This window comes from Apteryx mantelli, chromosome 1 (genome assembly GCF_036417845.1).
Source record: "Apteryx mantelli isolate bAptMan1 chromosome 1, bAptMan1.hap1, whole genome shotgun sequence".
Lineage (NCBI taxonomy): Eukaryota > Metazoa > Chordata > Aves > Apterygiformes > Apterygidae > Apteryx > Apteryx mantelli.
The window spans coordinates 215308014-215367876 of NC_089978.1; the positions used below are offsets into that span (position 1 = coordinate 215308014).

The window sequence follows — 59863 nt, forward strand, 5'->3', positions numbered from 1 at the left end:
CTGTTGCTTTGTACCTCCGTCCCTTTGCATCTCGGCCCCGTTGCACCCGAGTCCCGTCGCACCCGAGTCCCTTTGCACTCCTGTCCCTGTGCAGCCCCGTCCCGCGGCACCCCCGTCCCTTTGCACTTCTGTTGCTTTGTACCTCCGTCCCTTCGTTGCCCCCTCGTCTCGCCGCACCCCCGCGCCGCGGCACCGCTGCCCCTCGCCCCTCGCCGCGCTCCCCCCGGCCCGCCGCCCCCCCGCCCGCCCCTCTCCGCCGGCGCCCGCCCCCGGCCGGCCGCCGCCTCCCGGCCCGCCCCGGTGCCGGCCGGGGGCCGCGGGGCCGCCTGCGCCGCCGCCGCCGCCGCCGCCGCCGCGCGGAGCCGCCCGCGATGCCGATGCCGACGGCGACGCCGCCGCCGCCGCTGCTGCTGCTGGCGCTGGCGCTGGCGCTGGGGCGGGCGCGGGGCGGCGGCGGCTGCCAGCTGCCGGCCGAGTGGCGGCCGCTGAGCGAGGGCTGCCGCGCCGAGCTGGCGGCCACCATCGTGTACGCGCGGGTGCTGGCGCTGCACCCCGACCCCTACGGCGCCTACAACTACCTGCCCTGGCAGCGCGGCCCCGCGGGCGGCGGCGGCGGCGGCGGCGGCGGCGGCCTCTTCTACTCGGCCGAGATCGAGCTGCTGTGCGACCAGGCGTGGGGCAGCATGCTGGAGGTGCCCGCCGGCTCCCGCCTCAACCTCACCGGCCTCGGCTACTTCTCCTGCCACTCGCACACCGTGCTGCAGGGCTACGCCTACTTCTTCTTCCTCCGGTGAGTGCCGCGCCGCCGCCCGACCCGGCCCGACCCGTCCTGTCCCGTCCCCGTTCCCGTCCCCTCCCGACCTGACCCGACCCGGCCCGACCCGGCCCGTCCCCGTCCCCGTCCCCGTCCCATCCCGACCCGTCCCCGTCCCCGTCCCGTCCCGTCCCGTCCCCGTCCCGTCCCGTCCCGCCCCGTCCCGTCCCGTCCCCGTCCCCGCCCCGTCCCGTCCCGTCCCCGTCCCCGTCCCCGTCCCCGTTCCCGTCCCCGTCCCCGTCTCCGTACTGACCCGTCCCTGTCCCGTCCCCGTCCCCGTCCCGTCCCCGTCCTCGTCCTCGTCCTCGTCCGCGTCCCTGTCCCCGTCCCGTCCCCGTCCCCGTCCCCGTCCTCGTCCCCGTCCCCGTCCCGTCCCCGTCCCGTCCCGTCCCGCCGGCGGCGCCCGGAGCCCGCGCTCACGGAGCCCGCCGGCCTCTCCTGTGTTTCAGGATGGACGAGAACTACATCCTCCTCCCTCACGGGGTGAACTTCCAGGAAGCGATATTCCCCGACACGCAGGAGAACAGAAGGGCGTTTTCCAGCCTGTTCCAGTTCGCTAACTGCTCGCAGGCGCAGCACGCCCTGAGCTTCGCCAGCGACTGGGAGATCCAGGAGGACAACCGGGTAAGGGTTTCGTTCATGATCCCGCGCTAGCTTTCTCGGCGGATGCGGACCTACCCGCATTGTTTGCGAACGCAGATATGTATGGTCACAGATCAGCGGGTTCCTGATTTTCCTGATCCTTTGGCAGCAGCACTGTTGGGGAGATGTTAAACTCTTGTTTTCAAAGCTGATCTCTGCATTAACTCTTTAACTTCCCACCAACCTGAGCAAGGTCCTGTACGCGACCTGCTCATGAGCTGTATTTGCAAACCGGCATTGCTGTTCTAATCTAACCAGGTCATTGCTGGCCTTTGCTATTTGCAGACCCCATACTTTGACCTCACCTGAAATGTTCAGGAGGGGAGCTTTGCTTTCTTACTTCTGTGTTCATCTCATGCCTGTTTGTACTGAAAGTTGTGGCCTTGTCTGGACCGTGGCAGGCTGTAAGGGATTGCTCTTGCCAAACTTCAGCATTAACATCTACTTCCAAACTAATTGCCCTAAGCTCGCTCTATAGCTGCTGGGGAAAAACAGGCTCTTGAGGGCACGGTTCATGCAAGCAGGTGTAGGCACCTCCTTCAGGGTAAGCCAAATGAAGTGCCTCTTTCTCCTCTCAAGGGAGACCCCAAGGAGTAGTTCACCCTGTAGGCAATTCCACCTTAAGAAAGGACATTTTTCGTATGGAAAGTCCACTGGTGCGCATGTTTCCGGTGGCTTCTGAGCTTTATGGGGACGTAGCAAATGAAACAAATGCAGACTTTTAATAAATACTTTCCTGGCAGTGGGGAGCGATGGGCAGTGTGCGTGCGTATACGTGTGCTGTGTGTGCGTATACATTAGTGGAAGTGGAACTGTGTAAGTAAGTTCTTCATTTTCATGCCCTGTTTTATGAAGCTGGCAGTTCCCACTAGCAGCCGAGAACATTTTAAGCATCTCTCTAGGTCGGGAATGGTGGGACGTACGTCATCACTTGCATCTCCTCTCCTGTTGATTCATGCAAGGCCTGCAAGGCAGCAATATTTCTGTGCAGTGGCAGGAGCTCTGGTGGCTTCTTTGGGAGATAGCTGGGGAGGCTCGGGAGCTAGCTGAGGACTTTCTCTTTGCAAGCTAGCTGACGGCCAGCATGCGAAGTTGGAGCTGCCGGTTTGCTGGTGGAGAACCCCGGGCTCCAGCCCCTGCCTCCTCCCCGGCCAGCCCGCAGGTTTCCCAGCACCCCGGAGCTGTGTATTTGGCAAGGAAGGGAGCCAGTGCTGCAGCTTTTGCTCCCGGGGAGCAAAGTGGCATCCGGGGACTGCAGAGTCCAACTCCCAGGCTCTCTTCGCGATGTCTCTGCACTGTTTATTTAGCCGTGTTGAGCTAAATATAGGGGATCTTGATGGATCGGTGTTCGCTTATGCCAGCAGTGAATCTCGCCTGCCGACTGTAATGGAAATCACAAGGCAGAACCCCCCAGGGTAAATTTGGGCAACCTGAAGCATGTGTAGCAAAAGCGCGTTTCAGCTGTTGCGCTCTTTGGCCCTGCGCAGCTGTGAGCGGATTAGAGTGGAGTTACAGCTGCTTGTCGCACGGGCCCCGGCCGAGGCTTTTAAATACTTCGGCACGCACACATCGGGGGGATAAACTGGGCGCAGCCGACGGACGCTTTGTCCCCCCCCGCCTCCCTGTGCAATGAAAAGTAAAAGCTTCCTCTGCAGTTAAAAGCAGCTGGGGCTGACCGTGCTCCCACTCCTCTCGTGCATCGGGGTTTTTGCAGCCGCGTGCCCCAGCCATCCCCAGCACTGGGTGTTTGGGACTTTTTCCCTGTGGTGAAGGGGCGTCCCAGCCCTTTCCAACGTGCCCGTGCCCTCGGTGCAGTTCCAAATGCTCAGCGTTTTGTCTGTTACTTTGCAAGTTTAAGCAACGACGTCGGCTTTCCCAGTTGCCTTCGTGGCTGCTTGCTTCAGCCGTTCGTACTCCAAAAGACTTTTTGAATCCCTGTATTTGCTCGTGGCCCTGTGCCCTACTTTTGCTATATTTCTGGGGGAGGCGTTTTGAGGGAGAAGTCAGTGCTGGAAGCACGTATGGTCACGATGAATAATTCACGTTGGTACCTTGGGGGCTCCTCAGCCAGGAGGTAAGTGAGCGCTGGGATAAGCAGATGTCTTTTGCCTAACGTCACGTCGCTCCCAGTGCCCTGAGAGACACCTTCTGCTGAGTGCGTCCGAGCCGGCCGCGGGGCCGAGGCGCCAGCGTGATTTGGGAACGCCGCTGCCACCCCCTGCCCGCTCCCAGGGGCACTGGGGCAGAGGCGCTGCATCGCTCCCTGCATGCAAACGCCATCGCTTTGGCATTTCTAGCTAGAAGGCCCTCCTTTTGCATGTTTTCCTCCAGCCGTTCCAATAAAAGTAAGTGTCTCTGTGAGGCTGAGCTTGGAGGTACCCCGGGAGGGTCCCACTGTTCCCCTGAGGGCGAAGGAGGCTGCTGGTTCTGCAGCGTCGGTGGAAGGAGGAGGACAAACCTGCTGGTCACTTTTCACATGCACGAGGGGAGAAATAAAGTTGGGGGGAAGATGTCAAAGAGAGCAAGTAGACACGTAGGAAATTCCCGATGGGGTGACACAGTACATGGATGCACGGCTTTGCCTTTTCCATCACATGAGCACCCTTTATTTTTGGGAAGCCCCTGGGCACGTGGTAATCGGAGGCCAGACCCAAGGCACATCTCGCTGGGGGTAATACACTCCTCATCCAGGGCCTGCTACCGCCGTTCAGCACGAGCTCCAGCTGCGATGTTAAGCCCCGTGCAGCCTGGGCCGAGGGCCAGGCGCCGCTTTGCAGTGACCCCGCAGCCTCATAAATTCAGGTGCGTGTTCTGGCCACGCCGGAGAGCGACAGTAGCTCAGGACGTCTTTTCTGTAGGCACAGAAAATTGGTAATTGGGCTTTGTCCTGACTTTTCTCGGCTCACTTCTTAGTGATGTTTGCAGACCTTCTGCTCCACTCAGGTTTGCCGTCACATTGGTTTCCCCAGGGTGGTTGCTAAAGCCCCTAGTTCCCGTCTGAGCTTTTGGCTTGGGGCTGAAGCTGGGTTTGTAACGTGTCGCTGTAGCTTTGCTCCGCGCTGCCGCGGGATCGTCTAAAGCGGAGCGAGGGGCCCCCGCTTGCAGCGTACCTGGGCTCCAGGCCTGGTTGAAAGCCGGGGCTGATACTGGGGGAGATGATAACATGGAAAATCTCCTTTTTTTCCCTTTGGAGTTAGAATCATATCGATTTTTCCCCCCACCCCTCGGAAAAATGTAGCATTGACCTATAAAAGGAATCTTGCAGCTGCAGCAGTTTCTTTTAATAAGGCGCTTCTATTAAAAAAAAGGAACAATTAAAAGGTAATGAAAACCTAATTAAAATTCTTAAAAGCTCTGTATTTTTACCCAAGCCTCATGTGGACCCCCCTGAGGGAAAACCCGCAGAGGTACGAAGTGGTTAATGCCGTTTGACGGCCTCATGAACGTGCGTACCGCGCTGCGCCCGCCTTGCCCGAAGCACAGCCCCCAGGTCGCCTCCGGCGCCGCGAGCTGCCCCTTCTCCGCTGCCCCCCCTGCTTCCCCAAGCGCCTTTAAAATCGCTCGCAAACCCTTGCAGGCCTCCGCGTCACGCGCGCGGGTTTGCCTTGCGGGTGCCAATCCCGCCGCTCTCATTTCTCCTCCCCGGCTTGGCCTTCTGCGGGGTTATGTGCAACCCCTTAAGTAAGTCCTGGTCTCCTTGTCTGCAGACTAGGGATTAGGACCACAAAGTGACTCAAGGTCTGGTGGTAATAAGGTAGAAGGTGTCAAATAGTGCTTGTGGTTATTCATTATTCAGAGGAGATTTAACTCCTGGTTTTATCAACAAGTTTATAGGGTAACTGGGTCTTTTAGCCTCTGTTTAAGCTTTTTCTGAGCTTCCTGGGCAAGGCTGCAGAAAGGCTCCTGGCCTGAGGCCGTGCAATGCTTTCTTTACAGGGCACCTTTCTCCCATCTTTCCTCCACACCGGAGATTTGCAAAATGATCCCGTGTGCATCATAACAGGGGCATTAACGCTAATGTGTTAAATTCACCCTGAGCAGCTGTTAGAGCATTAGTGCTGTGATAAAGCGCCCTGAAGTTCAGGAGTCCTATAACTTCAATTAGCCCGGTGAGATTAGCGGGAGAGATAGCGTCTCTTATTAGGGCTCCCTCCACGCATTGCCTCTCCTCCTCTCGAGCCTCGGGGCCACAACTGATTTAGATTGATCGCCCCCTTCACAGAAACAGCCTTGTCTTCAGAGAGACCTGCAGAGATTTATTTTGGTAATAATAAAGCCTTTCTGTGAGTAATTAGTGTCCCAGATAAAAAGTCAGGCAATTAGCATGTTAGCAAGGCAGTTAAGTCTACAAGTATCTGCTTAACATCTTCGGGTCTCCTCTCCAGTGATGCTTCAACTGCTGTAACACGTCTCATCTGATTACAACACCTGCGAGGCTTTGGAGCAGCTAAAAAGCCAACCAGATAAGAAAAGCGATGCAATTGCGTAGTTGTGCTTCCTATTGTTATGCAAAGCGGAAATTAAATTAAGTGTCATTCTTCCTCTACGCGCTAGTAGTTTCTGAGCTATTTGTTGGAGCAAAGGCGGTGTGGTGTGCACACACACAGAGCCACCAAGTCGGGTCGCTCCCTGAGTCAGTCTCTCCGAAGCTGTGGACATGCTCAGCGTAGACCCGGCCTCCTGTTTCTGCCCTGGCAACCTCGGCTGGGTGGACGGCAGTGACACTTCACGAGACCACAAGGGCCTGAATCGTAGAGAAAGAGCGTCTTCAGCAAAAGCTGTTCATGCTCCTGGAGGAGAACTTGCATAATATTTGCCACAGGGAGCTGTTTCGGTCCATCTTCCCACTGCGAGCAGATGCACGTGGTGCCTTCTGCTTCCTACAGCTCTTTAAACAGAATCAGCTGTTTCTCAGCTGGAATCAAGGCTGAAGCCTTTCTAAGCTCCTTCAGTAAATCAGCATGTAGGAACTGGCTTTTGTTTTAAGCGGGGGAAGTCCAGGCTTTGAGTCTAGACTTGCCTTGCCCAAGCCGACGGGGAGGCCTTCCTCATCTTCCCGAAACAACCCCAAGGATCAGACGCGCTCCCGTGTCCCATGACGGCTGTGCACCCGTGCATCACACCATGTGGCGGCGACCGTGCCGCACAGCCCCATCCGCTTGGAGTGTGGCTGCTTCTGCCCTGGCAGAGGGGAAAAGAAGAGGGAAATTTGAGAGGTGGCTCTGTAATTTTTCTGACCTCTCTGAGTCTAAAGAGTGATTAAATACTATCGTAGCTAGAAGGTGTGCCTAGGTACCTACTGGAGACATGCCTGGGACGCTCCAGCTCTGCTGGAGAGGAAGAAGAAAGCTGGCTGGTCCCAAGCATCGCAGCACGCCTGGAGCGTTTAGAATGGCAGCGTGGCAGGTGTCGGAGCCGGCTGCCGGGAAGTGGGGTCAGGGAAGATCAGCCAACCCGTCATCCTGGTGGAATCGGCGCTGTCTCGGGTGCAGGGACTGGAGCTCTTCCCGCTGTGATGGAGACGAGACCGACATCTATAGTGCTGAAGATGACTCCTCTATACGAATTGTACCAAATCCTAGAAAAACTAGCTCGTTACTAAGGGATTTCAAGCTAAAAGCATCTACAATATCCACTGAGATAAAATGAAAAAGGCTGTTTAGTTTTTTTTTCTTTTAAAAGCTGAGCATTTCTGTTCTTGAGGAGTTTCTTCCCTCCTCTGCTCTGAGTGCTGGGAGGACTGGAAAGCACAGGTCTCCGAGTCCAGACCCAGCAGTTTTAGGCGAAGGACTGGTCTGGGAAAGAGCACACAAACCTGGCTTGACATGCCTTTGTGCACATCATGGAGCATGTTGAACCTGCCCTGCCAGGCTTGGATAAAACAGTCTTTTTTTAATTCCCATATACTTGCCTTTTGCCTATTTGCCTGTGGCATGAGCCACATAAAGGATCCTCCGTATGGGACTAGAGAAATAGAAAATATTCTCAGTTTAAAACACTTCTACGTGGCCAGAGCAGGGCAAAACGACCTTAAAATAAATGAAAACAGAGCCCTCTAACTAGAGGTTTGAGATTCTTTTTTAATATTAGGTTCCCTTCCCTGCCATTTGTTAGAAGGATTGTCGCTTCGTTAGCCTAATAGCATGACATAAAGTTCTCATCATTTCTGGCATTTTAACAGTGATTTGCAGTGCTTCTGTTTTCCCCACAGTAATGCACCCAGGGACAGTGTGCCCTCTTCCTACGATCTGTGTTTAATTTGAATAAATGTAAGCAGTATTAGATGAAATGGAGAACTGCTGACAAGCGTCTGGGATGAGGGGAGATGACGAGACAGTTGATACGTTTGGGTGACATCCCGAGAGTCTTTTGGCGTGGAAATGGCGTTGACTCATTTCCAAATCTTTCCACCCAGCTTGTGGTAAAGGATTCATAGAGGGCTGATTGGCATCCCCCGATCCGTTTTCTGTCCTCCCACATGCACACAGGCTGCTAAAATACAGAATAAAGAATCATGGAGGAATATAAAACAGTCTTAGCCATGAGACTTTTCCATTGCTTATGGTATTCCTTGTATTTATAGCACCCAGAAAGTGTTCTGAATGCTTCGCAGGAGGGAAATGGATAAATTTCTCTATTGGGTAGGATTTTTAGGGTGCCTAATAGAGATGTCCCAATATCTTATTTCTCTATCAGGAGGCGAGCTGGCTGCCTTGCTATCAAAGCAGGTGCAAGACAAGGTGAGGGAAGTCCCAAATCGGGGTCCCAGCTCCTGATGAAGGAGTTTGGACCAACTTGTTCCCTCCCAACTGGTGCAGAGTACTCCAGACCACAGGTCTCTTTGGGAGTCAGCCTATGTCACAGATACATTAAAGTTCATGATATCCTTAAAAATATCCTGTTTCCAGCCTGCCAGGCAAGGAAATGCCTAGACGTCCATGCGTATGTGCATGTACGCACACAGCTCCCGGCTCCGAAGGGCGAGATGGCAATCCTTCCAGGAACTAGCGCTGAATGAGGACCCACATGGCTCCAGGCTGCTTTTAATTATCTGGAGCCGCATTTTAAAGAAGTCCTGTCAAATGCATTCAATCATTCAGGATCATGCGGCATGAGGCTCTCTGCTGCTGTGTGCAACCTCCGCAGTGAGCTCTCAGTCTGCCTCCTCCAGCCACAGCCATGGGGTGGGAAACCGCCAGCGGCTGCACGCCGGGCTCTGCACACTGCGACGCGCATTGAGGAACCCACTTGGTCCCTCTCGCGTTCAGAGCCCAGGCTGCCGGAAGGCGTGCTGTATCCCTGGGGTTTCCAGCCCACAGGCGGCTGGAAGACCTACAGCTAAGCACAAATCCTGCCGCAGTGTTTGCTCAGCTGGACAAGGCCTCGTCCCTGGCCACTGACTCTCAGCCAAGGGCCAAAGCACTATGTTTCCCAGTAGTGCTGGAAAAATGCAACTACCTGCATGGGGCTAACGCCATACTGTGCAGCACAAGTAGGATGTCTCCACCCTTGTCTCAGGTCATGTAGGAGACACAGGACTTTCAATGAGCCAGTCATGGCCCCTCTGTGTTAGCACAATGTTTGGGAGAGACTGGGGTGAGAGATACCTCCCTCTGGAGAGGGAAATGGAAAATAGTCTGTTGGACACAGAAGGATGTGCTTAGTTTTAAAACATTTCGGCAGTTCTTGCTCCAAATTTCAGACTCGTTCTGGCACATCCATCTCTTGCTTTGTGCTTCCCAATGAAGGGTCCTTGGTGTGATTCATGCCCTGGTGGGTTTGTGCTGTATGAAGAGCAGGTTGTTAACTTCTCCCATCTGCTGTTGTCTCAGGGCATGAATTTTTCATACGCAGTAGAGAGATTGCTCCCACTGAAGGAAAGCGCCAGGTTTGAAGCTACCCCCATAAGCATCCACGTGTAAAGGTGGGCTGGCAGTTCAGAGAGAATCTGTTTCCTCCGGGGCCTTCAGCACTGCCTGCGTTTGCAGATGAGGCAGGAACATTGTGTAAAGGTGTCATGTGCTTTACTATAGTCATATGTGGCTGAATATCCTGTTAAGAATTGCGTAGGGAAAAGTATCTGCTGCACATGCTTTGCTCCCTGAGCAGGAGGGAAGAGACACCAGGCAGGTGTTAGCAGAAGCGCCATGATTTTTCTGTGAATTTCAACCCAGTTTGGAACTGCTCTTGCAATGATGCAGAAAGCACCAATCCTCGTGCAAATTCCTGCCCTACTTGGAGAGAACCTTTTATATTCCCCCATCTCCCGTATAAAGGTAGCAGAAAGGTGGATCTCTCTCTCCCATGCCCTCTGGAGACGACACTGTCCTCCTGGAAGAGGAAGCAGCAAAAAGACACTAGGAGGCCAATTTGGACCCTTGGCTCCTTCCCTGTGTGTGAGGAATTTGGTGGTTCCTCTGTTTTTCTGCCCTACTGCTCACAGTATCCCCAGCTTGGGAAGGTGAAAAAGGACATCTCACTGCACATAGGCTGGGGAAGGATGAAAGTACAGAAGCACTGGTAGACATCGGTGGGGGAGCTGATGGGGACCTGAGCAGTTACTGGAGCTGGAAATGGAAGAGGTGTGGGAGCAGCACATGCTTGAAGGCTCACGTCCAGGTCCAAATCACCTTCCCCAACACAGGCTCTCCTAGGCAAAGTGCTTGCCTGGGGTATCGGGGACCTGGTCTCCAAGGAGGAGGATCTAGGCCCATGTTGTTATAGCATGGACATATTATCTTACTAAACCAAGGCAAAACAGAACATGCAATCTAAAGAAGTAGCTAATGGGTTTTGGGTTTTTTTGAGCCAGTCGTGCTTATTATTCATACTTGTCTCTTGATTTATCAACCTTAGGGTTGAAAAGTATTGAGTTAGCCTGAGAACTACTGGAAGATGCTCAGAAATGTCTCTTGGCACCCCATTGTCAATAATTTACTGGAAATATTCCAGTGCTTCTGGTAGGGTTGGGAACTGGAGGAAGAAGCAAATGAAGGAAGTGAGAAACATTTGAGCTGGGTGCACCTGGTTCTTCACCCGCCTGGATTCTCCTGGACCTTAGTCTGGGCCGGTTCTTTAGGGAAATACATGCAGAGTGGTGCTCATGCTTCTGGGCCAAGAACAGCCAAAATGAATGATGGAGGTCCCCAAATTCTGTGTTTTCAGCCCAATTATGAGCGCTGCCAAGCCCCTCTGTAATTCTGCAAGTCTGTAAATGTGTTAGGTGCTTTCATGTATGCAAATACATGCTTTGTATTGTCAAACAGCTGGGAAGGGTGATTCCTGTGGTCCAAGACCAGCGTTCCTGGGCCAGGATCTGTTCATGCTGCGCACACTGCTCCTGCTGTGCTCCAGCCAGAGCCAGCCTTTCATTTAGTTGCTGGCTACAGTAAACCTTGAATCCAGGGAAAGTCTTTTCTTGCAGCTACTCTCTCTCCTGAGCCACCTGTGAGATACAAAAAAATGGAGCAGCATGTTTATTAAAAACAACAACAACCGAAATCCAGATGGCAGCTGGCAAGCGGGACACCTGTAATGTTGCCTGTAACTGGATCAGCTGCTGTGGCTTGAAGGGAGATGAGATCTTTCAATTTGAGACATATTTTATCCCAGCCTATGCAATTTGATGTTTATTTTCACAAACAGCAAGCCAAGTTGCCTCTGAGGAAACAGCAGTTCAGCTCCCTAATGGAAGCTGCAGACGGAGACTTTTAAAGCCTGGCCGGCCTTCGAGAGCCAACCAGGTTTCCAAATTCCCCCAGAGTGGTTTCCTCTGCCCGCTGCGCTCCGTCACACCATCTCAGCAGCTTCGCTGCTCCGCCTGCCCCGGGAAGTGTGCAGCCCGTCACGGGCAGCAGCGACTAATGCGAAACGACAGCCCAGAGCAGCGGTTTTCTGGGAACCCTGAGTCCAGCTTCCCTGTGACCAATTGCAGTCGGTTTCCACTCAAATCACTTCAAGAGCCGTTGACATCCGGTGCAATGAGTACCTCCTTTCGCTGCCCCTGCTTGTCCCAGTTTGGGTTTTTTTTTGAAGATTATGACTTCAGCTGTAGTCCAGTCATCTGTGAAATGAATGACAGTAGGAAAAAACAAACTGAGGGAGAAGCAAGTTTCCATGACACTCTATAATGTGAAGACGAAATAATATGTATGGAAAGCCAGGGCTGAATTTCTGCCCAAGAAACTTCAGACCAAGCAAAAGAACAAGTATTTCCTGAGATTTGAAAGCATTTAATGGATTTTTTTTTCCTGGTATTTCTACATTTCCTGGATCAGTTTGGAACCAGCAGAAGTCCCAGCTACTGTGAGGGGAAATATCATTGCCGTGTTTCTTGTTGAGCCAAGATGCAGGACACGAGAGCAGCCTCATACTTTCTTACCTCCATCTTCAAACCAACTTGTCTTCATTGCCACGTAGGGATAGAGGAAGAACTATTCCTCTTCCGCAGATGGGGAAAGCAAGGCAGGCGTGTTAAGCTCTATATCATATCCCAGTGAGGACAATAGCAAATTCTCTTTGATCTCATTGAACCAGGATTTGTCCCCAGCACGGCCAGGACCCAGAAGTAGTGTAAATAGTTGTTCTGGTTCTAAACCAAGTCTTCATGATCCTGTGTCCTTCCCCTTGTGGCCTTATATGCCAACTCTGTTGCACTGGCAATGCCAGTATTTTGGGTTTGGTCATTTGAAAGACCAAATGAAAGAATGTTGTGGGTACGAAGCCTCGCTTCCTTCTTCAGGTTGACAGTGACGTGCTTCCTCTTCGTTGCCTCAAAATGCAATGGCTTTAACATCTTCATTCGTCCTCACTGTGAATCTGTTTCAGATCACGTTCATTTGCTTGGCTTCCTTTTTGTCTTTACAGAGCCTTTACGCAGGGTCTGAACACAATTACATTCTCCTGAATGTTTTTGATTATGTTTTTATTGTGGAAAAAATTCAGTTGGTTGCATAACTGGGCGGTAGTCTAAGAAAGATTCAGAGAAGGAAAGTCAAAATGGAGGCACAGCTTTACTGAGGTTGGCTGAGGAAAGGAACAGAAACTCACCTGCTGTAAGTCCCCGTTTTCACTAAATGGGGGAAGAAGTCCTATTTCAGATTCTCTGAAGAGTGAACAGAACAGCCACATACACTTGAAATCTTCTCTTTTGCTACAGAGCAGGCAAGCTCTTTTCCACCTAAAACCATCATTTTGGGATATGGGAGGGGAGAGACATGAGGCAGGGGCTTAGCTGCGTGCGGCAGTAGGAGAGCTCTACTGGACCCAGCCTATGCTTTAAAAGGGCCCTGAAGTCTCAGAAGGGTGGAGAACAGTTGCTGAAAGTTTATTCATGGACTATAAAACATGCCTTAAGGTGATAATTTGCATGTACATGGTCTTTCTGTGTAAAGGAAGCAGGCAGCTTATTCTTGGTCTGTAAGCACCTCTACTGGGGAGGTATCTGTCATCAGGCAAATTAAAAAACAACAGATGTAAATGAAAGAAAATTAAAAACCACATTACCCTGCAGTCAGGAGGAAATAGTCCACTGAAATGTGTAACCAACTGATGTGGTGAAACCTCTGGCACTCACAAGGCCTTGGTCCTCCTTGGAGGGTTGCAGTGGGTTATTTGGTCAGAAGATGCTCTCCTTTCACCACCTGTCTCCAGGAGGAAGACCTGTTGCGTGGGTCATAATGTGGGTCCTGGAGGGACCATATAAGGTTTCAGAGAGTGCTCTGTCCCTGTGTGCTTCTCATTTCTAGAGCTGGATGGCCGTGGTGACAGCTGTGACTTGTCCCCTCCAGAGAGGGTCTAGCTCCCCCATGCTGTGGCTCATCAGCCCCAGGAGCTAGCAGATAGCATTCACACCCCACCACCAGTTGAGAAAACAGCCTGCAGGCAAATTTTTCTAAAAATCCCTTGCAAGTCACCTGAGTCCTGCAGACAGCTACGGTCTTGCAGGACATGAATGCCAACGTTCAGAAAAGGCTGTGAATCGGAGCTGAAGAGTTTTAAAGACGACTCCAGGGAGGGGTTGTTATTGCTGTCGGTGATTGTGTTTCAGCCCTTTTACATGTTTTGCGCTCAGTCGTCGGCAGGCACATTTTGTCTGAGTGCGGTGAGCGTTTCATGATTTGTTCCTTGAAATCTTAATTGGGTCTATGTTTTTTCAAGTCTGAATTTCGAAGGGCAGGCGGGCAAATGTGATTCTTGGTTCTTTTCCCAAAGGTGCGGAACTGTAGATTAAATGTATCCAGGAAATAGTATTTTATGCTCAAATCTTTCCTGGTTTGAAATGAATGGTTCCAAAATACATTCAGCGACAACCCCCTCCTATATTTAACCCACGTCTAGCAGCAGCTGAAACACTGACTTGAAATGTCCTGGCACTTCCAAGTTAGTGGCATTGTGTAGCCACTGGAATGCATCCCGCCCCTTTTGCATGGCTGTTGCTTCAAAAACATTTTGCAGATGTTGAAGATGTGAAGGAGCAGGCTCCTTCCATCACGGTGTCAAGATAGAGGAGGGATAAAAACAAAAATCGCAAAGCAGAGGCATTCCTGAGGCATTTGCTGGCCTGTTCTCTGTCCGGACTTTGGAATCGACCTTTGTTTTGGTTTCTGCTCTTTGTCAGAAAACAGGAGAAACCTCTAGTGGTGGCCACTTGCCGGACAGTGTTTATCACGCTGTGCTAATTACATTTGCGCGGTATTTACAGCATTTCCTATGTTTTGAAATGGAGATATCTCAGGCTTGCCTGGAGCTAATTGTGTACCCTAACCTGCTCCTACACCCATATGTAACTTTAAACATTAACGTGCACATTGGCAGTGTCCAGGGTTGGTATGGGCATCACCGGTAACTAGCTGGTTATGTGGATATTACAGTGGTATATTTGCTCTCCATATGCATCAGGGGCAGTATCTTGGCTCTTCGTCTACAGATTCTGGGGAATTTCTTTTATCCTGTGGTTGGCAATATGCTTGGAAATAGGCAGGCAGTCTATGCGGGCAGCAGCACAGGCAGACGATGGGTGGAAGGGGAGGATGCAGGCTGGCAATCTAGCTAGAAGAGGATTCAGAGCAGTTCAGGACTCAAGAGCAGACTAGGGGTCATGGTGGACTTGTCCTGTGCTTTCAGGGAGAAGTTCATTTCTGTCTGCCCTGGGAGATCACCAGCACCAAGCCATTGTTCAAGTGTGGTATTCTTCTATTTAACTGCTTAGAAATGTGGTTCCAGTTAGTGTAACATGCCTTTTTAAAAAAAATAATGGAAATCATTAAAAGAATAAAAAAAAATTTTTTTTCTACCCTCAAGCCCAGAAAGTTAAGGGATGGGACCAGCTGGGTGTCACCGTCAGTTCCACCTCTGAGTAGGAATCAGCGACCAGACTAAGACACCTACCTTTATGGGAGCAATTCAGTTGCTTGAAGTAGGTGCCTGTTGCCATCTGAGATGCCCTAGGGTATCTGAGATAGAGGATGCAAGGCACAGGAGCTGCAGGAGACCCACGGCTTTCTAGAATGGCAGCTGGAGACCACATGGGCATCTCAGATGGCACTTGGTGCCTCAAGGTGGGCAGCTGAATCAAGCTTCGAGGCAGCGCAACCAAAGGAGAGCAGTTTGGCTGACCAAATAGAGTTGTTTGTTTTAGGACAAGCTGAGCAGTCATCCAAGGTCCACTGCAGATGTCCTGGGCACACTAGGGTGTCCAAGAAGGAACTAGACATCTTGCTTAGGCTCTAGATCTCCATTGACTATTATGAGAACTTAGACACCGATCTTCTGTGAAGACAACTACGTGTTAACATCTAAGTGTCTTAGCCTTTGAGCTGAAATCTGCCCCACGTTTTGTTTAGCCTTTTAGTCATGAAGATTGGCAACAGAAATGCTGCATATAAAAATGCTTGAGGAAACAGAACTATGTGATACCAGCATTGTGTCCTCTGTATTGCAGCACTGGTGCTTTCTCTACCCATAAACTGATATTGAAGTGACAAGTTAATGAATGTGACAAGTTAATGAATGTGCATCTTGGGGCACATAGAACATGGCATGAGTTCTTATGAGTCCTAAGTGAAAAGACTCCACTGAAAACCTGTGTAAGAAGCAGTTGGTTGCCTTTTTACAGAGGTAAAAGCTGTCTCTGATGCTGAGCTCCAGCCGTTCAGTGCCAGAGCTACAAGACTTTCCTGTGTAGATATAAGGTCTACATCTGTCATATCTGAGTATGGTGAGAAGGTAGATGTTTGAGTGCTGAAGTCTTTTGAGTGCTAGAGTCCTTCTGAATCCTTTAGCACTCAGTGCTTGAGTTGAAACGATAAAAGCAATTCAGCACTTGTACTCATAGCCATCATCCTGGGCCACTGAACAACAGCCTTTCTCACAACTTCAAAAACCAAAGTCTTGATTATTTATGAATATCTGATGATTTTTGCAGGTCTAAGGGGATCAGTTCTAGTATCAAGACCACCTTCAAATGGAATAGTTCTTCCTGTGACCCAAGCTGTGCTTGCAGTTTCAACTGTTTGGTATTCTGCACATGGATTTTGAAATCCATGCCCAGCACAGTATATGAGTTGAAAGAGCTCATATGTTGCATCCCAGCAATGAGTGTAACCCTGCAAATAACCAGTTTCACCTTTGGGGTGAAGATGATATATTAATTCTGCAGAAACAGAGCTCATGTGAGCTCACATTCTGGCCTAGCCTTGGCCCCATCTGGATTTATTAGGGACTAAAGGGGACTGACATGGTCCTGGAGCATTTATACCGACTCTGACTATGTCTCTTTCTCAGCATACGTTTTTCTTGGCTACAGCAGTTCTGGGCTTAGATTTAGTGTGTTCTGGAAAAGTCCAGAGCTTGGCACAAGAACTGCACCCTGCCTGGGGTCCTCTTTCTGTATATGTTCCCGTGCAGAGCAGGTGGCTTGAATTTGCCTAGAGCTTATAATGCCTGTTGGAGTCTTTATCTTCTAGCTTATAAAGCCTTTTGGATAAGAATAGCTGAATGCTTGTAAGATGTTGGGTTTTATTTTGTGGATTTAAATCCAGTCTTCTAAATTGCTTTAAAGTAATTCCGTGTGTTTTGAAATCCAAAAGCCCCTTGCCCCCTTTCTGAAATGCTTGCAGTCAATTACAGGATGCTTTAGGAAATGGTGGAAAATGCATAAATACAATTAAAAGCATTTTTCAAAATGGTGGTATGAAAAGAGAAAAGAGGACACATATGTTAGCAATACTTTATCAAATAGGAACAGTCTCTCTAACCATACAAAGCCTTGTACTCTAAAGCTTGCAGTAACGACAAGAATAAACTTTCTAATCCAGGCAACATTGTTGGAATTGTCATGTAAGAAAACCTTTTTCATGAGACTCTTTGAATTACTCAGCCATTGGTTTTAGGGCTTTTTTAATTAGATCTCCAAGTATATACTCTAGATGCAACTTTGAACATATTTTTCCATGCATTTCATGCATAAATATTCTGGTTTGGGATTGGCTTCGTGTTTGGATTTTTTTTGAGGAGTAGTTAGAAGGAGTTAGAGAGTTTGTCTTCTTCAGCATTGCTCCCCAAATGTGTGGAAAGTCTGAATTTCATTGCATACAGGCTCTAAAGCACTGCAGCCAACAGCAGAATGGACTATAGGAGTTATTTCAGCAGGTGCTCCAATATCAGAAACCCGGAGTTAGTGCAAAATAGTGGTCTTTAGAGGAAAAATGGAGAATACCAGCTGGGGCTACAAAAGAAGTGTGAGATATGCATGGTTTTGTTTTTAAGAGTTTGAAATGAAAATAAAATTTTATTCAAGGGAAGTGGTCCACAAAATAGCAAAATCTGCTGTGCGTTCTACCTTATGATTAGTGGAAGCAAGTTGGAGCCTGGTCCCATTTCCATTTAAACTCCTGCTGACTTGAAAGGATGTGGAATCACGTGGTAAGGAATACAGTTAGCTTTTAGACTTAGCTTTACAGACTCCTCTTGAGTCTGTGCCTGTAATTTGAGAAGTGCGTAATCCTGCAAATCTGCTTGGCTATGATGGGAGAAGTTGATTTGAGGCACTTTGGGCTCTTTTGGGCTGGAGGGAACTAAAGAGGCCATGCAGAAGTAGTCAGTCAACCCAACCACAAAGCCACAAATGGCTTCTGGTCAGAGGGTTGAATAGAGTATTGCCCCATACGAGACACAGGAGAGGTGCTTTCATGTAAAACACTCCGTTTCTGAGAGAGGAAAAGGCAGGACATGGGATTGTCTCCCGCCACCTTGAAGCAGAAGTGTGGTCCCTGAAGGACACCAAAGTCCTTGGAAGATATGCTTTTGTCAGGTACTAAAACACCGTATCAGTTTATATTGCTTCAAAGCATTATTTAGAATTTGTCATTCCTTTCATGACCACATTTTTGGGGAGAACCGAACTTGGAAATAGAAAATCAGCTGCAGGCTCCTCAGGTTAGTTCTCAGTGTGTTTGGTTGCCGGGAAGGATGATGCTGCAGAAGTCAGGGCGTGTTGAATAAGGGATTTCACCTTGGCTGCTGGCCTGTCTTTATGATCCCTTCTGTGCCTAAACCCCTGACCAAGTCGGTCTGCTGCAGAGCCAAACGATGGCCTTATAGGAGCCATACAACTGCCAGATACATGTTTTCTGAATAGGCAGGCTCCTTTGACAATAACTTAGACAACCTTGCTCATACGTGGATACCTTTACTGTAGGCACCTAGAGCAGGATTCAGTTGCCTAAACATAGGCTCCTGATGCCGTTTGACATGTCCTAGCCTGGCCAAGACATTTGTGCAGGACTGGCAGATATGACGCAGGATTTGTGGAAGATGCTTAGCTGTCTGGAGCGGCAGATGGAGGGTAGGAAGGATACCACATGCTACCTGAAATGATGGTGGATACCTCCATTTGGGTAATTGAATCTGCTACTTACGGCCAGGTATCTGACCTAGAGCTGAATCCTACTCTGGAGTACTTGAAGTGGGGCAAAGTTGGACTAAGTGGGACAATTTTTCCTTGTCTCCAAAAGGTTTTAAATGGATTTGGTTTGATGAATGAAAATAATCATGCAAAGATAACAGTACAAAGACAAATGTGTGAATGAGAAGGGTCTCAGCAAAGACCAGGTTGGGGAAGCTACATCTTTATTCTTTCTTTTTTTTCTCTTAAGATTTTTAGTTTTGTGTGGGTTTAAGTGCTGCCAAGATGCCCTCCCAGCAAGGTACCAGTCTTCAGTAATTCCCGTGAGTTTCGGTAAATATTTAACCATTGCTAACATGAGCAGATTGAAGTGGAGAGGTGACATGCCTTCCCACAAGAGTGGACAGACGGACCCCAGTGAGCAGGGTCAAATGCCTGAGTGATTAAGGGCTGAGAAATCAGCCGAGGTTCATCAATTTACCTGTCTTTTTAATAGGTGCTCACCCCACCTCTGGGACTGGAGTTTTCCCCTCTCTTGCACTGGAAACCAAATCATCTGTTTGTATGGCCATGCTGTCATTTGACATGGCCACAGTGATATATTTTACTGATTAAAAAATATATATATTGCCAATAGTGGCTGCAAGAGAAAAATAATAATGAGAGCTAGAGTAGTTTGGAGCTGTAGCTGAGCTAAGCAGCTTTTGGTGACCATTTCTTCATGCCCACTCCTCCTCCATGTGCCTCATTCCCATGTTGAAACAAGTGGTCCATTCTGGCCATGAAAGACTCCATTCTGGGCCTCGTTTAGTGCTATACTTAGATTTGTCAGGATAACCTGTTCAGACACAGTGACAAGCAGCAAACTGCCTTGCCATCAATAAATTGAGATGACTTAAATAACAGAAAATAAGAATAGGAAATCAATTTTCTTAAAATCTTCTCAAAAACTTCCACCAAGGTAAAACATGCAGGAGTTTCTTCAGTTAACATCCATGAGCCAAGCAAAGCCAGCTTCTGAGCAGTCCATGGGATGAGTTTGTTAGGAAGGTGGAGGGTTGTCTTTTGCTAATGAAGACAACTTCAGTGAGTTGTAAGGGATTTATGGAGGGATTTTACCGCTCCTGAAGAAAAAGCTGCCATTTCTCTTTGGCTTAGCAGCAGAGAAAGCAGCTGAAAGATAAGAGGTGATTGCTCAGGCAGGAGAAGTTGAAGGATAAGCATGAAACCCGCATTGTGCGTGTATCTGCTGTGGGGTCTTGGCGTCGAAGGATGGATTTGTGCCTGGGGTTTTAGGAGTGCAGACTGCTTGGTGCTACTGTGGCCTCACAGGACAAAACTTCTCCCAGTGCAACCTGTCTTTGCCATGCTGCTCTTGCAATTACGTGAGGCAATGCTTGTGAGCAGATTTTAAAAACAGGAAATAAACTTTCTTAGAATCTTCAAACTCTACTGTCAAAAGGAAGTTTGTAGGAGATTAACAGCTAACAGCTAATGGTTAGCATTCAGTTAACACTAACCTAGCCAATAACTCAGGCTTGGTTGCAAGGGAGCAGAGGACTGTCCCTGCCCTCCCCACTCCCTGCACTCACCAAGTGTCCGAGGTCTCTCTCTGGGGACACCACCAAGATTTCACCGCCTGTCTTTTCACATCATTTGCACTGACAAAGTCTTGTACCCCTGCAGAATCCCACTTGGTTAAAGAAGGGGACTCTGGGCATATTACAGTTGTCCCACCTAACTAGTACGAAAATGAGAAGGTCCCTCTAACCCTGTGACCTGTCTCCTGCACCCATGCCTCGTAAGATCGGCAATTAACTGTTTCCCATGGCGGCAAAGAAGAAAGAGGCAAGAAGAAGGGTGAAGAGTCTGTTGACCAGGAGGAACAAACACAATGTGAAATTCAGGTAGCCTACATCTGATACCTGCTCCCTGTCTGTGGTGACCCAGGGGTTATAGGCGTCACTACCCTGGTCACTACCTCTGGTTATCAGGCAAAGGTGAGGTTCAGAGCTGAAACAGGCCTTGCCACCTGCTTGCTGTAAGAGAGCTTAAATGAACCAATTGCAACGGATTTTTTTCCCCATACAGAAAAAGACTGCCAACCCCCCCCCCCAAAAAAAAAAACCACACAAAAAGCAGATATCTAGAGAAGAGTGTAAGAATAGGGCAAGGATATGTGATATTTCCTCCTGACGGTCTCCCAACCTCCAGTGTTTTCAGCTCAAGGACACTCTAGTGAAGCTGTTTCTATATATTCAATTGTTTCTATATATTTAGTAACCTCCAGTGGATTTTTCTCCCATGAAGCTATCCAGTCTCATCTTGAACACATGCAGACTTTTAGAGTCTGTAACATCCTAAGGTAGGGACTTCCACACATCCGCAGCACCCGTTGTGCAAGGAATCACCACTTTTTGTTTGCTTTGAATCTGGTTCCTACTACACCATCTGATGCTCCCCATTTTTCTGCTGGAAGATGCTGTTAGCCTCTATTTACCCCCTCATCAGCTCTCGTGATTGCGTAGATCTCTATCACATATGCTCTCATATCACAGGATCCAAGGCTACAAACTGCACTTGATGGCTGAGCCTCAAAGGAGGTTGTTTCTGTCCTATCCTGGATGGAAATCAGCTACCACAAATGGTATGAGAGGCTAGTCCCTGAAGAAGGAGGGAGTGAAGCCCCTTCCCTACTGTCTGGGACCTCCCACTGCTATTGCCACAGGGAAATTTCAAAGTTTTGCCTAGACTGATGAAAGTGCCAACAAGGAAAGCAAATATTTGTGTGTAAGACTTAACCCCAAAAAGATTAAGTGCAGATGGCTGTCAATAGTGCCAGCAACCTGCAAGAGAAAGTGAAAACTGAGAAGGATGTAAAAACAGAACATGGTGGGGGGGAAAAAAAGAATAAAATACAAAACAGATTAGCAGCGTATCATGGAGAAGGAAAATTTGAACAGGGCTTTTTGCTCTCCAGAAGAAGGGCAGCGTCAAGACCAGCCAGAAGAGCACTGCAACAGGGACACCCAAGCTGGGCTCATCAGCGTTAGCAGCTTGGGAGGCCTCCAAGGGTGACCCTGGACTGAGGAGGGATGGCGAAATACCATCATGACTGATGCAACTTGGCAGGGTGCTGCCTGGATATTAGATACCTTTGGAAATTGTGCAGGGTTGTGGAGGCGATGAACATCTCATGTGGCCGTCTCCGAGATACTTCCCACCTCTTCAGTGCTGGAAGCCAACGGTTAGCCATGGAGCTGTAGAAAGAGGTTAAGCCGTAGAAAGAAGTTGAGCTGTAGAAAGATCTTTGGTTTTGAGAAGCTTGGCCCACTTTCTATGGGAGGAGGGCTGTGCAGCTTGGAAAGTTTCCATTGCAGGCAAATCCTAAGTGGTAGGGCTATCTAGACTAGTCAGGAAGGGGTGAAGAAATAACCACGGAAAGCAGAAGACAAAACAAGCATGATTCCTCACCTAGAAAATTTCCATGTCAGGGAAAAAAAATTAATTGAAACTTCAAAGGGTGCAAGCAGGAGAAGGTCTTACCTGACTTTATTCTAATGCTGTGAAGCTGGTTAACAAGCAGGGGAAATCAGACATGCCCATGGTTGGGCTTACATACCGTTACTGGCAGCTGGTGGGAAGACTTGTGATTGGAAGGTTACAATTAATTATTAGAAACCCGTTTGTAACAACCATGCAGGCAGCGGGCAGGTGTGCGCGAGGTCCCTGGCATCCTATCAAAAGTGAAGTTGTCCATTACTGAGTGAGCAGCAATGCAGAAGCAACCGCTCTACAGCGCTTTGTGGATCAGTAGAGTGCTAATTAGCAATTGCTAGAGGCCACCACATCTCTCTAGGGAGGAAAATAGCACCACCTCAAACACCTGGATATAGCGTGGGCGGGGAGAACAGGAGGGGAAGCTTTACTTACTTGGGAGACTTCAATTAAAGTGATGATTTCCTGACACGGAAACCAAACCAAGGGAGTTCAGCTTTAGATTTTTTTTTTTTTTTTAAACTGTGAGTGGAAATTGGTGGTAATATAGGTGGAAATAACCAAACTTAAATAAGGCATTTTTTAACCAAAGTAGGTAATTAATCATTCCTTTAGTTTGTCATGGGTCATGATGGACTCTCCGCCACTGAAAAGGGGTCTGAATCTTTTTCTAGAAAAGATTCACACTTCTTGAGGCGATACAGCAAGCTTAAGGGAGGTCTTTGACCAATTTCATGCAGGAAGTCAGGTCGGAAGATCGGCTTTATAATCTGGAATTCACCTAATCTGATCTGATCCGTGCTTTAAACACGACTGATTTTTGCTGCCCTCATGGCCCCATACTGGACCTGAGCTTTCAGTGTGCTATTCTTTAGGTAGGTCTCTAGCTTGGTTAACATCAAATGTGGTGTTTGGGGCCACGCACCTCATAACGGAGAATTCAATGCACTTGTCCCATAGGCTGTCGTTAGTGATTTAGCTCCCTGAGGACCGCGGGAAACATCTTACAGCCATGATCTCTCAGAAGGAAATACCAGCCATGGGAATGAACAAGCGATAGTTCTCAAAGCAAGGCCAGAGGTTGTCCAAGGCACCATTTTACCAAGCTTTTCTGCATCTGAAGAGTCAGGATAGGAAAAAGCATTGCCATATGGAGACTGTCTTATAAAATCACTTCAGAACAGGAGCCTTTTAGTTCCTCATCAAATGCAATAAAACACTCTGTAGAGCAGCTTTAAAAACAGGGAAAAAGCAAAGGCCAATACATCTCTGTCACAGCAGTGACAGCCAAGTAGTGTCTGTCAGACCCGAGTTCCTTTAAAAATGTACGCTGAGCCCTTTGCACTCTTAATACTGTTTGTAGAAGTATGAAGGAAATGGGAAAGCATCCAGAAAACTGGTTCAACTCAGCTGACACTGTGAAGTTAAAAAAGGAGCATGAAAGAGAGGGATGTCTCCAGATTGCTGCTGACCTGCCATGGACCGAGGATGCGGCTCTGCATCACACTGCTCCTGCCTTGCGCAGCCGGAAGTCAAAGACGCTCAGCAGCTGTTGAAAGTCAGGTTTTAAATAACACCTGTTCATGTCTGTTGCATTTTTTTAGGCTAATGATGGAAATAGGGATGGGGAGTTTTGAGGTAGCCTTCAGGAAGCTTTCGACACTGTCAGCTAAAAGGAGAGAAACTACCCCATAACACCAGGTTGCCTCCAAGATATGGAAATTGTGTGACAGTGAATTGAGTGTAATTTGTCAGGGCTGAGCAGTGGTTTTCTTCCATCTGCGTCCTTTTCCTCTGAACTTCTGCAACCCTAGCAGATGTTGTGTGTGAATTATTTCTGCACTATAGTGCATATAGTGTTTTAATACATAATGTACATGCAGGATAAAGATTGAGAAGTCCCCATCTGTGGGTACTACAGATATGCTTAATTGTGTCCATTACAGTAACTTCCTTGTTTCTTAATTGGGATCTTCAAAGTCCAGGCAACCCACATCTGCATTCAATGTGTAACTGTCCAAAATACAACTCAGAATTGATGCATTGTCATTTACATATACCTGCATATAGCCGCTTCTTGCAATTTAGAATCAATGTGAGTTATATATCTTTTCAGGTGGTGTAGAATTTACTCTGGGATCCCTTCCTTTTCTGCTATATCTGGTTTTGTGTAGACTTTCTGAACTATAAGTTATGCATATAAAAATAAAGTAATAAAGGAGTTTGAAATCTGAAGCCACTTTCAGAATTGTTTGGATAAAAGTGACTTTGTCAACCTAGGATATTGCTCTACTCTGATAAGATAAAGCAGTAAAGATGGACCATTGTGGTGCAATCTCTTCTTTCACTGCTGTCTGGAGTAGACTTGGGTTTGAGTTTAGCCCAGCAAAGGGGCAAAAGGCTGTCTGCAAGCCAGAGGAAGAGCCTGGACTTCTGGCTTCAGCTCAGTAATTGAATTGACTTGTGCTCATGTTGGATTATCCCTATAATTTTGTTGCTGATTATCTTTACAGATACATCAGTTTTATGATAAGTATCTGAAAAGAGCTTTAAAGAACTTAACTTTGAGATACCTGGGAAACATTTGCTCAGCCATCAAAGGCATAGGCAGGGATGTCCTGTGCCTGCATTTTCAACAGTCTTTGGAAAACTTGCATATCCAAATTAGCGACCCAAGACATGAGTTTACACCTGCCCATCAATGGTACGACTGGCTTCAAAAGGCACATGTAAACTCACATGTGGCCACTGGACTGAGGGCAGTCTCTTTAGCCGCTATCACATTACTTTCGATCTCCTTTTTGTCGCTTTATCCAAATTACTACCTAGTCGTGTTAGCAAGTCTTGGACTCATGGCCCTGACCCTACAGCAAAGCATTCCCTCTGATCTGTCATTCCCCAGTTCCTCACAAAGCAGAAGGTCAGGGAAAACTCCATTTTTTGATATTTTTTAGCAGGTCTGAGCATCTGTGGCTTTTATTGAAGTCAGTCCAACTCTATGCTCATGGTATATCTGAAAATCATGGTCTAGGCATGTCTAAAGGGCTCACTTCAGAAGTGGAGCTTCAAAACAATTTGTAGCTAGCTTTACAGCTGAGACAATCATTAGCAGAGCTTGGGAGGCAATACAGGAATCCTTGTACCTACTCATTTCTTGCTTCTAGACATCCTTCTTCCTTCACACGTAACTCTGAAACCAATATCCCTGTCTCTTTGAATGTAATTCATGTGTGGGATTTTGGGGAGAGCTTGTTAAAGCCAAGCACAAGTGTAGCCAATGGTTAGTTACAAGTGCAAACATATCAGGAAAGTCTGTCTTGCATTAGTATCTTTCCAGAAAGCAGCAAATCGTAGCCAAGGTGGCTTCATGGGCTCTGCATTCTCCCAGCACTTGTTGGTTCAACTGTTAAAAAAGTGGGAGTTGAGAAGAGAGTGCATGTCAGCACTGGTAGGAATCTGCAATGTGTGGAGTAGAGGGAAACAGGCCATTTTTTGAGAGCCAAGCCAGCCATCGTCTTTGCGCAAGCTTTCAAGTGGAACTTTGGGGAGAGAAACTTAGAGAGCTTTGGTAGTAGATGGCTCTTTGGGGAGCAGCCAGCTGCTATTTATGTTTTACAAGTGGATTACACAATCCTGGAGCCGCGTGGGTTGGAGCGATTGCACATTCATCACCACCTTCTGTCTGCAGCCTTTTGAGCAGAGCTGAGCGAGGCATTGAGCCAACCGAGTGCTGGAGACCTCGGGAGGCCACAGCATCCTCTGCCCCGCAAGGAAAGCTGGGGGAGAGGGAAGGGCAGGAGGCAAGCTCAAAACTGGTGGCACTGCAGGTAGTGCAAACCTGGTAAGGACCGTGTGGTTGTGATGACTATTATTTTCTGAAGTTTTCTGGAGCCCTTTGCAATCTGTGTCTCCTAGCCATTTCCCAGTGTGGACCTCCACAAAACAATGCTCACAGTCTGCTCACATATCAGGACAAGCAATGGATCATCTTGGCATGATCTTTTCTCTCCTGAGACTTCCTGGAAACACCCTCTCACCAGGGATCTGCTGATCCAGGAAGAGTCTGTCCTGCGGATCGAGTGGGAAGTGTGGGAAAGGCAGAATACCGGTGCATGGATTCAGAGCACACCATGCCACTCTGAGCCACCACTGTTGAGCTGTCTAGCTTCATCAGAGCCTTTTGGATCCTCAGAGTTAGATGCCAAGTGTCCTTTGAGTTCACTGGCACGGTGGGATTTCAAGACTGTGTGTAGACATCATACACACCTTCCACGTAATCACCAAAGTCTTATTCTCTCCTCTGAAACACAACAGTTCACAGTGGCTTAGCAGAGTAAGTTTGAAGGGCATCAGTCTGATCGAAGAACCTGTAAAGGTCACACAGGGAAAATGAATTTACCCCTACAGGATTTTACAAGGAGAGCTTTATTTCTTGAAAACATCAAGCTACCCAGTGTAACAGGCAGCTCAGGGAAAACACCTGGGGGATAGCAGCCAACAGAGGTTTGTCAAGAAGTCATGTGAAATCAATGTGATCTTCCTCCTGACAGGGAACAGGCCTGGTGAATAGGAGATGTGCAGTTTGGCTTAGCAACTGTTGGTTCTGCTCACAGGGCGGTTTTGGTGCACACCAAATAGATTTTTCCAGAAGAAACACTGCCAGGCTGCTTGAGGTGTCATCTGCTGTGTCAACTCTTGATGGCAACACAAAGGTCTGAACCAACGGCTGGTCCTCCATACAGCTTCCAATCCCCTTTCCCTCTATATATGCCCCCCCCCCCCCGACACACGTTCTGTAGACAGAGCTTCAAGCTGCAGATATGCACCTACTTTTCCAACTTCCTAATGCAGGTGTAGCCAATAGCCCCAACCTTTCCACAGTGTGTCTCACCTGGGAAAACTAGCATCCAAGTGGATGTATTTCCTCTGCCTCTTTGCTCTTTCCCTCTGAGTCAGTCTACAGCCACCATACTGTCCTGGGTACTGTCCTCCCCAGCAGCGGGCCAGACCATGGTGACTGCACTGGTCTGGCATGGCAAAAGTGACAGAGGGAAGGAGTACAATATTGTCCCTGGCTTAGTGAAGGATTTCTGCATCCTTTTGCTGGAAGACTTGGTTGTAGCGCCTTCTATGTGACCAGCCTTGAACTGAATAGCCTCAGCAGGTCAGGACATTTTTAAGGTTTCGCATCAAGGTGTTTGCTCTTAAATTTCCAAGAAGCTTGATGCCTCAAGCTAACTCAGCTTCCTTTTATCCACTGTCGAGTGCAAACTGTGTGTACTACCTCTGTCTTGCTCTCAGTTTGCATCCAAAACATTTAAGAGATGCAGGTTCATCAGCATGTTCACCAGCTTTTAGTAAGCTGGGGTTGAGTTTCGGCTTCTGGTGACAGCTCTGCCTAGATTGATGCATGTTCCTGCCCTTTCCCCTTGTGCAGATATAGCTCTCAGCAGTTCCACTGAACACCTCCGCAGCACAGATTCTCCTTTTATTTCTGCATATATCAGGAATTACTTCATAAAAGTCACTGCAGAGGAGAGTGGGAATTATCTTCAGATTTTATAACTTGGCTAAAAAAGTCTGTTTGCAAGCTAAAACTTGCCAGATATATCTCAGCCAGGAAAGAATTTAGCTTCTCTCCTTCCACCAAAACAGCAAACAACTCCTCCCCCTCCCAAACACTTGCAAATTTCTCAATGGAAAAAGGTTATTTTAAGAAGGGATTAAATAAATAAGTGTAAATAGTGGCAGGATCTGCAGGGTGGGGAGTGGATGGAAGGAAGAATGCTTGAAATGATCCAATTTGGGGTGATTTTTTTTGTGCTTCTCCACTTGAAATAGCTCACCAGTATATGGAGGGAGTGGTGCGGATCACCAATTTGCTTGTCTTTCCGTAACACTGGCTGCTACAAGTGTAGGTGCTGCATCAGCACAATAACGTACTTGTTAACAGGATTAAACCGACCCAGGCAGAACTGAGACACCTGTCTGGATTGGAATCTGGTTAAACCCAGACTTTCCAGCTGAGGCTGTGCTGCAGTTTACATGCATTAACCCTAAATCACATCAGGTGGGTGGAGAGAGGCCTCAGGTACCTGCTGGGAAGGATCTCTGAAGTGAAGCCTGCTGGTGAGCATCCTTTGCCCGCTGCATTGGGAGGCATGCGGAAAGGGATCTCTCCAGCTGGTTGGATGTGAGAAAACTCTGTAAGCCACAGATATCCTGTTGTACCCATTTTACAGATGGAGAACTGAAGTGTAGAGAAACTGGTTCTCATTAGAATCGCTTTTTTCCTAACTGGTTATTGCCCTTTCCTGTTCCTGACATCCCGTTCCTTTTCTCCGAGGAGGACATGCATTTTATCTGCCCTCTTTGATTAGGTGTGGAAGTGTGCGTGTTGTTTAATGAGAACAAGCTGCTCAGATAATGCAGCTCAAAATAACTGTGATTTTGGTCTTCTCAAATTACTGTTGCCAAAGACAAGGACCTCTTGTCCCAATTTTAGTGGGAAACCAAACAGCAGTTCAGGAACGGGGCCCTCTCTGACGGACTGTGCTACCCGTGACAGCAGCAGCCAGCTCCCTTTGGCTTCCAGAGGCCTGGACCACTAATGCCATGGATGCTCTGGGCCATTCAATCACTGACAAACAGGAGAGGGATCCTCCAAATACCCTGTTCCTGCACCTTGAAGACCGATTATTTCACAAACCCTCCCATTCTCGGAGTAGCCTCCTGCACATTTATCACATCCGGGGTGGTATGGTGGCCTTTCTAGATTTAAAGTTTGTTACTCAGAGCTGTCAACTAGTCTCTGGGGCATTTTGCCTCCTCTGTTTCTTTCCCAGCATGCTGACGTTAGCCAGAAAGAGCCTGAAAATTGTAGATATTTGTTTTTCCGTGTCTTTGCCTTTGCTTCCTCAACCTCACCGAGACTTTTGCACTTTACTGTAGAAAGTACCCCAGAAAAACAATGTTTTCCACCAGGTTATGTATGTTAAGCAGGGTGGTATAAAGACCTTCCATAGGGACCTTCCAAGGCTGGTTGCATGCATGTCTGAGAATGCCCTTTTCTCTCTGCCAGCTTCCCTATTCCCAAGTGGATTTGACAAATAAATCAAATGGCTCAGGCAACTCCTAGCGATGCTCAGGAGCATTTTCCAGCAGCAGCAGATGACTGGTGGGGTGTCCTGGGGCACGTGCATTTGCTCTTCCAAAGCCAGAAGCTCTGAGCAGTAGCAGCACACATGCAGGCTTCCCAGCTGAGCTCACAGTCAAGGAAATTGCATCTGTTTGTAAAGGCAGCCGAGCTACGGCAGCTTATGTGAAGTGTGAAGCCAAGGCGTCCAGAGCAGAGGGATTTATAGGGCAATGTGACTTTTATGGATGTTGTGTTAACTTTAAATATATGCCTTCTTCAGCATGGGTCTCGTGTCTTATTTGTTCTCCGCTTCAGTAGAGCAGCTCTTTTACTATCAGCTTTGTATTATTCTGTAATAAACAGTCCCCTTAAATTTTGATTCACGCCAGCTGGTGCTGTCCTGCGTGGTGCGCCAGGGACCGTAGGGGCCAGGGACTCTTCCCAGCAGGCAGGCTGGAGGAGATCATTGAGTTTTGGGCAGAAGTGAGTTTAGCCGTGTCTGCTTGAGCCACGCCGCTTGCCCATTTCATTTGCTAGGATATGGGGCAACTTGCCCTGCATATAATATGTTTGATGGGGAAAGGACATGGACTCCACTTGCAGTAAATGTTGCTGTTTCTATATTTTTTTGAGAGGCAGTGTTTAATGCTCTGCACTCACATTTTGGCTGTTTGCAACTACACAAATAAATGCAGCCTTCTGGGATTCACTCTGCTCCTCTTTTTCCCAATTTGGACTTAGAGGTGATGGAAAATCAGAGGTTTATGGCTGGAAGCAGTAAGTGCCAGGGCTGGGGGAATAGAGGATTTGGGGGTGGGAGTATTTTAACTCAGGGCAAAGATCTTCCCTTTTACCTTCACTTGGGGACCTTGGGAAGCTCAGCCTCCACCACCTGGAGGTTTCTGAAACAGCCATGGCAAGCCGAGGACTACCTGGCCAAGCCCCTTACTGTGTACAAGAAATGTTCATAAAAAGTAAAAATCCCAAATTAGGTATAACCCTCACCTAAACTAATGTCATTCTCATGCAAATGAATAGTGATAAAGATAAATCTGTTTCCTCACAAGTTGCCGGTTCTCAGCTTCAGCCGCATCTGGGGATGGTGCATTTGAATATGTTGTACTTCCCACGCTGTTATCCTGCTATGGAAATGCATACTGTCTGTCTAACAGGCCCATTAAATAAATGATGTTTCTAGGAGCTGTTGTAATGCAAGGCTGGCTGTAAGGCAGAGGGCAGCTAATTCAAAAATCAAAGCTGACATTTCAATAAGTAGAAGAAATGCATAAGATACCCTTCTAGTTTCCCTGTGTTCCCATCGATGAGATGGAAGGACACAATACACTTTGTTTCTGGGTCTTTCTGGTTTTAGCCCTTCCTTGGTATTTAATTAATTTGCTGTTTATATGTGTGTGTTTGGGGGGAGAATGGTGACCTAATCTTATTGAAATACAAGCCAAGTAAAACAAATTTAGATGGAGATAGATCCCACAGTAGCTTTCAATTTGAGAACAATACACACGAGCTAAGGTGTGTTGGCAAAGTGGTTTGGGGCATATCAGGCCTACTTAGTTTTATTGCAATAATAACAATCCTATGTGGGAAAAAGCTGAGCTGGAAATTAGGATGGATGGAGGGTTTTGGAAAGTTTGTGGACGTGGAAATTCTGTTCAAGTTTTAGAGGAAAAGCCTATTATATATAGTTTTGAAGCCCAGCTGAAATTGCAGCCTTAGCTGGAATTAAAAAAAAAAGAGCAGAAACAAAGTCATTTTCAGAATTCGGGCAGAGTGAACTGCAGAAAATCACAAAGCAGCATGTCTTGCGAGGTGGACTCAAAAACCCTTTCGTTCTCATCACCTAAATTGCTTCTAACAGCAGAGAAAATTTTTTTTCCCTTACTCAAAATGTGATTTAATCTTGACTTTAAATGTCCTTTTCCTTTAAGTACAGCACAACTTAGCTGGGTAATGTAGTTTACTTTTTAAGCGCAGTTTGCCTATGAGTAAGCCACTTCATGAATGCGTGCACTTTGTACTCCCTGGGAGCAGGACAGAGGAACAACAGGAATATCCACCATCCGTGCCTGGTGCCAGGAAGGCAACCGGAGCAGCAGGTCACGTTGCCTTTGGACCGTCTTCGCAATTAGCCTCCTCCGCAAGGAGCTGTGTTGCAAAGCCTGCGAGCTAGGCTGCCTTTGCAATTAGCTCTGAACATCCCCAAAACGGACGGCGCGGCCAATGCTCTAAGGCGCTGAGGCTGATAGCCGGCGAGCTCAGACCGTCGCCGTTCGGCTGCTCCACCGACGCTGTTAAACCACTTAGCCCTCGGCGGTCCCCTCCCCGCTTCCCCACTGCATTCCTGTGGCATCTCGGGCGAGTCGGTCGGAGGCAGGTTTTCAAAGGAAACACGAGAGCGGAGCGCTTCGGCCTCAGAGCCACGGGAAAACACAGCCGCTGGCTCTCGGCATGCCGCCGGCCCCGAGAGCGGGGTGCACGCCTCGTGCGGGCATGCCGGAGGTGAAGAGAGGAACGGCCCTTGGAGAGCCCCAGGATGGGTCCTGCCTTGAGTTTCTCTTCCCAGAGGCTTTCTATTCCCATTCGCCGTGCAGCAGATTTAGGGATTACTGCCGGGAATGACTTACCTGCTCACTTGGCACGAGTCAGGTGCCGGCGGTAGGCAGCCCAGCTTGTACCCAACACCTTTTTTTCCCCATTCCTGTCTTATTAATTGGTGTGGTTGCTCTTCTTTAAATCATTGCCTTTTTTCTATTAAAAAAATGGTGACTTAGGAGGTCGGTCCCTTTCTGGGTGCTGACAGTGACCAAACCGAGTATGGTGGAGATGCGTTCCCACCTCTGTCCACAATCTCAGCAGAGGGGACTGGGTCTGACTGTAGCCTGGTAGCTTCCCCCCTTAGAAGCATCTCTGGCTGCAGGGTCCAAAGTCTCCAGAGAAGGCAGTGCCCTGGCCATGCTCCCTGCGTGGTTTTGGAGCTAGGGATGTCTCTCCAGGTATTTTCAGGGTTGAGAGCCTTTTCACCAGCCCTCAGTGCCCCCTAATCCCACTATGTCCTCCAAAGCCACCCCCAGGCGAGGAGTAGGGATGCAAGCGCTGTGAGTTCGAAGGCAAAGAGAAGGGGTTTAAAATGGGTGCCTGCAATGCTCACTGCAGCCGAAAGCCACCAGCAGGTCACTGGTAGTGAATCAGTGGTCAGATACCTTGCCAGAAAGGAAGGTCTGTTTTTTCGAAGTACTTAATCATGGGGAAGTGTTTCTGAAAAACTTAGTTGTTCAGCTTAAGGTCATTGTTTTTAAAAAAAGGAGAAGAAAAAAATAGGCTGTGGGTGATTTTCCTTTCGAAAAATATTCTTCCCTGTAAAAAAAACATCCTTTGTGCTGAGTCTATGTCTTGGTGGAGCTGCTGGCACTCTGGCCTTACGTCACAGCTTGTAAACAGAGCTCACATTTTCCAGGGAGATGGGCCATTCTCAGTAACGGAAGAGTCAGGGCCAAATATCAGCCGAGATACTTGCCAAGGTATCAGCCAAGAGCTGCCTCTGACAGGCCCTCAAACTTTTCTTCAGGTGGTTTTCCACAGTACAAACAGCAGTTTGATGCAGATAGGAACTAATGGGGCTGTTTTAAAGACTCCTGATTGTCCATGGACCTTGGATTTGGATCCCGTTCCCAGGGCAAGGTTCTCCAGCCCTCTGAAAATGATCCTTGGTGCCACTCTTGCAGCCCCCCTCAGGCCAGTCAGTCAAGCGAGGTGCCATTTCATGGGACTCGAGGTGGGATTCGTCTTGGGCAGTGTTAGCTCAGCCTGAGCTGGTTATCGGGGAATGGACAGAGATCCCGAAGAGTGAGTAACCCGAGGTAGGTGTCTATGGTAGGTAAGAAGGCTCCCTTCGGACGTATCTGTTCCTCTCCATTGACAGCTGGGGAAACCTAGATGACTTGCCTAGGTTAGATGCCTCTTAGGCATTCAAATTTAAGATTGGCTTTTAGTGAGCGGTGAAAGGAGAAGAATGGCACCATCTGCAGTGCTGAGGCACCTCAGAGCAGTGGTGGCCTTGCAGAGGCTCCCTGCGGGCTAGGGCAGACGCAGTGCTTCGTTACCCCTGCGAAGACCCCATCTCTAATATTTTAAATTAACTAGGGATTTCTGCCCCAGATCTTGCACCTCACCATGGCAAATGCGTGCCGACCCCAGATTCAGGAAGAGGTAGCCGTTATCATGAGAATAATCAGCACCATTTCTTTCTTCAGCCAGGTCTCATGTATCTTGGTGGTTGATATAAAGTGACTGAAATTCCAGCTTGTCCCCATTAAAGCCAGTGAGACCGGTGTAGCCTCGGGACGCTGATTTGGTACCTCTGGAAGGTCAGGGTAAAGCCTTGCAGTGACGGGAGACTGTTTAACCAAGCACTGCTGTGCCACCGGCAGTTCACCCAACACGATGGTTTAGCAGTGCTGACAGGGGCTTTTCCACACTTCGGCAGGAGTGTTAGTCTTGGCTGAAAAGCTCCAATAACTGGAGGTTAAGTCGCTCCATCACAGACTCAGTCCCCTCTGCTGCCAGACCCCCCCCACTATCCTTCGCCGCACCACCGGTGAGCGGGCTGCTACCCCGCCAGCCCGCACGCTCGCTCAGGCTTAGCCTGCCCAGGAGGCTGAACGTAAGGAGAGAGTGGTGCTCGGGGTCTGAAGTCTGGAGAGAAAGGGCTCAAAGGGGACCGTCCCGGCCAGGAGAGGCGAGATTTGTCTGCGTGAGCCGTGCTCTATCCGTGTCGGCTTCCTTGGGGCACGGAGCCCTGCTTGCTGGGCGGACGGAAGGGCTTTGGGAAACGAGTCCTGGTGGAGCTGAAGAACAATAAAGGCTGTGTTTGGCTCCCGAGCCCCTTTTGAGAGAGCTGTGTTGAAACAAATAAAGAGCTGGAGGTACGTGCTTCGTGCTGCGTAAGGCTTCGGTTTTGGATGTTTTGTGTAACTTCAACAGCGCACAGAGCACAGAGCGGCGAGGCAATGTGCAGCAAGCGCAGAAAGCTTTTTGCCTTCTCTGGGGAGCAGATTTATAGCAGGGAAGGGCAAGAGGAGAGAGCTGCGGGCTGTGATGAGCTCACCACAGGCACAGCAGCCTCCGCTGTTCGGCAGCAGAGGAGGAGCTGTGGTTCCCAACCCACAGCGGTTGGGCTGCGTTTCCAGAGCGAGCAGCTCTCATTTCTTCCACCGGACACTCCCAAGTGTTGCTGGTAAGGAGGCTTTGTCGGGGCGATCCTGGGTTTGGAATCCGCTCTTGGCATTTTTCTCCTGGACAGTGTACCACGCTCAAGGGAGAGACGAAATGTCTGCTGCTGAGGGCTGCCTTGGGCAGCAGGGAGGCCAGCGGAGGGAGCAGTCCCGGAACTGCTGGGAGGGACAGGGGGTGCCAGCTCCAAAGGAGAAGGTAGCCGCCTTTTCAAAGAAGGAGTACCCAGGCCTGGGAGCTTTACTTTCTCTCCGTTTAGAAGAACGCACGCCATGGGAGTATCCCGGAGCAGCACAAGCATGGCTAGACACTGCTCCGGGTGACAGTGCAGGTCAGGAGGAAGATCTGAGGACAAAAAACCAAAGTGACTTTTGCTTAATTCTTCCAAAACCATGTCATGTCCATGCAGAGGAGATCAGGGCTTACTGTCACATTTTTAAAGGAATTTCTGCAGTCATCTTGTCTGACCCTGTATTTAACAGTGTCCAAAAATTCTGGCTGATGTGAAAGGCACTTTCAGCTCTGAGGGGAAAGACTTTCAGGTAATGATGTTCCCCTGCTTTTTAGCAGTGCTCTCGGCAGCGACCATGCATCAGGAGCTAGCTAGAGCTCAATTTCTCTCCCTTTGGTAGATGAAGGGCCGGACCTGGGTGCCACTGCTGGGCTTTGAGTGACCTGGGTTCTGTGATGCTAACTGCAACCATTTATATACAATTTGTGCTGGATAAACGCTACCATCTTGCCTTTATCCACGGAGCATTTCCTGTTCGCTGTCTCAATCTAATGCAGCTTATTGGCAATTCAGCTGTAGAAGGCAGCCTAGTGTGTCAGATGGAAACATATATAAATCAGCTGTGCTACCTTTCATGTTACATCTTCTAGTACAACTGTGGATTTGACTTTAACCACTGTTGAGGATGGCTCGCTAACAAAATTGTGGAACAAACAGACCATCCAACCAGAGATCTCCAGAAGAGGCTACTCCTCTGACATGTGGGTCTCTAGAGAATGTAACTTTCGAAAGAAACCTAGAACAATAATTCATAAATTTGTTTGAAGAGCCCTGTCTCCTGGTCCTTCACTCCATTTCTCAGGCCTATTAGTGTGCATGCCGTGCTGAGAGTAGCATTTCAAAGCTGTTGCTCATCTGTCTGCTATTACTATGGTGTCCCAGCGCTCCCTCCCCCCGTTCATCCATGGAGGTGACCCATCTACCACGTCTCAGGGCAGACAGTGCCTTCGTCCTGGCTAGCGGGGATTCTCAATGTCCTCCCTCTGTGGTTGGAAGGAGGACAGGGGAATTTAGTGCCCACTCAAGTATCTGCATTGAAGTGTATCTGCCAAAGTCTGGGAATGGCCAAGCAGTGTGAAAGCTGCAGACTCATTCCTCCGTTCTGGCACGTGTGCAGCCTTCATCCTTGTGGGTCTCAGAAACTCTCCTGTTGTAGTGGGACTGGGGGAGGAAAGAGGGGAACTCTTCAGTGACTTACCTTGCTGGATGGAGATTTCATTATCCCATTTAAAGAATAATTTCATCAAAAAAAAAAAAGAGAGAGAAAAAACCCCTCTCTACTGTACTTGAAAGTGGCAGTCTGTGGTCGGTAGTGGGACCATAGGACACTCCTAGAACCAAAATCCAGTTCCCTGTAGCTTTTACCAATATGTTTGGACTAAGGTTTGATCTTGATGATCATCAGTGCAAACTGTGCATGTTTATGGATGCATGAAACAGACAAAACAGGGTGTGAAATCCCTGTCTGTAATACGCTCCATAGGAACTACTGCGCAACGTAGGCATACTTCAAATGGCTGTAAAGGAAGAGGTACACGAGTAGCAACATGGACTGAGGTCTGGTTAACTTCTCACCTATTTATTCACCTGCAGGGTTAGTTATACAGGCTCTGCTGAGCTCCGAGCTGTCACAGTTGCACAGTTCTCAACATCAGATCTAATAGTTTAAAAATAACTTGGGTGCATGCATGTGAACCATAGGCACAGCAGTAATGGCAGGGGCAGGACGGCACTCAGATTTAAACACCATCTTTATTGCAGATCTCTGTGCTATAAGCTGTTTGTAACTAGCCGGCAAGGATGTGAGGGCCCCCTCTTGTTCTTTTTCCACATGCCAAAGGAGCAAAGGAGGTTATTTTTCAGGTGGTAGTCCTGCAATTGCAGGCAGCCATCTGATTATCAAGCTGGGTCCTTCCAGTGGCTTGCCCTGTCAGTAAGGAAAGCTGTGCAGGACCAACACTAACTCAGCTTTTTATAACTGTGTTGTTCCAGTGATCTCTCTGGAAATCTCCAGGGAATTTAAGCAAATCTGTGGGTGCGGCACAGGGAGTGCTAAAATTTGGCTCCCAGTCTTTGCTGTGCTGCTTCTGTAAGCCCAGCAAAAGTTAATCTTACTCAGATGGGAGTAACATCTTGCAAGAACAGAGAGGGGTTGAAGAACATCACAAACAAGGGCTGAGAGGGAACGTGATTGTTGCCGCCAGATACTCAAGGCCATTTAGATAACGGGCAATGTTAGCACAGGAACAGGCAGGGTTTTGCCATGGGAGAAACAGACTGAAAACTAGAAGATGGGTTTCAGACTGGAGAGTGAGGATCTGAATGAGGTGCAACATGAGCAAACGAGCTGGCAAGCTTTGATGGCATTTGAGAAGTTTCTGAGTGCCTCTATACAATTGGATACCTCTGCTGACAGAGGACCGACCTCAAAGGTTTGGAAGTGCCTCCATACTGAAGCTAATGTCATCCCTGATGTCAGCCATCAGAAGTTCCCATTCCCCCAGCAGCCAGCCCAGGTAGATGAGACACAGCTGGGTTCACACAACCTCACACTTCAGCTCATGCTTTGTGTGTTATTCTGTTTTGGTCTCTGTAATGCCCTACGCCTATCAGTACATCAACAGAAAATGCAAGAAATTCCTCAGCAAGGAGAGTCATCACCCCATGCCTTCCTAATAAACAACTTTTCCTAACTCAGTGCTCTCTTTTGCAGGGATTTAAATTCAAAAAGTGTTCCACTTGAGGCTTTGCAAGGGTTTGGCAAACACAAAAGCCAAGAGGTGCTGGCTGTTTTCAAATAGCTCTTGGAATTAGCTTTGATCAAAACCAAATTCCCTTCTCTTCTGTACAATATCTGGCCTTTATCTGCGAGTTCCCAGTCTCCGGAGCTTGCATTTATGAAGGAGCCAAGTGAGAGGAAAGTCAGGGCAAACATGTCCCTCTGTAAAGTCCTGCAGTGCCCTTGGGAAAGAATCAAGAGCTGATGGCTATAGGAAGCAGTTGCCATGTTGACTGGCCGTGGCTTTCAGCTGCAGGGAGTTTCCAAAGCAAATGAAATGTTATCCATCAAAGTGGGCTCGAGTCCCCCTCCTTCCCCCATCTTCAGTTGTCGAAAATACTACAAAGCAAGATGGAAAGAAACATGTAATCCTTCATCATCACAGCGAGGATTTACTTGTTTATTTAGATTCCCTGTCTGTTCCAAATGTTCTGCCAGAGAAAGCCCATCCAGGCTCCAGGAGTGCTTGAAACACACACAAAAAATATAGAAGTATATAGGAGATAAATTCAACAGAAGATACTGCCTTTCTTCACATCACACCACTGCAGCAATCAGCTGAAAGTCCCACTTGCCCTATTAAATATCTAAGCATGTTTTTTTGTAGCAAAAAAGAGAGGAGGCACATCACTCTGGAAAGAAATAAGTTTCTGTGGTGGCTCCTCTAGATCAGCATCTTTATGGTGGGGCTGTCCTTGATCCCCAGGCGCATCCTCTTTTTCTGCTTGGAAAATGTTGTCCGGAAAGAAAAAGTGGAACTTGGTGCTTTTGTAGCCAGTGAAAAGAGAGAGTTGTCGCCAGAGGGTGATTCCTCCCACTGCCCTAAGAAATGAAGATCTTACTCTGGAATGGTCTGTCTCCCTGGAGACATTACAAGGGGAGCCCAGACTTGATCTCTCACCTTTAGCTGCCTAAGAGAAGGCAGCTGAATCTCATCCTAAGTAACTTAGTGCACCAGGAGCACAAACTCAGCTGATGACCCAAGAAATAAATCAGTTCTGTTAAAGTTATGGGATTTTGAATGCTCCTAGGGGTTGCTGGGATCTTATCCTTTTGAGTTTCATCTGAAAGAAGCACACATAATAAGATGCCTCAGACGACTCAAGTCTTGAAAAGGCAGAAACAACCTGTTCAGTGTTTTGCATGGGTGCTATCCACATTTCACATGTTTACATAAAGAACAAAGGACTCATGTCAAAATCTGGAGTTTCTGATCTGATTGAATCAAATCTAGTTTTCCGGTCGTGACACCCCCCTGGGTTGGACTCCAGTTTCATACTGGAAATGGGACATTCTTCCTCCATGAATTCAATGCAACCTCAGTGGACTGGATAGGCCTCTCAAAACAGCTCATAAAAGTCCTTGTGAATAATTAATATCATGAAGATCTACATTTTGAGTCTTATCTGAATACAGAAGTGAAAGAGAAGCTTTTAGCAGAAGTGTAAGCTGATGGTAGGAACACCTGAATTAATCCTTTCTTTAATAAATTTCTTTGTAAAGCTCACCTGTTCCTATTTCTTTTCTGCTGTCTCCTCAGCTCATGTGCTCCTCTGTCCAGAAAGCCCTGTTCGAGGAAGAGGACAGAGTGAAGAAGCTGCAGCAGAAGGTGGCAACGCTGGAGAAGCGCAATAAACAGCTACGAGATCGGGTAAAGAAAGTCAAGAGGTCTCTCCGGCAAGCCAGAAAAAACACCAGGCACATGGAGCAGATGAACCGAAAGCTCAGTGAGAAACTTTCCTCTGCAGGCAGCCAAATCCCATATATTAACTCTTTAAAGCAAGAGAACTCCCATGCTTCCTACCTTAAAGTATAATGCAAGGGAAGTGTTCAGGCCAATGATACTGGCGAATTTTGCCTGCATTAGAACAGGATCTGGCCCTCACACCTTGTCTACACTGTGCTTCAAACCCTGCACAGAAAACAAATCTGAACTTGCTTTAGGCACAGTGCTAGAGGAAAGGAGATGGCGAACCAGATTTGGTTAGGTGTTGGAGACACAGCCCAAAGTTATGTCCATGCTGCCCTGTGTGGATGTAGGGCCGGTTCACAGTGCTTCCCAGGCCAGTTCCGGCATTGGCTGTGGTGCGGTGGTGCGGTGGTGCGGTGGGTGGGATGAAAGTGCCAGCTCAGCCTGTCCCATCCCATCAGCCACTGCAGGCACTTGACATAGGAGATCTTCTAGGAAGGGTCTGGTGTCAACGTGCCCGCTCAAAGTGAGCTGTGCAAGCAAAGCAGAGGGGATATATGGAGATGGATGCCGTTGGAAGGGCAGACATAAATGTTCTTCACTCCATCATCACCCCCAAACTCTTGTCCCCTATTAAGCTTAATGAAAGTCTATATCCAGTGCCTGAGCAGAGGCTATGTCTGGATAGTTTGGACACGTGGTCAGCTTGGACTTGGGCTCCTCTTCAAAATGAAGTGTGGATATGCCCAAATTGTCTTAAGACTGTTTCTAAATATCACCTTTTTTGTTTTACCAGGAAGTACTCCAAGGGTCACAGTAACTCCCTCAGATGCTTTCAGTGTTGCCCAGCCAACAGAGTTTGAAACCACATCATTTTGGGACTGTGTCTAGTATCTAATCCAGCTCCCGCAGTCAGGAGGGGACTTAGCATTGACTTAGAATGGGTGATGGATCAAGCCTTGGCAGACCATTTCAGATCCGGTTTTCAAGCGGGTTTAATTTACATTGTAGACAAGGTTTTATGTTTTATAATCACTGTTTGAGATATAATAGAGGTTGCTGGGAAACCTCGCTTAGTTATGCTTAGATACTGTAGAGTTCACATCAATATTAACAGGGCATTAAAAAATTAAGGTAGTTTATATATGTATATATTTTAAAATCCTATAGAAAATATTTTTATTACACATTTGATATAGTCTAATTTCTTAAAATATGAAGTAAATCCCATTTCTTGGTTATCTCATTAAAAAAAGTCCACCATGTTCTTTTTTAGACGTTTACAACATGACTTCTGAACTGTGGCTAAAGCAGTATAGGTCAAGGCATCAGTATCTGTGTCTGATACAGTTTCCAGCTGTGTTAATCATATCTCGGGTCTTGGTAGTCAAACCACCTTCCTTCATTCCAGTGCACCGTAATGATAGGGGAGAAAGGCAGAAGAAGAGTTTTTGTGTTTTTCTTCCCTTTTCAAAATAGTTTTTCTTACTCCAAGCATGAGAACCAAGGGCAGATATGCTTCAGGCCTTTTGAAAGGGGCAGCTGGACTTTGCCCAGCCCAGAGCAACAGTGACAACCTGCCAGGGCTAAACCTGATCTGCACAAGATGGACCAATCCAGACGATCTTTAAGATAGAGTTGCGGTCCTCAGAAACAGCAGCGGGCAAACCACCACTGATCCTAACTCCATGCTTTACTGGATCACTGCATGCTAGTGTATGTGGGCTCCATGCTGTGTCTTGGCACTTAAAAACAGAGAATTATCCAGGCTACAGCCCTGCTGGACCATGCTTTAACTAACCTTGCGTTAGGAAAAGCCCATATCAGTTTTCAACCAAGATCGTCAATTCTAGCTGAACTCAAAAGTTAAGGATTGCGTTGGCTTTTAGGATGCTGCTGAGTTTTAATTGCCTTCCAGTTTTGCTCCCTTTGGAAAAAGATTTTTTTTCCCCCTTCCTGAAATAATATTGGCATTTCTTAGGATTCTAACTCCTCCACAAGCCTCCCCGGTTTCAAAGGTTCTGCCTACCGATTCAGCACAATTTGAGTCATTTTGTGCTGTAGTCAGCAATGTGATTTCCTGAGAACTACTACAGACCTAAGGCTTCCTTAGGTGCCATCAATAGCCTTTTACCCAAAAGCTTAAATCCATAGGAAAGTAACTAATTTTTTTGGTTTGTTTCTGGTTTCTAAACTGCTGTTTAAATAAAATGAACTGTTTTTCCTGGTATAGGTATTAAAATTTTGTGTTTTAATTTTTGTTAATAAAAATATTCCCTCTATTATTCAGTTATGTTTCATAAATGTTTTTATAAAGCTGAGAAAATACAGTTAATATAGCTATACCTTTGCTTTTTTCACAAATTTTCCAAGCACCATGTTGAAAAGCTTTCTCTTTTGGCTGATATTTTTGTTTCTTGATGAAAAGATTGGAATTTTCAACCTATTTTTCCTCTAGCTTAAAAGAAAGTAAACCATTTTGCTCTCCTCGTCAGTTTTGTGAGAATTTTGTTACTTTATAAGAAAGGAAAATCAAAGCCCCAAATGCAGTCTCCTCCAGGTACAAAACCAAAAGTTTTTTCCTTGGGAATTGTTTCTTTCACTCCTACTTGGTTTTGGATCAATTCCAGAGATAAGGACTAGCAGTCAAATCAAATCACAAGGTAATCCTGTCAATGAGTAACACAGGCCTCTGGGACACCAACCCCAAATAAAAATGCTGTTAAAGTGATCCCATTGATTGCCTGACCCCAATGGTGACAGTATCCAGAGGGTGAGCAGAGAGGCTGCCAGGGCAGGAGACACAAGTGAAATGGGAGATTTCAGCTCCTTCCATGTAGGTCGGTACATGTTCTTATGGCCTGACACAGACCCTAAGTTTTTAGATCCTCTCCGTAACTATTGCATGGAACAGCTAATCTGGAAACCCACAACAAGGACCAAAACTCGTTTCTTTGGCCAAATTAATGCAAAAGACATGACTATATTACTGTTACGGAGCTGCCTTGTAGCAGTGACCATAATGCACTGAGGTTCAGCCTCGTCGCGGGAAGAAAAAAAGCTAAATTTGCACCTTTGTTAGGCTCGATTTCCAAGGGGAGCACTGAAGAAAAGAGAAGTGGATTAGGAAAGAAATCAAAAGTGCAGCTAAAAGGCTTCAAAGTCAGAGGAGGCACAGGAACTGCTCAAGATGATCATGCTGGTGTCTTGGGCAAATGCATGCTGTACATCACATGAGACTGGGGAACGTGCAGAAGAGGCTGGCATAGCTAGATGGGATGTGCAAAAAGAAAAAAAAAAAGGAGAAGTTGTGTCCAAATGAGGAAAGTTACTGATTAGAAGCAATACCAAATGAGGCAGCCCCCCCACAAGGAGTTCAAAGATGCTTTAAAAATTAAAATTAAACATTAAACACAAAAAGCCCCCAAAAAGCGACTACGAGGAAATGTACAGTGATGAACTGAGAGAGGAAAATGATGGAGAGCAACAGAAGAGAGGAAATCATGGGATTTTCCTCCCATGGTTCTCCCAACTTTTCCTTCATCAAATATTCTCCTCTTCATCACCACCACCCTACCTTGTTTCACGAGTCTCTGTTGTCCTATTAATTTGATCCTCATGGTGCAATGAGCATAAGCCTTAAAGATTACAATATATTTGTGTTATGACAAGATAAGACAGGCAACCCCAATTGCCTCTTGTTTTTTCAGTCACCAGTTAAACTTTTGCAAGGCTTGTATGTCTCACTGGATTTGAAGTGGACACTTCTAACGCTGATCTGCACCCGAAAAGCACCTTCTGTCCTTAGGCTTTACAATAGGATGATCTCTGCGTTTTTTTGAGCATGGATATTTACAGAGCAGAGTGCACCAAATAAGCTGCGTTATTTTCTCATAAATCACAAGCACTGTCCTGATTTAACAACCCTACATGGGTAGCTCTGGGAGAACCATATAGTAAAGGAGGAGGATTTATGGAAAGCTGACAGCGTTAGCAGCTTTCTGTGCTTTCCTACACCAAAACCATTGAGAAGAGAATGATTTCCATATGTTTGAACAATAATTTAGGGAGATAGCCATGCTCACTGTGTTTGGTTTTAGCACTGTTTGGGTTTTAGCAGGAGTTTCTGGAATGGAAAAGCACACCAGTGTTTCAGAACTGTATCAGTAAAGTCCATTTCTTATACACAAAAATTGCCGCCAAGCTAGGTAATCTCTCATTAAGGAGGCAAAGGAGCGAGAATTCAGTTCTAAAAGAAGGAGGGATAAAATGCAAAGGAAAAACCATGGAGAGCAGATAAAACCAACAAGTTATGTCACTCGTTCTTATAATAAATCTAAGTAATTGCAAGGAAATTTCATTTTCCTCCCCATTTAACCCCAATTATTTTCATTTAATCACAGTAACTTTGCTATTTCTCTCCAAACCAGACTGCTTTGAGTGTTAGACATCGGTTCCAACATGAGCTTGGGTTTAAGCATGTTCCTAATCCCATAAAACAAACACAGAGAGCAGAACGGCATGTTCCAGCGTACGTGGCACTGCGCTAGGAGTGGTCATTTGCTCTGGTCTCCTCGGCTACGCTGGGGATCAAGGCCAAGTGACCACAATAGGAATTTTGCAGGTCGTGTTGGAGGCTGATGTTAGAGGAGGCAGGAGCAAAGTGAAGTCCCTACACGGAGGCAAGTGTAGCTCAGGCAGGAGCAATGCTTCCTTTCCAAGAAATTGCCTTTTGGTGGGTAGAAATTCAGTTAACTTGGTTGTTTTTTCATAACATGGACTTGGTAGCATCATATAACTATTGGAGCTGCTTGATGGTTTCTTCTTATGAGACTGTCTTTGTAACTGCTTGTTGCTTGGGTTAAAATTGTTTGCAATGACATTTCTCCCTCTGGTTGTCTGTCTCATGAAGATGGTTTTTTTTTTTAACCGAAATTTTCCACAAACAAGGGGCCATTTCTCAGAACAAGGTGGAGGGGGGGAAGGGAGAATAATTGTTTTACAATGTTAAAATATCATCAGTAAAGTGACATTTTCTTTGGCAAACTCCCATGCTTTAGAGTCGTGACAAAATTTGGCAAAGTCCCTTCACATCCTTATGACCCTCCCACCCCAAACTAAAATCAGCAGGAAGCCTTTGAAATATTTTTTTCCAATGCGCATACACTCTGCAAAGCCGTAGCAGTGCTTCATGGCTAAAACCCCAGAGCATCTGCCCTCACTGAGCTTTCTTGAGCCTCTCTTGTGTCTCCATCCCGATCTGATGATCCAGATGCTATGCAAAGAAGGCAGCATCGCCAGCCCGGAGGGATGAAGCTGGGTCTTTATTGTATCTACGGCTTGGGGACTCCTCCACGGTGGCCTAGGGCTGGGGAATATGCTGGGGGAGGCCAATGCCTGAGAATGCCATGAGGACAAAGGTGCTGGGACAAACTAAAGAAGGAGATGAGGACTACTACAGGAAAGAGAGTGGAAGCTGGAGCACACAGAGTACCAGGATAGGTCTTATGGAGATGGCCACCATGAACCTGGATGAGGCTCCAAAAGAAGGGAGAGCAATTTGCCATGCAGTATCCATCAGGGCCTGGTGTAAAGGAGACCCAAAGGCTTAAAATTCAAACACACAGAGGACTGCCTGGTCGTGGGCCTGGGGAACATGCACAAGGCATGGGGTGCCACCAGTAGAGCAGGGCAGGGGTCGAGCAACAGCCAGCGCTTTCAGCTGGCTCCCTCCAAGAGTGCCCAAGTCAAGCAGCACTTCACCTGGGTCACTGACACCTCTTGCTTCTCCGGAAAAGTGTCCAGACACCAGGCATGACTATAGCACAATTTCAAAGCTTAGTGTTAAATTGCCCAAGAAAATCTGTAGCTTTAATGAGAACAGAACCAAGATACCCTGTTAGCAGCACAAATCTACTTGAGCTCAAGGAAAAATCCTCTCACTAAGAGCTGGGTAAAGCGCTGGGCTCAGTTAAAACCACTCCACTCTCCAGGGCACTTGTACATCCACATGCACATATTTCACTTCATCTCAGAAGTGTCTCCCCAGAGCCCTTTGGGCAGGTCTCCATGGACCTCACCACTTGGTGGCATTAGCATAGTGCTGTGCTCTCAGCCAACAAACACTATCAGAAAGCCATATATTAGCTCAGACATGTAGGTATGTGGCTTTTGACCCCCTCGAAGGCAGTGAGATCTGTCAGGTTTGTCTCCAACCATCCGTGTTGACATGTCATTTGAATTCCCCTAAATCTTTTGTTGCCAGGCTCCAGAGTGGGTTTTGTTTTGCCATGTTTTGTTTGGAAATGAAGGGTGTAGGAGTTCCTGTTCAGCTTTCAGTTATCTAAATCTGAGACTAAGTGGAAACTGGGTGGAAAGTTTCCTACCAAGGAAGAATCTTTCTAAGTGTCAGAGAGGTAATTGCTGTCTATGTCCTCTCAAAGTCAGATTTACTCAGCATCCTGCCCTTCGATTACACGATAGAGCAAGTAGTCCAGAAACTGGCTGCCTCAATGAGCTGAACAGAGCATATTTTTGTGGTCACAAGTGCCCCATCACATACAGTATGGTAGACAAGTCCTGCAAGCAGGAGGAGGAAAGTGTCCAAGGTCAGCATTGGTGGGAAAAGGGGGGTCTATTTCAAATATGTCCGTCCTCCTCTCCACCAAAGAAGTTTTCCAAGGTTTCTGCAGCCAGAAGCTGAGTTGCAGCAGCTCACAAATGCAATCTTGTCCAAGCTGCTGCCATTTCCCCCATGGCACCCTGCTGCCACCCTTCTCCTCATTGGGATCCACCCTGGTAACATCAGCCCCTCCATGTGCTCTGGCTTGGGAAGGCAGTAAAACCCCACCATGCATGGGCACCATCTCTCCTTATGTTGCTCTCTGTGCAAAAGCCCAGTGCTGGCTTCAAGCGGATCCATGTCAGCATGTCGCTTGGTGGCCTCTCTCGCCTGAGCTATGGGCTTCAGCATCACACAGGCAAATTGTCACTGATTAGAGGTCTTCAAAGAAACTAATTTTCTGTGCAAACAGGAGCTGCATAGATGCAATTCCAGCTCCAGGTAAAGCAGAGACGCAGGCAGCAATGAACGAGTGGTCACTTCTGCTCCAGAGCACTATCACACAGCCATGAGTAGCACAGGTAGAGACTGACCACCGGCAATGGTGGGGCGATCTGGGCAAGCTTGCTGCTGACCTGGAGGCTTTGCTGTCTGGTGGCAACCTGGTAGCACAGTGAGGAGCAGTGGTGAGCTCAGCCCAGCCCTGCGAGTATCCAGGGCACACGAAGAGGCCTGGCTCCTTTTCTGAGCCTCTAATTGTTCTTACAGACTCCTGGGATCTTTTCTATAAGGAAGGCAGTCAAAAAAACAAGAAATAACTACATGGCTTTGCAGGGCCGCCAGATGCCAAACTGCAGCCCATAGATCACAGTCTGGGAACAACTGCAACAAAATACTTCACCTTTCCACTAAATCTTCCATCTGGAGCCCTTAAAATGCTTGGTGGCCTTTAATTGAGGCTTTACATGATCCCCTTCCACTCAAAGTCAAACAAAGATGCTAAGACGTACATAAATTCAGACAGCAGTTCAGTAGCAGATCTGCATAAGAAAACTCGGGAATCCCAGACCTTAGACCCTTGCTCCAGTTTCTAAAATTGTTTCCTGCCCGAATGGGGCAAAGAGGGAAGATTGCAGCACATGAGCGAAGGGACATAGCTCCTTAGAGAGGGCAGACCAGAGCAGCCTGTGTCATGTGCCAAAATTTGGATCGTTTATTCATACATGGGCACCCCTACCTGAAACGGAGCAGGGGACATGACAGACGTACTCTGGGCAGAAGCCAAGCCTGGGGAGGTCTCTCCTGCTCCACAAACACTGGGGCAGGTAGGCCACCACCTGTAGTGCCTCCCCCAGTGGCTTTCCCAGGGCTCTTCACACCAACAGAGGCTGGACACCAGCTGCTTTTCCTTGGCATTTCCTTGCAGGCTAGACACTCTTTGGAGAGCACAGAGGAGTTTGGGCACTTTTTTTTCTATTCTGTTCTGTTTATTCCAGAAGATAGGTCATTATCCTAACCTTAATTTTTACAGGACTCAATGAAATCCTCTCTCTGAGGTTTTGTAAGTATCTGCTCTGTCATATGCTCCATTCCCCCAGCCCGTGCATATATCCCACAGGCTCCGAAGGAAACGTTGGGTTTTGCCAGGGCTTTCATGCTCAGATGAGTCAGTGTGCTGGAGCCCACACAATCACAAGTTTCCTTTCTGTCCAGAGCCTCCATGACAGCTCTGGACCCGGCAGCTGGAAGCAGATCTTTAAACTGCTTATTGCTCAATAAAGCAACATCTGCTCCATGGGTACAAGGCCTTTGGCAGGAAAAGTGGCATCAGATGTATTTCATTAGCTTCCCAAAGACCAATGAGGGAGTTTGGGGGTTCTCTCACAAATTGGTGGAGGAGGGGGTGAGCCTTAGCAAAAAGCCTTTCAGGTTATTTAGCCTTCAAGGACCATTTCTTTCATCTCTTTCTTTCCCAGGAGGTAAGAGTGGGTCAGATGGGAAGAAGTGTGGGGCTGGGGGCTGAGGAGCAGGCAGAGGTGATGCGCGGGCAGGGCATGACCAAGCAACCAGAGTGGAGGAGGAAGGTGCAGAGAGCAGGTTGCCCCAGCTACATTTATCAGTCTCAGATGGCATTTCTCTTCCACTGCCCACTGGGAAAAGGAGGGACCCTGCAAGGCAGAAGGGATTTGATCTCAGCAATGCCCCCACAGCACATCCGTGCCAGGAAAATGCAGGCAAACAAAGGAGAGGCTGAAATGCCAGATCTCCACTCGCTGGCTGAGGACAAACACACAACCACATCGCGGAGGGGTGTTTGCTTGAACAGTTCTCATACATTTCCATGGCAACGGGGCAACTGTTTTGGTTTCTTCTTTTTAATATTTCTTTTATCGTTATTTCTATAATGCCCTCCTAGTTGGAGACTTGGCCTCAAGAGATAAGGAAAAGGAAATGTCACAGATTGCTGTCAATAAATTATTTTTTCCCATTTCTCGATGCCAGGAAAAGTAGCTCTTGCTGGACAAAAGCAGACTATTTGTTATGCTCTCTTCAAATCATTTATTTCAGATATGTTATAAATCGCAATACGTACCAATAAATATAGCTCCACATGTTCCATTTTGCTACCCATAAGCACATGATGAAGAGTTACTCCCTACCTCCAAAAGCTTACAAAAAGTCAGCAGATCATGCAGTCAGGGCTGGAACCAGCACTGCTTGCTAAGAGAGAGGGACAGCTCTGACTTTACAGTGACGCTTTCAGTAGCCATACTTACACTGCTGAGGCTGAAAGTTTCCATGGTGGTGTTGCTCTCTGCTGGACTGCATTGAAAAAATAGTTTACAAACCATCAACCATCTCTGAGGCTAAGTCTGCAATTGCAAAACATTTAATCTTTATCTAAATATTTTTGCTGTTTTTTTTTTAAGCTCTTTTCCATCACCATTTTCAGAGCAAGGAGCTGGAGTTTGATGAGGACATTTTTATATCAAGTCAATTATTTCTGTGGAAAAAAACATCCAAATTCAGGCAGGTTCTAATAAATGGTTAAGAGCTCTCCAGCTGAAGACACTCAACCAAGACTCCCTCTTTACCAGCCTCTCCGGCCCCTTCCTATGGACCAGCTGGTGGGTTCCCTGGCATTGTACCATGGCTGGGTAATAAGGTGCCACTTGCTAAAAATATCTAGAAGGCACTGTCTAGAGGAGATTTTTAGTGTAAACTCATGTCACAGTCCTCCTCTACCAGGGAAGCCCTGCCTGGGACCCCACACGTGGTAGGAGAGAAAAGCCATCATCAGGCTGGATTGCTCTGAGATCGATAATCCAGTCAAACAGCAGCTGCTTGTCACCATTTCCATCGAAATCCCAGGGAGTTTGGCCACAGCAGACCTTGGTCCTCAAGGTAGGACTTGAGTGCTCCCTTTGCATGCCCTCCATCTCAGGCAACCACTTTCTTCCTACTTCTTCTGCCAGGTGAGGGGCAAATTTTCAAGGCAGACAGAGGAATGAGGCTGTTTTCCCTTGCCGGGAGCTGCAGCACCGGCAAAGCTACCCTCGCTCAGAAAGCCTCCTCCCCGCCGTCTCTTGGCCTTGAGGCGTAGAACAGTGTGGAGGCACCACCTGCTTTTTGCTTGTATCCTGGCTGTTGGAGATGCTCCCATGAGAAGCCATTTCCTGTCACTGCATATCCAGCGCTTCAGCCACACTGCACACTATCCTCATAAAAGGCTCGTCACAAAAAAAGGATACAAGATGGAGAGTTGCTGGGATGAAATAACATCATCCATCCCATCCAGTGAGGATGGATTTGGCGGATGAGGTGGCAGGAGGACAGCTAAAGGTGGTATCAACAAGACAGACAAACTGGTAACAGCAGCTTTTGGAGAATCTTTTCTAAATCCCCTGTGACAGATGTCTCCAATAAAGCACTCAGATCAGTCTTATCAGCAAGGCACAGGGAGAACTGGCCTGTCTTATGGGCAACATATATCTAAATGGACACAGCGGTTCTCCCGCTCTGAGCACTGCTGTAAAGACACACGTGAGGCAGGTCAGCAGGGAGGCCAGTGGTGCCGAGCGTCAGTCAGACATTGTGAGCGCACCACATCTGTTCAAAACCCAGAATTACATACATCCTTTCCAGCACCTCACCTCTGCAAAGCAACAGCAACAAATCTGCCTCTGCAGGCCCGTTGCAATAGCATATGCCTGCTGGTGGCTGTGACCGGCACACATTGAGCTGGTGAACGCACTGAGAGACGAAACAAGGATTTCACGCTGAGTGGACACTGCGGGCTGACTGATGGGAGCAGACTGCAAACCTCGGTGGAAAAGGTATGGGGACTCTGATGAAGAGTTTGAGGGGACGAACAGTGACCGGTGGACATCAAAGGGTCACAGCCTCAATGCTGGCAGCAGGATCGCTGTCAGGATGGTGCTTTCCCAAATCAGAGATTCACCCAGGGTGTAGGCAATTGGGGCCCCTACCTCAGGCAAACCCCTGCAGAGACAGACCGAGGTGGGCTAAACCCCGCTGCATCACTGCTGCTGCCTTTCAGCAGAGCCGTGGTGGGAGCCAACTGGGTACCTACACAAAGAGGCAGAACAAATCAATGAAATGCAAAGAAAAATGTTTCAGCTCTTGGAATCAGCAGCATGGGTGTCCTGCAGCAGCCCAACCCATTCCCTGCTTGTTCCTTGGGTCTCCAGCTAGGCCTGATCCTGCCCAGCTGCAAAGGCATGGCACACAATTGCTCCCAAGCAGCTCGCTGCCCTCCTCACCTTTGGCCAGCACTGCACAGCATTGCACGGCATTGCATACTTGTCTTGTGTTTTTATCCAAAAGCAATTTGATGTACAAGGAATGAGCAGGGATCAGGCCCCAGGACTTGTAGCTTCCAGGTGAGTGCACATATTCAGATGGAAATCCTCAAGCTGCCAGACTCGGAGGTCAGTATACACTGATGCGCTGCAACATGCATGAATGCTTAAACAGGTCTCTATATTCAGCGTATCTTGGCCAAGCAGAGACAAAAAAAAACTTGTTGAGCTACAGCCTGAGGCAGAAGACTTCAGCACCACTAATGAGGTGTTTGACAGACGCCAGCAGCATTCACAGCCTCTGCACAATTACACAGATGAGCATAAGGAAAAGATAATAGATAGTGACCCAATGCCAACTTGTTGAGCCTGAAATGCTGGGTGCAGTGGCTGCTCTCCTTCCAGTCCAGCAGGTCATCCAAGGACCAGGGTCAACAGGGAAGAGGGAGAGACACTTGCATGGGGAGTGGAAACGGGGTTTGCACTCAGGTAGGGAGCATTCAGTGCTGCAGCCCTGCTATAGCAGCTGTCATCTCCGAGAAGGTGGTGGCATTGCACAGGCCTTGTTGCGAGGATGAGCCAGAGCTCCCTGGCAGGACTCTTCGCTCTTGCGTGGGTGCTGCTTGGAAGCTTCTTGTGCCTCCTGTTTCTCCTCTCCTTCCAGTGAAGGCATAAAACCCAGCTTAGCGCAAGAGCTCCAGGGAAATGCTCACAAAGCCTCAGCATCTGTTCAGTCTTCCTCTATTTCTCCAGCCAAGGCCAGCAGGCACAGTGAGCCCAGGTGCAGTAAGCCCTGGGAGATCACTAGGCCAGACCGTTCAGTGTGGTCACTCCAGCAGATGCATCTGGGGGAGGATGGGTCAGACACCGGCAACAACATGACCTTCACTGGAACAAAAGTGATCAACCACTGCAGCCTTTGTCTGGGTTAATGCCAGGAAAGAAACCTTTAAAAAGAAGAGTAAGAGCTGAGTATCTGGGAGGAGAAGCAATGTTCAGCTCCAGGGATGAGATGTGCAACATGCTGGCACAGCTGAAAAGGGTGAGAGCATCTCCGCTGGCCTGGACTGCCCTCTTAGCACTCCCAGATGTCCCGCATGCCTCGCTGCATGTCTGCAGAGGGTATAGCAGAACAGGATGAGATCAGCAATAAAAGTACAAAAGCTGTACATATGATCCTGGACGATGTAGTGTAGAGCCAATATTTCCTTTGGAGAGACCAGCCTGATGCCTCAGCTACCATCCACCGATTACACTGGTGAAGCCATGCCAAGCTGCCACATTCCCTTGCACTGAACAAGCCTGCTTCATGCTTGCACAGGCTACGGACTTGTATGGCTCCAGCAAAGCCTCTGCACTGACAGAGCCAACGCTGCCTGTGAAGTGTCCGTGCAACTGGACTTTTCTGCCCTGTGAAGCAGCATCCCAGCACGACCTATGCCTTGGGCTGGAGGGGGTCATCTTGCAGGGCTCCTTGGAGTGTGGGCAAAACCCCAGCTACAAAACACCTTTGCTGCATGACCAGCCCCTTTTTCACCCCAGGGTGGCAGGTGACAGGCAGGTGGATGAATTCAGTTCAGCGCACCGTGGAAGAGCTCAGTCGTAGGTGCCGAGGCTGCCTGAGGAACCAAAGTTGCTCAGACCTGAGAACACAAAAAACTTGACATAAGCAGATAAATTCTGTGGTCTAGTGCAGCCAGCAGAGTACAAGAGGACGGTTCAGCCCAGGTTAAAGCCAAAAAAGGCTGTTCTCACCCGGACAATAAGAATATGTCATCTGGGTCAGTGTCATTACTGTAATGATCTATGGTCTGGCCACATCTTTGGGAATGCAAGGATGTAAGTCCAGTCTTGCAGCTCCATACAACCCACATGTCTTCCAGAACCCTCCCCAAACACAGCTGAGGTGGTTGATGCTTGCTTTGAGATGCCAGCGTATTGTCTCAGCTACCAGCTGTCACATTCATGAAGCAGAATTAAGTCCATGCTCTTCCCACTTGCTTACATAGCTACTGAACCATGTTCATTAAGTCATAAGAATCCACACAAAAAAGGCAGCAAATATGAAGTCGTCCCGTAGTGGTCACAAGCTCTGTTCCCTTCATCTTAGAAGCAAAACTGCTTCTCTCTCGAGCGCTCTGAACCACCACGCGCTGTCTTGGCTTTGCAAGTACCATACATGTGTGCCCTGCATATTTGGTGGGTCTGACAAGGCATGAGGCTTTTTTGCCCCAGCTGCAACTGTCCTAAAATGGACCCAGGAAGGTGGTACAGCGCTGAAGCTGAAGAGAGCAGTGGGTAATTGAGGGATAGACTATCCACAACTCCAAGTCCTGGCCCCAGCCAGTGAAAGAGATTAGTGCTGTAGTCAAATCACCTATCATAAGTACCTAATTCTGTGCACTGACTCAAGGCTTAAATAGGTTGGAGAAAGGAAAATGTAATCATGCTATTTTAATTAAAGATAATGGAAGCTTTCCAGCCACATCATTACAGCCCATGTGGAGACAAAAATCCCTATTCTGCTAAAGGGATAATAAACTGTCTTGTCATGCTGGGGATCAAGCTGATCTGAACTTCATATTCCTCTTTGGCTGTGTGTTTAATTCTCTTCATTTTTAATTAACTGCAGATTTGCTTTGGTTTCACAACTCTATCTTTGGAGCAGCATCTTTGTATTCTTTACAGAAATAGGCTTCAGGGTGTTTGAGAGGGGCTGGTGGGGTGGCTTCCCAGTGGTGATAAGTAATGATATTTTCTCTGCAGCAGGAACCGGTATCTGACTATGCACGACCTTCACTGATGATCAAGGGGTGGGAGGAAGCAGCTCATTACCAGCCATGAAAGGGGGGTATTAAGCTGCAGGGAGCTACAAGAAGCTTTTGCAAGAGACCTGATTAGCTTCATGGGCAGAAAATCACATTGCAGCCCCAGCAGCTGTGCAGGAAATACAGCAGGGAAGAGATTGTACAAAACCCGTGCAGTCAACAGACAGCACCCGGTGGTGATGGAGGCGAACGAGATGTGGGAGGCCAAGGGCAGCCATGAAGGCCAAGACTGTTTCACGTAGATATCAGGACACACTACAGGAAGGTGATAGTCCTTCTCACAGGTGCTGGTGAGGCCTCTACCCAAAATGTTAGTCTGGGCACCAAGCTGGCAGAAAATAGAAAGGGAATGAAAAAAAAAAAAAACAGAGGAAAGAGGGAGTCTCAGGATATGCTGTAGCCACTGGGCTACATCCCTCTTTGGGGATCTAAGTGGTGTTTTAGGTCTTCTCCTAAGTGACTTGCCTGCAGTGTCACAGGAAGCCTGGCAAAGCAAGTACTGGAACCCAGGTTTTAGATTCGTGTTTTACCATTTTTTTCCCATCTGTTCCTTTGCTGTGGGGTTATTTGCTGAAGTGCTAAGTTTTCTTTTCCTGAGGACTTATAGTTGGAGGAAGAGTCAAGGACACAGCAGATAGATTGATTATCTGAGTTTCATTCAGACTCCATGATACAAGTAGCAATTCAGTAGGATAAGTTTGTTCTTTTTTTTAAATTCACTTTTATGGATTTTATTAAGGATGAAGAGGCAAAAATCCTGGTAAGCAAGCTTATTACTAGGCTAATTTACTAGACTTTCGCCAAAGCAATTAAAGATGGAACAATGCAGTGACCCAGTTCAGGACCCAATTAGGACCAAATCAATAAATCAGTAGGTTTAAATCACCACCAGAAGAGCACAGATGACCAAATCAAGTAATGAGGCTGGTGATAAACAGGATTGCTGTCTTAAACTTGCCTTGAGAGAATTTAAAGAACCAAATATTTTCCAGTCCTGGCCCTGCTCACCATATCACAACCAGCTCAGTGGTGGGCAAGGCCAGTGCAGGGCCGTCCACCTGTTGGAGCATCGTGCTGGGCGTTGCACCGGAGGAGCAGTTGCACGGCCATACAGCCCTTGAAAACCATGCAGTGGCTGTATCTAGCCCTGGGCATGGTGTCTTCCATGGCTGTTGGAAAAGAGACCGCTTTAGTGAGCTGGCTCAGCTGTGCTGCATGCGCCTCCTCCCTGCCCCTTCGTATCCACACACTCTGGAGAAAAGCTAACCTAGGGCTGTCCTAGCGCAGCATTGCTGTCTCATTTTGGGCTTTCCTGCACTCTCCCATCAGCTGCGGCTTGTGCAGAGGCCTCCATACTTTGCTGGCCAGGTGCTGACACAACCACGGAGGTGTCAGCTGCATTGCCAGAACTGGGGTGGAGGGGTTATTTGGTGAGCAAAGGTTTGAGAAATGGGTTTCTCTCCTTCCTCCGATCATGTGGGAATGGGAGTAGTACATTATCAGATTTGCATCCTACTTGCCTGAGACTACTGGCAGCGACTGCAGTGGGTCATTGAGGTGCACATTTGTAAATGATTGGAAGCAAACTGTGTTTCCCAGGCTTTGAATTGGTGCTTTCAACCACATGTTTCCACAAGATGCCTGAGGAGCCTCAAAGATGCACATAGACAATGTGTTGGCAAGGTGAGCCAAACAGCTCAAACTTCACGTTGTACATGTAAGGAACTACAGATCTTAGCACAAGCTGGTATATTCCACATACAAATGCAGAAAAATGCAAAGTTTTTCCATGGTTCAGGTATTTACAGGAAATTTTCATTGCTACTGATGCTATATTGAAATGATGCTATATTAGTAAGCTCTTCTTGTCCTACAGGCAAGCTCAGAGGCATAAATAGGGAAATACTTTGGAAAAGAAGTAACTGGGGCTGGGAGGGAGAAGTGGTTTTCTATGCTAGACCAAGGCAGAACCACATGTCACTGTTTGCTTGTACCAGGAGACCTCATTCTGGAGAAAGACAGTTGGAGAAGCTGGGTTGTGCTCAGGATGACAAGCCTTTCAGGACCTCACAGGCAACAGTGGGAAGCCATTAAGATGATGTTTCCTGAACAAATGATGCTTCGACTTCGCCTACCCTAAACAGACATTAGGAACTTTCAGCTTTGGCCTGATCATACCTCAATTCCTGCTCTAGATCCTGAAAGCTTGCCCTCTTCCTTTTTTTCTCACATGAAATACATGACAAATTCCTACCATCTGAGTACTTGAAAAGCCATACTTCTCTCTGTAGGCCAACCCCCAAACCTTCAGTTTACTCCATGCTGTCCCTCTGCTTAGATCTGGCCCCTCCTGCTCTTTGACTTTTCTTCATCTCACTCCTCTTTCCCTCCAGCCACCAGGGTCAGTAAGGGTCTCTGAGAAGTCGTGCTCCCCCGTGGTTGGGGTAGAGCCCATGATGTAGCTCTTTGTGTCCCTGAGATATTCTGGAGTCCAGGGAAGCTTCTGAGAGAGGTGAGAATGGCCCAAAAGGCCTTTATAGTTGCATCTTTGGAATAGCCTTGCTGAGCTCTTGTCCTTGTCACCTGCCTTTTGTCAGCTGACTGCTGGGCTACGAATGGACTGGTCCACAGGAGGGAGCTTCCTCACGTTTCCTCTGTCTCTACCCTCTCCTTTTCCTATCCTGCATTTGTTTCCTTTCTGCCCTGATTGCCAGAAACAAGAACCTCATTTTCCTCCCAGCAGTGCAGAGTCCAGGGAGCCCTGCGTGCTGTGTCCCTGTAATCCGCAGGGGAGTGTGTGTGATGTCTGCAGAAAAGACACGTCTGTTTTGCCGCTTTCTACGAGATATAGATGAGGCTTAGGGACATTAATAACCGATGGGCTAGTCTCGCTCTGTGACTGTAACTTCGGCGGCACAGTATTCACTCTGTGGCGGATCAGGAGACAACAGCTACATTTCGAATGCTACTTTGAGCAAATGCAAACTTTAAGTAGCTGTGGTGTAACCCTGATATTCGCTGCTTCAGTACTGAGAGTACCTGCCCAGCTGGCCTCTAACCAAAGGAAGCATTTTTTCAAGATTTATTAAGCTTCTCTTGTCACTGCTAGACTGTAAGTTAAGGCAAGGATGTCACCACAGTTCTTGCTCCTTCTGCCCCCCAAGAAAGAAAATAAAAAAGATACAAGAGCCGATGTGGTGCCAAAGAAAGCACAAAGCTCATGAGTTGGATGGGAATGACAAACTGCCTCTCAGCTCTATTATTATTATTAATTTCCCTAAACAAAACACTTTGTGAAGAAGGTAAATGAGCCATTAACTGACCATAACTGTATCAGAATGTTGTAGTTATAAAAAGAAAAAAAAATCCCAAAGATGGAAAAAAAAAGGGAAGTTTGGAATTCAGTCTAAATAAACAGAGTTTGGAAGTCAGGAATTTATCCTAATGTAATTCAGAAAGCCCTGATGCCAAACAATCTGGAAATACTCAGTTGAATACTCAGAGTGCTGATCTGGACAGTCCTTCTTCTCTGCCCCCGCAGTTATTAGAAATGGTTATTATTCATTACAGTATTTCAGCACTGTTGACATGCTCCACCATAACAAGGACTTGGGTACACTGGGCAAAGTGTACCCACAGTGACAAAGATGGAGGAATTCCCCAAGGAATTCTAAGACAGCTGGGAGGAAGCATAATGTGATGGGAACAGCATGTCCCCTAGTCCCTATGGCAGGTTACGGTGTCCTTGGGATTGCTCTGAGGTAATGTAGGTCTATGTTTCCTTCTCATGGAGTCCACAAAGGGGTCCTCAAAAACCCATGTCTGAAAACATGGGTTTAGTGGATGCACAAACAAGCTAGGGGATAAGTTTGGCCTTAAGGCTGAAATTCAGTGTAGGCATAACCAGGCAAAGGGTAGGACCATCTACACTGCAACAAAGCGAGTGCCTGTGGCTGAACACCCTGTGCAAAATGTCTCCTCTTTAGCATCTCCCAGCCATGGAGGTACCTGAACTGCAGGGAGCCCATTCCTATTCAGTCTGGACATTTCCTAGGTCCTGGAAGTTGGGCTCCTGCACATGCCCAACTTGAACAAACATCACTCTTGCAAAACTCCTTTTGACTGCCCATGGCCTAGCAATGCCCAACCTACCAGAGCCCTAGTTTTTCTGAGGCCTTGGGATAGCACTGAAGAGCAAAAGAGCTAAGAAAGAGGCTCCATATAGGCATGAAGGATGGCTAATGGTATATTGGCACATGAACGAGCACTGCCTGAGCCAGAACCTCAGTGCATACCAACAATCAAAAAGCTTTCAAAATAAGATGGGTCCCCTTCCTTTTGGTGTGAAGAGGGCTGTGGATCTTGGCAAGATTGCAAGCACAATATTTTCTATAGCCCCATCTCTGTCTTGACCCATTGACTTCTCTGTACTGACATTTTATCTCATTTGTTTCAAACAGCCAAGAATGTGTTGCTGAACCCGTAACAGTGAAGAAAATGCACAAAGGTCAAGTAAATACTGACATGACATGAGGAGTCCTATCTTGTAGCATCAGCATTTCAGTTGTTCTGTGGTGGTCTTCTGTCCCATTTCACTGGGAACTAGGGAAAGCTTAGCACATGCTAGCTGATTGGTGAGTTTACAGAGGAACCGGCGATTTTGAAGCCAAGACATGAGAAGATTTCCATGGCCAAGATTTCCATTTCATTGCAAAATTTGAGACAGACCTTGAGCTAGCTTTAATCCAAAGAATTTGAACAAAATCATGAGAGCTAACTTACACAGATGGAGATGTGACCCTAAATATGAAAGAATGACCAGAGTTCAGGCTTGAGAGTCACACATACGGGAAGAAGGTCCTCATTTGTACCATCTGCTAAAAGTCACTTTGCTACCAGTGGTCATCAGTGGCCAGTTTTGTCTGATGCCTAGGTTTACATTTCTCCCATTTGACTTTGGAGTCTTTTCTGCAGGATTTGCTGCTCCTTCACATCGGTGGATCTTGTGTCCGTACCTCAGTGTCACTCTCTGCAGCTTTCTCACTCCCTGCCACCTTTTCTGCTCACTCACAAGAGAGGATAGTGTGGGCTAACATGATATTTGCTTCAGCACATCCTTAGCCCACTTGCCTTGGCCTGGAACCGGCTCACCTTTCCATCACCTCTGATATGTAGAGTTTACTTTGAGTTGCTCACCCCACACCTTCCAAACCCCAAACCTCTGGGCGACTCTGGTCCTGCATTTTCCTGGTCTGAGAAGGATGTACTTTTCCAAAGATACACCTTTCCATGGATGTGCTTTTCTAAAGCACATATGGCAGCTGTCTAACCTCCTCCGGGGAGCTCTGGCATCTAACCCTCATTTTGTGGCCACGATTGCATACCACAGCTTTGAAATAGTAATCAAATTGGTTCTGGTGTTTGTTTCCTCCTTGGCAATATAAAAGCTATTTGAGTAATTTAACTTTTTCTTTGTACTGTTATGGGTTGGCCATTATCACTGCTGTTCATTTAAGCTCCATTATGGAACCAGATGTCTAAAACCAGCTGGCTTCAACCTCAAGCACAAGCCCACCTCACGTTAGTGTTAGGAAACATTAGCGTAGATGTCATCTCCTTTCAGGATTCCCACCACAGATTTTGTAAATTGCCAGGATCCGCTCTAAGGCACAGGGGTCTCCACCAACTGCATCTCCTCTCTGCAGCGCAGGTATCCACAATCCCCAGGAGATAACCCTGCCTCCACGCGCTGCCAGGCAGCATCACGTTGAATGGCAGCTTCAGGAAACATCCGAAGGGCAAATCTCACAGTGACGTGAATAAACACAACCCTCCAGCTGGTGTGTGAAGGCAATGGCAAGAAATTCCCCCCACAATGTGTGGGTGAACCCACAACACTGGTGCCGAGTCCGGGCTGAGGGCTTCTCGCTCATCATGGTGGAGTTGTTTTGCTCCTGAGTGCCAGCAGTGCTTTTATAATTTGAATTTATAAAGAGGTGCTTATGAATAAATGAAGGGATGAATTTCCACTGAGGTAAGGACTTGGCTATGAATCCGGGAGTCTTTCCTGTTACAAAACAGCAGCTCTTAGGTAATCACTGTATGCGAGGCAGTGCGAGTGCAAAGCACAGCCAGACCTGGCCCCAGACCGCAGGGGGCAAATCCCCCTCTCCGCTACTGATGACATCTGGTAAGCTGAAAAACAAATAATCACCTCCTTTTGCCTTTCTCCCATTTCCCTCTTGAGAGAACTGTGGAATTCAAAAAAACCAAATCCCACTGTCCTCCTTTGGGAACCACTGCACAAAACAGTGGAGAAGCCATATAAGTGATTTACTCTGTTTCTTGCGCACAAGTGGGGACTCATCGTGCACTTGAAAACAACACCACGCTTCACATTCTGGTGATTTAATTGGATTTATTGGAGGAAAACAATTAGTTGTCCCTTTAAATTGTCATTATGATAGAAATCTCAATATGTATACATGATTGTCAAGGCAGAGAACCACTTGCAATGTAGCCCCATTAACAATTTGCAATACTGCAAACTCATTTACGCAGATAAAACTTTTGCAATGCCTTAATACATGCATGGAGTAAATACACATTCTCCCTTCTTTTTGGACATGGATGCTGTTATGAAC

At 47.6% G+C, this 59863-nt stretch overlaps 1 protein-coding gene across 1 annotated transcript; it reads left to right on the top strand.

Annotated features, from left to right (window-relative positions):
• Window positions 1-377: 377 nt before the first annotated feature.
• Window positions 378-41500, top strand: CCDC3 (coiled-coil domain containing 3). Its single transcript, XM_067317154.1, has 3 exons — window positions 378-790; window positions 1264-1438; window positions 38857-41500. Exons 1-3 carry the CDS (start codon window positions 378-380, stop codon window positions 39130-39132), a joined length of 864 nt encoding a protein of 287 aa, XP_067173255.1. The 3' UTR covers window positions 39133-41500.
• Window positions 41501-59863: the final 18363 nt, after the last annotated feature.

Bases quoted from the DNA above. Each gene is read 5' to 3' on its own strand.
- CCDC3 (XM_067317154.1), top strand. From the start codon at position 378: ATGCCGACGGCGACGCCGCCGCCGCCGCTGCTGCTGCTGGCGCTGGCG. The intron at 791-1,263 runs GTGAGTGCCGCG...CCTGTGTTTCAG, and splicing joins GCCTACTTCTTCTTCCTCCG to GATGGACGAGAACTACATCC. The intron at 1,439-38,856 runs GTAAGGGTTTCG...CTGTCTCCTCAG, and splicing joins AGATCCAGGAGGACAACCGG to CTCATGTGCTCCTCTGTCCA.